The sequence below is a fragment of the Phragmites australis genome, chromosome 20 (assembly GCF_958298935.1).
Source record: "Phragmites australis chromosome 20, lpPhrAust1.1, whole genome shotgun sequence".
Lineage (NCBI taxonomy): Eukaryota > Viridiplantae > Streptophyta > Magnoliopsida > Poales > Poaceae > Phragmites > Phragmites australis.
In genome coordinates, this window is record NC_084940.1 from 12,691,355 (window position 1) to 12,743,371 (window position 52,017).

Consider the following 52,017-nt stretch of genomic DNA (forward strand, 5'->3'; position numbering starts at 1 on the left):
TGCCGGAGTCCCCACCGTCGCCATCGGCGACGGCTGCGTTCTCAGTCCTGGAGCCGCGTCTCGTTCGGATGGGGCCCGATCCGGCGCCCGGAGACCGCGCGGCGGCCCTGTCGAGCCCCCGACGGAAGAGGATGAGGGAGGACTCCGGGCCGGCACTATTGGGCCCGGAGCTCAGAATCCCGGTGACCAAATGGCAATACCGAGGGACCAAGACTGTGTAAGTTTCATCCTTAACTCTTTCTTGGGCGTGCTTTGCTCGAACTAAGCTTCGGTTTTGATCTTCGTCTTTCTCCTGCAGGCCGCCTGCGGGCGCCGCTGAGGGCCAGGGGTGGCCGGAGGCACCGAGGCCGGCGCCAGCCCCTGAGTCGAGCACGCTGGCGGAGCCAGGGCTGGCAAGCGCGGCGGCCAGGCCGAGGCCAGCGGACACGGCGGCGGAGGCGGGGCAGACGGATGTGGCGGCGGCGCTGGAACTGGCGGACGCGGCGGCAGAGCCAGAACCGACGGGCGTGACGTCCTTGCTGGGACCGACGGATGCGGCGGCCGAGAGGGTGCCGGCAGACGCGGCGGCTGAGGCAGAGACGCAGCCGTCCCCCGAGCACTCGGTGCCGGTCGAACCTACCCCGGGCGTGCCGAGCCCAGGGCGGATGATGGCGTTGCAACCTTCGGGTACCCCGAACCCCCGGGAAGAGGCCCGCGGGGAACCCAGCGCCCAACCGGCGCCCGGCCAGCCTGCCGACACCCTCCCGGTAGCGATCGAGAGCGTCCGGGTGGCGGTCGAGCGGCTGGGCGTGGCGGTGGACGGGGAGATGGCGCAGCTTGAGGCGGAGCGCGCCATGCTGGCCACGGAGAGGGCGTGGCTTACGACGGCTTGGCGCTCCTTCGAAGCCCGGCTCGTCGCGGCGCGCGTCGCCAACGAGGAAGAACAATGCGCCATGGAGGAGGCCCACGCGGCGGCCGCGCGGGAGCAGAAGCTTTTGGAGGATACCCGCGCGGAGATCACGCGGGAGCGGGAAGTTTTGGAGAGCGTCTGCACAGAAGCTGCGCGGGAGCGAGAAGACGCTGCCCGCCTGGCTGAGGCATCGCGGCAGAAGGCTGCCGAGGCCCTTGCCAGGGAGAGGCAGGTGCAGGAGCGGGAGGAGGCGGTCACGGGCCGCGAGAGGGCGGCGGAGGACCTCCAGGCTGACCTGACCCGTTGGGAGGGCGAGGCCGATCGGGCTCGCGCCAATTTCCAACGTTGGCCAGGGGAGCTCCAGGACATCAAAGGGGACCTTCGATGCTGGGAGGAGGACGTCGCCATCCGGGAGTTCGACACCGAGATCACGGCGGTGGACCTGGGCGCCCGGGAGGACTTGCTGACCCGCCGGGAGGGTGAGGCTGCCGAGGCGGCGGCAGCCGCTGCTGCCAGGGAGGAGTAGATCGCTAAGCACGAGGCGAAGCTGACCGCCCGTGAGCGGGCTCTGTCCGAGATAGCGGCGCATGTGAAGCAGGCCGCCAGCCATGCGCCCGACACTGGCTCCTCTGGCGCGGCCGGGGGCCAGGATCTCGAGGAGCAGCTGCGGATCGCCAACCTTCAACAGATGTTGGAGGACACACTCCGGCGGATGCGGCGGTCCGTGGAGAGGGCCGGCCTTGGGCGACTCGTCGTGGAGACGAAGGGCAACGGTCCCGGGCGATTCGTCCTAGGATTCCAGTAGGCCTGCGAGCGCCTCGAGGCACTGCCCTGGGCCGTCCAGGAGCTTGCCACCCGGGAAGGGTGCGACTTGGCCCAAGCGGTGGCCGAGCACGTCCTGGCCTGCTACCGGAGCAGAGACTCGAACTTCCTGCTGGAACCAGCTCAGGAAGGAGTAGTCGAAGCCGAGGAAGAGGCCGCCCGGGAAGCGGTTCAGAGCACCGCTGCTGAGGTAGCGGCCGGCTTCAAGCGTGAAGTGCCGCCGCCGCCAGCCCCCGGGGGTGGTCGTGATGACTCCGACTCCGACGCCGACTCCGATTAGGCTCTTTCTAGTTTCTTCTTCTTTTATTTTTCTTTGACTCGATGTAAATACGGGAGTGATCCCTTAGAAATGCTTGTATTCCCTTTGCAAATATAATGGAAGCTTTTCTTCGGGCTCACAACTCCGGTATTCTTTGAGTACTTAGCGCTTCTTCTGATGTTTTGCCTTGATGCCCCGGGGAGTACTTAGTCGGTTTGATCCCGACCTTTCCATCCCCGAGAATGAAGTCGTCCCGACCGTCCTTCTCGGTGCGTTCAGCCCCTGAGCCCTCGCGAGTCCGCATCGACTAAGTCAAGAGACAAAGACACGAACTTCCTTGCTCGGGAGATAGATCGATCCAGCACGGAACACGCCATGGCCGGTGAACACTTTTCCATCTTGTGACCACTCAGTCAGCAGACTGGAGACACGTGCAGGCGGGAATGAGACCAAGAATCCCCATGGTTCGGTGGTGCCCGGGCTTAAGACGGATCGGACCGAGCACCGACAGCCCGCCCCTGAGGCCTAGGCTCCGGACTACTCGAGCGGCTCGAGCGATAGGATTACCCAGGGCGCCCAGGGACTCGGTAGTGCTCGGGGCCCTTAAAAGCGGACCGAACACCACGACCACCATGAAAGACTTCGATCAGACATTACCGCACGTACGGTACACCTTTCTACGGACCGTTCTGTCGTTCTAGGAAAAAGTGGACACACGGTAAGGTTTTGTGCGCGAGGAGACCATCTCACCGGGCAGATTAGTATACGAGGGCCCCCGAGGATGACTCGGGAACAAAATATTATTGAACGTAAGTTCATCTGAATTTAACCACTCACCGGACAGCTGTCGGCCTTTCGGCCAACCGATCTAGGAGGGGCGTGCGCTCCGAGCTCGGGGTGCCGAGGGACTTGGTTCCCTCAACTGGGGCGCCCGAGCATCAAGGGGCGCGCGAGGAGCCCGGGGTCGGGTGATCTTGACCACTCATGCTTAAGCGGTAGGACCACCCGAGGATAATTGGGGTCGAGCAGCGACCTAGGCATCGAGGCCCTTGCGGTCGAGCTGCTTTTGCTTTGACTGTCGATCTGTGACTTAAGAGGGAATGGAGAAAATCCTTGTTTGTTGGGCTCTGTTAGTGCGGTACTTGTTATAGACTGCTCTCGTTTTCGACCCGAGACCTCTCGAATACCCAAACCGGCGGACAAGAGCGGACAGAGGCATAACCCAGAGGTCCTATGGTTCCGTGGCGCCCGGGTATGACAGACCAGACCGAGCACCGACAGCCCCCCCTGGGGCCTGGGCTCCGGACTACTCGAGTATCTCGAGCGATAGGATTACCCAGAGCACCCAGGGACTCGGTAGTGCCCGGAGACCTGCCACGACACCGAACACCACAGCCCACCACATCAGACGTAAGTCAGCAGCAACTGCCCGTGCGCATACCGATCGGGATTCTTTTATCAGCGGGGAAAATGAGAGAGCGAACTTTTCTTGCATAATCGAGCATCTCACCAGACAGATTAAACATATGGAATCCACAAAAACGAAATTTACACACAGTTGTATTTCAACATTCATACTGAATTAACAATTTTTTACAAGGTTGGGTGACTTACCCAGCTAGTGGTAGTCCCCGATCAACTTGGGCGGGGGGAAGCCCCCGGCTTGGATGACCTGAGCCGCGAGCATGGCCATCTACGGGTAGAACTTGCGCAGGTGCTCAATATAACACGGGTTGGGGAGCGGTTGCCCATCTTCTGCAGCCAGCCTGAAAGAACCTTCTCGCGGGACCCCGATCACGGTGAACGGACCTTCCCACATAGGGGATAGCTTATTCCTTCCTTCGCGTGACTGGACACGTCAGAGAACTAGGTCCCCCACCTCAAGAGATCGGGCCCGGACATAGCGCTGATGGTAGCGCCGCAGACTTTGCTGGTAACGAGCTGCCCGGACGGTGGCACGCCGCCGCGCTCTTCCAAGTAGTCGACGTCGTCGCGCCTCTGCTGCTCCTGTTCGCCTTCAGAATAGGCATGCACCCGAGGGGAGCCCAGAGTGAGCTCGGAGGGGAGGACCGCCTCAGCGCCGTACACGAGGAAGAATGGAGTCTCCCCGGTGGTGCGGCTTGGCGTGGTCCGATTAGCCCATAGCACGGTGGGCAGCTCCTCCACCCATCCCTTCCCGTGCTTTGCGAGCACGTCATAGGTCCAGGTTTTGAGGCCCTTCAGTATCTCCGTGTTGGCGCGCTCGACTTGCCCGTTACTCCGAGAATGAGCGACGGAGGCGAAGCAGAGCTTGATGCCGAGGTCCTCGCAGTAGTCCCCGAACAGGGCACTTGTGAATTGGGTGCCGTTGTCGGTGATGATCCGGTTCGGGACACCAAAGCGACTGGTGATGTCGCGGATAAACTGGAGTGCCGTGTTCTTGGTCACATTGATGACTGGGACCGCCTCCGGCCACTTGGTGAATTTGTCGATGGTGACATAGAGGTACTCATAGCCCCCGATTGCTTGGGGGAATGGACCCAGAATGTCCAGCCCCCAGACCGCGAAAGGCCATGATAGGGGGGTGGTGTGAAGAGCATGAGCTGGCTGGTGAATCTACTTTGCGTGGAACTGGCACGCTCTGCAGCACCGAACCAGCTCGGAAGCATCCTGGAGGGCTGTAGGCCAGTAGAAACCTTCCCGGAAGGCCTTCCCGACCAGCGTGCGGAACGATGCATGGCCACCGCACTCGCCCTCGTGGATCTCAGCGAGAAGCTCGCCGCCTTCTGCCCGAGAGATGCATTTCAGGAGAATACTGCCTGCGCTACGCCGGTAGAGATCCCCATCTACTATGGCATAACGTTTGGACTGCCGAGCAACTCTTTCGGCAGACGCCTCATCCCCGGGAAGGAACTTTTCCTTCAAGTACCCTCGGATGTCGTCCATCCATGAGGCATCTTGAGAACATTCAGCAAGTGCAGCGCACTCGCCGGACGGCGGCACCCAGACGGGGCTTCCCACTGAGGGCACCGCCGGGGTCCCCTGAATTGAGTTCGAGGTTTCCCCTTCGTCCTGTTCGGCAGGCAGGACAAAAGGCCGTGTGAGTCTTTCTTCAAAGACTCCGGCAGGGACGCACGCACGGGAGGAGGCCAGGCGGGAGAGCTCGTCGGCCAGAGCGTTGTCGCGGAGAGGGATGTGCCGCAGCTCCAGGCCATCGAAGCGCTTCTCTAGCTTCCTGACTGCTGCCACGTACGCCGTCATTTGAGGATCCGTGCACTGGTACTCTATTGATACCTGGTTGACCACCAGCTGGGAGTCTCCCTTGACCAGGAGGCGACGAATCCCGAGGCCCACCGTGGCCCGGAGGCCAGCGACGAGACCTTCATATTCCGCCATGTTGTTGGATGCGTGGAACTGCAGCTGCACGACGTACCGGAGTTCTTTACCCGTTGGGGAGGTGAGGACCACTCCGGCCCCCACGCCTTTCAGCGAGAGGGAACCGTCGAAGTGCATGATCCAGTACCCGGGCGCATCGTGCCCGGGATATTCAGAAATCTCTTCTGGGATGACCTCGGGGACGGGCGTCCATTCCGCCACGAAGTCAGAGAGCGCCTATCTTTTGATTGCCTGGCGACTGACAAAGTGTAGGTCGAACTCCGCTAGCTCCACCTCCCACTTGACAACACGCCCAGTGCCTTCTCGGTTCCGGAGGATGGATCCCAGTGGATACGTGGTGACCACCGAGACCTTGTGCGCTTGGAAGTAGTGGCGCAGCTTTCGGGAAGCGATGAGCACGGCGTAGAACATCTTCTGAGCCTGGGGGTACCTTGTTTTGGCCTCCCGGAGGACTTCACTGAAGAAATACACCGGTCGTTGTACCCGGCGGTCCCGGACGGCGGCCTTACCCGAGGGGCTGCCGCAGCCCCCAGGCTCGGCGGCGTGGTCGGGGCTGACCGGATGTTCGGGCTCTACTCCCTGGTCGGGAGGAGCTGAGTGCTCGGGCTCGACCCCCTACCCGGGGGGAGCCAAGTGCTCGGGCTCGACCCCCTGCTCTGGGGGAGCCGCGAGGACGGGTGAGTGCCCGGGGGCGGCCGGGAGCTGGGACCCAGCACCTGGCCCCGCGCACTCGTCGCGCTCCACCACCAGCACCATGCTTACGACCTGAAGAGTGGCTGATACGTGGAGTAGTAGTGGCTCACCTTCGGATGGAGCCACCAGCACGGGCGGTGAGGTGAGGTACTTCTTCAGATCGCGAAAGGCCTGCTCGGCCTCCGGCGTCCAGTCAAAGCGATCGGTCTTCTTCAAAAGCTTGAAGAGGGGGAGCCCCCACTCCCCAAGTTTGGAGATGAAGCGCCCGAGGGCCGCCATACAGCCGGCGAGACGCTGGACCTCCTTGAGTCGAGCCGGGGGTCGCATCTGCTCGATGGCCCGGATCTTCCCTGGATTGGCCTCGATTCCTCGGCTGAAAACCAAGAAACCGAGGAGCTTGCCCGCAGGTACCCCAAAGACACACTTCTCGGGGTTGAGCTTTAAGCGGGTAGTGCGGAGATTGTTGAAAGTCTCGGCAAGGTCGTCGAGAAGGGTGGCGCTGTCTCGGGACTTGACCACAAGATAGTCGATGTAGGCCTCGACGTTGTGGCCAACCTGCGAATCAAGGGTGATGCGAATGGCGCACTGGAAAGAAGACCCAGCATTGCGCAAACCAAAAGGCATTGACATATAACAATAAGTCCCCACCGGGGTGGTAAAAGCAGTTTTTTCTTCATCCTCTACGGCCATGCGAATCTGGTGATATCCAGAGTTTGCATCTAAAAAACACAAAAGATCACATCCCGCGGTTGCATCTACAATCTGATCTATGCGGGGCAAGGGAAAAGGATCTTTAGGGCAAGCCTTATTTAGGTCGATGTAGTCCACGCACATGCGGAGCTTGCCGTTGGCCTTCGGGACGATAGCTGGATTCGCCAGCCAATCGGGGTGGAGGACTTCTCGGATAAATCCGGCGTCGAGGAGCTTGCTAACCTGCTCCCGGATGGTCTTGATGCCACGCCGCAAGGAAGGCGTGTAGGCGCCTCCGTCGATGAAGGCGACCGTATGCTCGGGTTCCTGGAAGCCGAGCTCGGTGTCGCCGGGGGCGGCCTCAGCATCGCCTCCCCCGCGGGACTCATCGCGCTCCCGCTAGCGCTGCTCGACGAGGCCTTTGACTGTACGACACTCTGTGAGATCGTGCCATCTGGTCTGGTGGATGGGGCACCATTTGCCTGGCTCGGGTCCCGCGGGAGCGGGGGCCCGTGCTGGAGCAGGAGCCCGGGCGGGTGCCCGGGCTCTTGCGGGTGCTGGCGCCCTTGCAGGCGCCGGGGCCCTCGAGGGAACCAGAGCCCTAGGAGGGGCCCTGGCTGGGGCCCTCATGGGCGTGGGCCGTCTGTCGGCGGCCGCCCGTCGTTCTTGCCGGCGGTCGGGCTCTTGGGTCAGCCTATGAGCGGGGCCCTGGGCCGGTTCGACAGGAGCGGCTTCGCGCTTTCTTCTCTTTTTCTTTTCCCACCTGTCGGAGCGGGAAGAACTTGGCTGGTCGGCGGTGGGGCGCGGAGCATGCCAAGCCCGGGCCTCTGCCACCTTGGCGCACTTGTCGGCCAGTGCGAAGAGTTTCGCATTGGTTTCGATTTCGTGCGTACCTAGCTTTTTGAGCATCCGCTCGTCGTGGACGCCCTGCCGGAAGGCGACGATGACAGCGTGGGAGGCTATCCGCGGGATGGTATTGCGAACCTGGCTGAAGCGCTGAATGAAGTGCCGCAGCGTCTCCCCCTCCTGTTCCTTGACGGCGTGGAGGTCGCACTCCAAGCTGGGGCGCGTGAACGTGCCCTGAAAATTAGCCACAAACTAGTGGCAGAGGTCATCTCAGGAGCTAATAGATCCTGGGGGTAAGTTCATGAGCTAAGAACGGGCAGAGCCCCTCAAGGCAACATGGAAATAATTTGCCATCAACTTTTCACTGCCACCGGCCGCCTGGACGGCCGTAGTGTATATTTGGAGGAACTCAACGGGGTCGATGGACCCGTCGTACTTCTCCGGCAGCTCAGGGCGGAACTTGGAGGGCCATTTGACCCGTCGGAGCTCACTAGAGAAGGCACGGTAGCCGGTGCCGTACCCCGTGGCGCGGGTGGTGTTCCTCAGCGGTGAACGCCGGTGAGCCGGGGAATCCTGGCGATCGTGGGCCGGAAAAGAGAAAGCCTGGTCCTCAGCCTCAGCCTCCTGCCGGGTCTCCCGCTGGCGCTCGAGAGTGACGCGCGCATCTTCGTGGCCCCTCCGCTCATTGAGACGCAAGCGGAGGTCCTGGGCTTCAGACGCGACCAAGGGGGTGGCGCTCCGCCTGGAGGCCCCCCGGCCCGTGCGAACGTTGCCCGTTGATGGGTCGGTTCTGGCGGCGCCACGCTGGGTGGTGGCGCGAGAACTCTCGGCCAGCACCTGGCGGCGAGTAGTGCAGACCAGGGCAGCGACTTCTTGGATCCAGCGGCCCTCTGGGGTTTCCGGAGTCGCCTGAATAGGCGGATGCCTGAGGAGAGCGTGCGCCACAAGCAGCGCGCTCCCGGGGCTGGCCTCGCTGAAAGCGAGCCTACGCCGGAGAGGCACCCGGCGCTGTCCAGAGGCGGACCTGGCAGCCGGAGTTTCGACCACCAACTGGGGGTCGGATGGTGCACCAGCGGCGGCGGCGACGGTCCTGCTGGGCACTCTTGCTCGATCCTTCGGGGAACCGAGTGCTCGGGGGCTGCCACGCGCAGCCCCAAGCACTCTCTCCCAAGCACTCTTACGCGGATCATCGGGGAACCGAGCGCTCGGGAGCTGCCACACACAGTCCCGAGCACTCTCTCCCGGAACTTAGCTCTTCTGATCATCGGGGGACTAGGGTGCTCGGGGGTGACCGGGCACCTCCCCGAGCACTTTCTTCCCGGTACTTAGACTATGTGGATCATCGGGGACCTGGGGTGCTCGGGGACCAGCGACTGTGGCCCCGAGCACCTTCTCCCGGGACTTGAGTTTTACCCACCCCACAGGAGGGACCTCGCGGGATGGTGCCATGTGGCGGATGGCTGGCCTGGCCTCGGGACTCAGGGACCCCCGGTTCTTGATACACCGACACACGCACCAGAGTCTAGTCAAAAAGGTTCTGCCTTCGGATGTCCATGACCGTGGACACAGCTATCCAAATAGATTTATACTTTGCAGAGGTTGTACAACTTTACCTATGCAATATGCTCAACCTCCAACTGCTGCAAGCAGATGAGCGAATCATACCAAGACACTCTAATCACCTTCCCTGTCGGGCTTTTCTACAAGATTTACCCCTAAGCGCCAGAGTCCATGTACTAAAGGTCAGTCCCCTTTTTAAGCCTAGGCCGGCACTAGCGACCTCCAAATAGAGGGACAAATGGCCACTTGACTGCTCACTACTCCCAGCCTCCTAGTATGATGCCCAACTCAGTCCAGTGAAGGAGAAGGCAAGTCCTGCCCATTCAAGACACATGGTTGCACGGGGGTTGCTAAAGCATGGCTGCGAAATGACTCGGTACTTAAACGACTAGGGCAGATATCTTCCAGTAATGAACACTCCAAAGGTAACTCAAGCCCCCACGAGCATCCTTATCCAAAGTACTACTCTACCTGCCCCTGCTAAAGCAGTTTTCACCTATTTTTACACACTCCCATCATATCCCACACGACATCAAGGATTTCACAACCATCACAGAATTCACAACCATCAAGGATTCATGATATATGAGTTATCATTGGTAACAGTAAGTCTTATCTCCAAGGAGAAGTGTTTTAAAAGCGATGTATCCGATGAGATGTATTCAATCCTAAGCATGCTAGATATCAAGGCGTCGTCTATCATTAATATAGATAACAACATGTAAGCCTAGGGTGATATGTGTTTTGAATGATAGCATTTATGGCATGGCAAGTATTGATAGGATTAACTACTGCAAGTAGTTTGTAAAGGCACAATATATAGCACATGCGATATAAGTCCAATTTTAATTTGATCATGTAGATTATTTGAAAATGTGGGTTCAATATGATCAAGAAAATAGGACTTGCCTTCTCCGAAGTTCTCTTCGAGTTCTTGGTTGTAGTCGGGATCCTCCTCGCTCTTAACACTTCTCGCACAACACTTGCATAACTCTGGTTGCTCTACAATTGCAACTATGATCAATAATGGCTATGCTAGAAAAGAATAAAATAACACCAAATAGAAAGCCAAATGAGCCCTAATAGATGTCACAATGTGATAGATGAGTAGATCTTGATTTTAGATGAATTTCAGTGAAATAATCGCCAAAATCAGAGCCAGAACGAAGAAGTTATGACTCCCAGAAGATTTAATCCAAAAATAAATCAGGAAATTACAAAATGGCACTATTCATAGATGGGACCCATAGGAGGGGCCCACTAAACAGTAACTGAGCCTACATAAATAGTGACTTGATGGGACCCACATGAACAATACTAGTTTGGGCTGACTTGGGCTCAACCTGGGCCTAGATGGGCCAGCCTTGGGTTTGGATGGGTCAGGCTGCACACTGCTGGGCCCACACAGTGCAGGCTCGCTCGGGTCTTGGGATGGATAGCTATCGAGCTTAGAAGCTGGGTTGACCCACGGGGCACGGCCATTGGGCGGCTGAGCCGGCCAGGCCAGCCACTGGCCACAGGGTTGAGCCTTGGCCCACTTGGCTAGGCCGAGCTATGGCCCACTGGTTGGTCCGCGCGAGCGCACAGGCGCGGGGGCGCGCCAGTGGCAGAGGGGAGGAAGAAAAGGCCAGCGGTGAGGAATCCACGGCGGCGCACATGGGAAAGCTCGCCGGAGGAGCGCTTTGGCCGGGGCTTCACGATGGGAAGTCGACACCGGGCTTCTATGGGACATGGAAGACTCAGTTAGGAGCATCTCGACAGCAGCAGGCGGCAAGACGGGTGCTAGATGATGACCGAAGAGGGACAGTGGCAAGGTAAAAATGGGCAGCACCTCCCCTGTACAGGGAGGTGCCAATCCTGTAAGAAAAGGAGGCATAGCGCCTCAAGGCATCACGGCACGATGGTCGATCACATCACAGAGCAAAGGCACACGCCAACGGCGACGCTTGCATGGTGGTGGAGACAACACACGCGACGGTGCACGGCTATACACTAATCAGCAGCTCGGGGCAACTACATGCTATCTACGCGGACGCACGAGGGGACTGGGAGGCTCGCCGAGCGCAAGAACGGCGATGGGTGGGGCGGCGGCTGGTGATCCGTCGAAGAGGCTGTGCGGCGCTGTTCGGCTACTATCGCGGGTGGCCTCCCATCAGGCTTCCGGTGAATGGACAGCGGCACAGGGATGGGGAAGTCTCCCTGGTGCCCCTTGGCAGCACGTTGATGGTGGATTGGCGACGATGAGGTCGCAGCGATGGGAATGGCGATGGAGGCAATGTTGTGGTGGTGGCGAATTGGGTAAATAAAGAGAGAGAGGGGTCGGACGACTCTATTTATAGAGGGTGGTGGAGCAGTGAGGTGGTACGGCGCATGACATTGTGCGGTCGTTGGCGGCACCGCGGCGGTGAGGTGGTGGAGCGGCGCCCACAATTTTTCCCGTAGCATGGGCGCCTGTGCCATCCACGTGCATGCGTGGGCACGAAAATCGCACGGCGTAGAGGCATAGGCGATGCGAGCATGGGTGAAGAGAGAAGAGAGAGAGCGAGGGAGTAGAGGGGTGTCACGGCTGATTCGGAAAGGCGGCCGTCGCGGTGGCGCAGGACAGTGCAGCGCGGTGTCACGCTGGAGGGATGAAGGAGAAGGCACGGGCAAGAGACGGATGTGCGACACACGTACGGCATGCCAGTGCGCACGAGAGCGGGCCTTGAACATGGGAGCTGGGCCGCGTGAGGCTGCGACGGCCTCCGTGTGCGGGGGAAGGGGGAAGGAGGCCGGGCTGGCTAGCTAGGCGGCGTGAGAGAGAAGATTCGGCCCGGAGAAGAAAAGAAAAAAGAAAAGGAATTTGGTTTTGGAATTAAATTCAAATGAGAGATTTGAATTTGAATTTGACTTTGGATTTGGATCATTTCAAATAAATATATTTGAATTATGATTTGAACTTGAATCTTGAACCTCCTAAGATTATTTGAATCAAGGAATTTGAATTTGAATTGGATTTGAGCCGAATAGAATCTAAGAGTAGATTTGAATTTGAGAGACATTCAAATTCAAATCTCCACACAAAGAACCATAAAGATCTCAAACCAAAGCATATGAACCAATTTAAGGCAGAGACTAATACAGAAATTGTCTAGGTGCTATTTGGAATACTTAGCCCAAATAATATATTTGAATATATATATATACGAGCATATATACTTCAAATATATACTGCTTGGTTTTATATTGGTTTAAATAATTAGAAAATTTTTAATTTGTAGTGATATTTATAATAAATTTACATGTTAAAATTCAGGATGTTATAATTTATCTACTTGCTGGATTTAGAAGGATTGAATGAATGAATGAAAGCCCTAGAAGAGCAAGCTTAGCAACAAACAATATTTTTTGGTATTTAACAGAATAATTATGGCGCCCGTATGGAGGAAGTGTGTATTGTGGATAATGGAACCACAAATATTGTCTTAAAAGAAAAGGTGTATTTTCAATCTATCGGAAATAACTCTGGAAAAGTGATGACTGTCACTAGTAGTGATAATTGCGTAGTAGGTTCAGGAAGAGCTATAGTCATACTACATATAGGAACTATTTTGCACATCGAAGAAGCATTGTTGTATCCTGAATCTATAAGGAACCTCTTAAGATATTCACGCTAATAGTTTTTATGTAGAAACTGGTGAAGAAGATGGTATGGAGCAACTACTCATCACTAAGCATGACAGTAAAATGAGAATATTAGGAAAACTTCCCTCCATAAGCAGTGGCTTGTATTACACTCGCATTAAAGCACCTGAAGTGTTCACTCATATTGCAAAATTTTTCTTCCTACGGCATGATAGAATAGGTCTCTCTGGTCTTAGAATGATGAGAAACAAGATCATTGTATAAATATAAAGAATTTCCCGAATCATGAAGATTTTGTATGCCCTACATGTGCTACCGAGAAATCAATAAGAAGATTGTCTATCATGAAGGTATAAGATGGAATCCCTGCAATTCTGGACCGAATCCAGGGGGATATTTGTGGTCCTATTCAGTCGCTCCCTGGCTCATTTCGGTACTTTATGGTATTGATAGACGCATCCTCGAAGTGGTCGCATGTATGTCTATTACCTACCTGAATCACGCCTTTGCAAAGTTGATCTCGCATATCATACAAATTTGGAATACTTTTCCTGACCATCGAGTGAAATCCATTAGAATGGATAACGCTAGAGAATTTACTTCTAAAGTGTTTGATGATTATTGCACTGGTATGGAAATTAAAGTTGAACATTCTGTACCGTATATCCACACTAAGAATGGACTAGCTGAAGCACTGATAGAAGCAATAAAATTCATTGCTAGACCTTTGTTGCAACCCTATAATTTGCCTGCTACATGTTAGGGACATGCGATCTTACATGCGGTAGCTCTCATTTATTATAGACCATCCTCCTATAACATCCATTCAACTATGCAACTAGTGCAAGAGGTAACTTCGAAATTTTCCCATTTATGCAAACCCGGATGTATGGTTTATGTGCCAATATCACTGCCATAGCAAACTGCTATGGGACCTTGCATACGGTTCGCTTCGCTGACTGCATATTTGATGAAAATAATTTTTCGTCATTAGAGGGAGGAAATATACCCTTAGATGAAGAATAACAGGAAATTATTTAGCAGACTGAAGGAATTACGGCACATGATCCTCGCACTAGTGAAGTAAATGAAGAAGTATAGAAAATTATCATTTTGTAGAAATTAATAAATGATCTGCCGGATCATTTTTGTAATTTGAAGAGCGTGACTAAGTTGCATGTGCTTGCACGCAATGCATCGGAGAGGGTGGAAGTACCAAAGGAAGGTACCCCTCATCTTGTGCTAGGAGCTTTGAAAAATAAATAAAGGACAAGATATTTGGTTCCTCAAGTCCCAAATAGTCGGAGACATTTGACGAAAGTGGGAAATGAGAGCTTACCACAGCCGATCGTAAAAATGTCACAAAGGAAAAAGAAAGGGAGCCTATTGAGACCTGGCGATGGTATGGAACCTCAGGAAGTAGGCATACCGGATTTGAATCTTTTCACATAGGAAGAGACCAGCAAAAATATGCGCGCTTAAATAGAAATTGACGCTAGTAAACTAAAGGACCTTGCTCCAATAGTAAGAAATAATGAAGAAGCACATGGAAGTGCATCTAAAAGAAATTATGAAGAGTAAGATGAAGAAACACCTAAAAGTGCAACCCATGATGAAATAGCAATGAAATATGTGAATTTAGGAGAATCCTAGAACAGAGCAACCACAGATATACACTTCGCAAATAGAATTGCCACAGTTATAGATCATGACCATATGCCTACATCGCTCACTGAATGTAGAATGAGGTTAGATTAGGAAGACTGACAAAAGGCAATAACAGTTGAACTATTATCCCTGAACAAAAGAGAGGTTTTGGACTAGTATGCCGTACATCTCCCCATATCAAACTAGTAGGATATAAGTAGGTTTTTGTTTGTAAGAGGAATGAAAGAAATAAAATTGTGAGGTACAAAGCACGACTAATAGCACAAGGTTTCACTCAACGACCAGACGTTGATTATGAAGAAATCTATTCCCCAGTGATAGGTGATATTACCTTTAAATATTTAATCTTAATGGCAATCAACCTATTGTCAAAAATGAAATTGATGGATATTGTGGCTGCATATCTTTATGGGAGCCTAGATTTGGATATTTATATAAAGGTACCTGAAGGAATACCGCCGAATCATGATAGAATAAATAGACACCTTTATAGTGTACAATAGAAGAAATCGTTATATGGTTTGAAACAGTCAGATCCTAGAATGGATTTTTGCATATGTAGATGATCTAAATATCATCGGTATGAAATAAAAAATAGAAGAAGCAAGCTTGTACTTGAAGTATGAATTTGAATTGAAAAAAATTAGTCATGTACCTAGAGCATGTGACAGATGGAATTTTAGTACATCAATCAAACTACACTCATAAGATGTTAAAGCGGATTGGTTTTAAAAAATCATTTCCCACTAAAACCTCTATGGTCGAAAAATCATTGCAAGAAGATCAAGATCTCTATAGACTTAGAGAAGAGGGGGAGAAAGTATAGGGACCAGAATTCCCAATACAGTGCAAAGCCCACTAGAAGGCATATAATGGACGTGAATGATATTCTACATTACTTGCAAAGTAGCAAAGATATGGGTAAGTTCTACGGAAAGAATCAAGACTTAAGTCTGGTTGGATACGCAGATGTTGGATATCTATCAGACCCGCATACAGCGAAATCATAAACTGCCTATGTTTTCCTATGTGATGGAATTGCAATTTCCTGAAAATCGTCAAAGCAAAGTCTTGTATCTACTTCGACAAACCACTCGAAAATAATAGTTTTATATAAAACCGCACGTGAATATGTATAGATTAGAAAAGTGATCAATCATATCTAATAGTCATGTGGTTTAAACACCACTAACACCCCCACTATTATCCATGAAGATAATGGTGCATGTGTTGCAGAAGTACAATCGGGATATGTGAAAAGCAACTGAACGAAGCATATCACCCCTAAGTTCTTTATGCTCATGAATTGCATAAAATGAATGAAATAAAGGTAATGTATACCAAATCATATGAAAATCTTGCAGATTTATTCACTAAGTCTCTCCTTACATCTCGTTTTGAAAGATGTATTCATGGTATTGTGATGATGAGGCTTAGAGAGTTGCATATTTCAGAGACAGGATTTTCACATAATACCGATATAAAGAATTAAATCTTAGTTAAAAAGATTAAGTATCTAAAGTTAATCATGAAGATTATATGAAGCATTTTAGGTGAATTGTACTCCTTTTTCCTTAAATGAGTTTTCCTGAAGTTTCTCATTTTAAGATTTTTAACGAGGTAATTCGTGTGACTATATCGCAAGCTATATACTCTTTCTCAAAAAATTTCACTGGGTTTTTGAGAGTTTTGATGAAACATATGCATTCCACGAGAAGTGTGTAAGGGAGAGAGTTAGGAAACCTGAAGTTTCACAATTGAATGTGGGTCCATCTCAATCTTTTGAAAAATTTGATTATATCTTTTAGAAGTTTTTAGCATTATATATAGAATAAAATTCCTCATTATAGATATAGATGAATAAATAATAGGTAGTTTTTTTTTATATTATATTTTTTTCCGATTGTTCTTTTGAGTGGTTTCTCAACAACCCACACCAGGTCACTGCAACCCCAGCATTGTTCGGTGGGCCCACACAACACTTCCTCCCGCTTCTATGCTACTCTTGCCCGAGTCGATTTCTTTTGTTACCTGTGCCCCCCTGTACCCGCACTGCGTTTTGGTGGGGAAGCCTCCTCGCCTGGGGAGTGGGGAGGAGTCAGTCGCTCCGACGCCGCCCCTCTCCTATTGTCTAGCCTCCCTCTTCTGTTCCTCGCGCCGCGGCGGCCTCGACCTCGCCGCCGGCGAGCCATGGACCTGCGGTCCGCCGCACGTTTCGCGCCCTCCGAGGTGCGGACCCCGCGCGCCGCTCAGTCATTCTCCCCCTCTCCGACGGTTCTTTAGTGCGTGTTTCCGGGCCGTGTCGGTTGAATCCTCGGCGTTGGGGAAGCAGAGTCTTTTCACCATTGAACCGGAAAAGGGTTTGGGGCTTCTTGCTCGAAAGATTGGTTTGGTTTCTCATGTGATGCTCCACTGAGTTGTTGCCATGTTTCTTGGAGGGTTTTGTGCGGGTTTTTCTTGGGGGTGTTCTTGGCCCTCCTTTTCGGTTCCATTGGCCGGATTCCTGGGAAGCGGAAGTTCATTGTCCGCAAACGAGATATTTTATTGGAATTTTTCTGCTGTTTGTCCCTTTCTTTGTTCCCGATCGCGCTTTTTGGGGTTTCGTGAGCGGGCATTGTGATGATTATATGCGTCCTTGATGTTTCCTTATGCATGCAAGTTTTGGTTCTTGCTGTCATTGTGAATCGTTTTGTTCTAGTTGCAATAGGCTGTGCTGGTCGAAATTTGTCATCGTTGGTGAAATAGATATGCTAGGGTTTGGTTAAGGTAATCAATCAATGTAGCAGGGGGAATGGAATTGTTTCAATATTGCAGTCAACATTCAATTATTACTTACAAAATCAGTCGTGCTGGTGCCAAAAATTACCGAAATGTGAGCCCTAGTGTTGGTTGTTGGCATAATTGATAACGGGGTGTGGCAATTCAGTCCTATTGTAATATCAGATTGTTGTAGCCAGGGCATTGCTGTTGTCCTAATGATTCCAACCTTATTGAACAGTAGTTGTCATTTGATATCCAACTTGTGGAAAAATGACAGACTGACAGAGTGCTGGCGCATTGTAGGCTTATTGTGCCATGTGATGTAGAGTACCATGTGTTAAAGACTGTTAGGTTTGGAAATCATTTGACACAATGCGGGATCAAACATTAAAATGCCTACCCATTTAGGTTCACCTACTTCCGCAGTTCAACATGGAATTGTGGATCTCTCAACATCCATCAGTACACTATATTAATATGCATTTATTTGTTGTTGTATTTAAATTTGTCATAGTGTTTATACCATTCTAGTTCATGCTAATTGGTTGTACTTCTTTGCATCTTCCATGATAACTTAAAAGTACTTCCTGGTGCAGATTGCAAGGATGGAGAAGTTGGCTGCAGACAGAAAAGAGCAAGTCTTAGATGACAAATTCTGCAAGAAGCTTGCAGAAGAATTTAAGTAAGTCCCACATTGTTGTATCCTGTAGGGTGTTCTGTGTTCTAACTGCCTTTTATTATTTATTATATAACCTAAAGAGTAAAGATTTTGATCATAATTTCCACATGAAGTATATAGAAGGATTTTATTATCTTCAATTGTTCCCCTTTAACCATGAGTTTCTTATGCATTTTTACTTGAAACCGAAACCCTTCCCTTTTAATTTTTGAATCATTATTTACAGGTAATATTTTCAGAGTGATGCTTCTGATATTTGATTACATTTTATGCTCTTGTGTGTAGTTGCTCTGCAGGTCGAGTTGGAAGTAGAGCACTACAGGATACACAGGTGATAATATCTTGATATGTCCCATGTTTTACTGACTGCACTAGCATGACATCTCTTTTAACAGGTTCAAGAATGGTTCCTTAGTAAGTTCCCAGCATCAAGCATTAAACCTACTTGCTTGCCTGCTGCTTCTGAAGAAAAAGATTTAGCCTCAGAAGTAAATGTGTCAGTTTCTGAGAAAAAGGCTGCAGCTTCTGAAGAAAAACTTGTAGCTCTTGATACGAGTATTTCAAACAACAAGGATGAGGTTTCTCCTGATTCTCCAATAGGTAGCTTAAAAAATTAATCTGTTGAAACTTCATGGTTGGTGCTTCGTTGATGTACCGTTACTAAGTTTCTTATGTACTGTCTTCTTTTCAGAAACTGGAGATAAGGTTCCTGAACTTGAAAAGTTGGAGTTTGAGGCTAAGTCAACAAAGGATTCTGCATGGTAGAGATCCTTTCACTTGCAACTATGCCCATTTCTCCCATTTAATTGCAATCATGCAATTCCTGTTTCCTTTGCCCCATTCGGTTGGCCTCTGTTATATGCTTGTTTCTTGTGTCAGGAGTACTTGGAGATTTGCTGATTTCTGTTCAGCCTGATCATGCTGGTGAATACAATGATAAACAATATAATTGAGTGCTGCACTGGCTGCATTGACTTCAATCCATATAGTTTAGTTGGACTTTCCTGATAATGCTAGTGTTGTGTTAAACTCTGGTGGCGATCCTAGATGTCGGCAGTGGTGGAATTAGATGTTTTAACCTTGCAAGCTGGCACATTGGGATCTTGTGCTTGCATATTGTTGGTAACTGTTGTCGGCACGTTTGTAAGCAAGACCTACTTGCGTAAGAGGAAGACTCAGGGAGGCAGCAGCGGCGATGCTGCGCCCACAACTCCTCCTGTGGCCAGCTAGGCCAAGAGATCATTAATTTAGGAAATAAGAGATTTAGTTTCTTACTTCCCTTGTTAATTTGCTCCCTGTGTTAGGCAAGATATTATTCTGTTATTGCTTTCCTTATCTTAGAATTGTGTGTTAGGGAGGCTCTAGAGATAGGAGATCTCATTTACTCTACAGAATCAAGGAAGAATTAAACCCCAAAATTTCATCTAATTGGCTGTTCAGAGCCTCCAGCTCAGCTGGAACAAGCCCAGCCGATCTGAGAGGGCGAGGATGCCTCCATCTATTCTATCTTTACCCTGATCTCCCCACAAGCCATATATCAGTAGCACCGTACCATGGGAGCAGGCATTTTAATCATATACGCCACCCCGTAGGTAGCCCGTTGGGTTGGGCATTCAATTGTTTGGCAGCCGATTTCAGCGTCATCACATGGTCTTTTGTGCTATGCAGGTACGACATTGCTATTTTCTTGGCACACAGGAGGAATAAGGCGGGTGAAGTTGTAAGAATAATTTATCTCTTATTATATATGCATATTTTATCCTTTCTACCCATAATTTTTTTATAGCTGATTAGCGAATTATCCATTACTTCCTTTTTGTCATTTCATCATCAAAGAATATGCAGGCTGCTTTGAGTTTTTGGAATGTTTGTATAGGCAGTTTTCTCTCTAATAACATTATCTTGAATGAATAAAAAATTATGAAGGATGCTGCTTTTTATATTTCTGTTTTCATCACTGTTTGTTCAAGTTCTATTTAATCTTTTTGTAACTTAGTATTTCTATATTGTTGTTTGTAGGAAGTCCGGGTGAGGTTCGAGGGGTTTGGGGCTGACGAGGATGAGTGGGTGAATGTCAAGAAGGCTATCCGCCAACGCTCCATTCCGCTGGAGTTCTCGCAGTGCAGAAACATTGTTGAAGGAGATCTTGTCCTCTGCTTCAGGGTAAGTGGGCAACAACTTCTCTCTTGTAGCAGCAGCTTAAAACCTAGTCCAGTGGTACCATTAGATTATGTGCTATGCTGTTGCACCTTGCTACTCTCAAGGAAATTCTCTTCTTTTTTCCCTGCCGTCTTAACCTCTTTCTTTTCTTATTGTAATTTGAACACCAGGAAGGAAACGAAGAAGCATTGCATTTCGATGCGCATGTTCTTGAAATCCAGCGGAAACAGCATGATATAAGGGGATGCAGATGCGTCTTCCTTGTCGAATATGATCATGATGGAAGTCAGGTATTTTCAACTAATCTTGCTCCATACGTTTTTCAGAATGTCTTAGACTGAACCTTATATAGTTCCAGCCAATTTTTTTACCATATAATCATACATACTTACATGGACACAGAGTGCTTCTATTGATCTTTATTACCTTTTGAATTCCTTTTTCCCTAGTCATAACTAAGTTACTCCCTCTGGTCAAAAATATATGACGTTTTTTATTTTTCACGGTGTAACTTTAACCACTATTTTCTATTAGAATATAGTTATAATATCTAATAAAAATATAATATTATAAAAGTATTTCTCAAGACAAATCTGCACGTATGATTTTTATGTTTCCAAAATAAATATTTTGGAAGCCGTTGATGGTTAAAATTTTAAAAGTTTGTCCGAATCTTAGTTAAAACGTGACCAGAGGGAGTACATAACATTTTCAAAAATATTAATATGGACTGATATTCAGAAATTTCCCTCTATATATGATGGCAGGAGAGGGTGAGCCTGAGGAGATTGTCCCGGCGACCAAAGTACTTCTGATGGCTCCTGTCGTAGCTGATGTGCTTCCCGCGCAATATGCGCTTATATCGAACTAACTGGAACGTCAAACCTAGTTAGGGAATGAACTCTGTCCCGTTCTTAGCTATGTCTATAGTAACTCCCGGGAGCAAGCGTATGTTTTGGCCCTCCTTGGCACCGAACTTCTGTAATGGCTGTTAGCAGGTTGATGATGGCCTGATTTTGTAAACATTTTCTGGTGCAAAAGAGGGGAGTCGGAGTTTCGCTACCGTGTCAATTGTCAATATCTCCTGCCTTGGCCAGTATGGCTTGAACACTCATCAGTATTCATGGCTTGGCCCTTGATTTTGCTTCCGCCTTATTTTCTATTTATCCAAAAAATTGTGTGGGATGTGTCAACCAGGGAAATTATCCTGTACTTTTGAAACTAGAAGCTGAAGCGGTTCATTCAGTTAGCCCGTCTAGCTCAGTCGGTAGAGCGCAAGGCTCTTAACCTTGTGGTCGTGGGTTCGAGCCCCACGGTGGGCGCTGCTTTCTTTTTGTTACCTTTCATTTTTGTCTCTGCTGCATTGATTTTTTTTCTTATTTTCTGTCTGTATCTCTGGCATTAATTTTTTTTTTCTCTCCTCTCTCTCTCGTGAGACGCAAGGCAAGAGGACGGGACTAGACATACTCGCCTGAAGGTGGACCTAAAGGTAGTACGGTGGGTCTACATAAGGTCTAGTTTAGTATGTGATATAGTTTACGATTTATCTTAAAAAAGAAAAAAAAAACTAATTAAGGGCATCTCCAAGAGAGATCTCAAATCTTCCTTTTCCGGTGCTACAGTGTTTTGCGGTCTACTGTAGCACTAGAATTCCAGCTCGAATGGATTCTTCATCCAGTGCTACAGTGCTGCTACAGTAAAAAAATAAGAGATACTGTAATAGTGATAAAGGATATTGTAATAGTATTTTAAGGATAAAAATTTAAAGATCTAAATACCTATCTAACATTCTAGCACCGGGTCTGCTACTGTCTCTCATTCCTATCACACGACGAGTGATGGTGTCATGTTGAAATGATGCACGGGTTGGATCGGTCTAGTGCTTCAGCTATTCGTCATGGCTACACCTGTGTCTAGAGGTTGCAAGCGCTGTCAAATTATTGTGGTGTTCTCCAAATAGTAATGTGATGATTCAAGAATCCAGCAAGAATTCTACGGGATTTCGGTTCGATTTCTGCAAGAATCTTATTAAAAGAACATCATGTATTCTTAAAAATGTGCATTGCATATGGTTCTGGGTGTCACACCAGATGGCGATGATCCATGCCTGTATCCTTCCTCAGATAAACACAAACGCAAACTCGCTGACCCTATCCGTTCTTCTTAATTTGTCCGTTGACTTTTCACAGTCCTCAAATACCTTTTAATTATTACTTTTTATAACATTATATCAATATATACTAATAAAATTATATTTTTACAAAAGTTTTTCTAAAAACAATCTAATCACCAACATTGATAATTTCAAACATGTTAGTGGTCAAACTTTTTTACCGCATGAACTCTAGAAGAACAAATAAAAAAGAATGAAGGTGAGCGCTACTCTGCTAGCAACAGCATGGTGCGAATAGGGATAGCAATAGGTATCCGTTACCTGTCACTTAGTGGATAATTACTTTATTAGAAATCGAGTATAAGACATTTGTAAGACTCTAATTACCGGGATCTCATGTGTCTCCTGTATCAGTTCCTGGATTACGTAGTTGATACGTACAGTATAACAGTTGTAGTATCATAATCAAATTTCGTATGTAAATAATAAGGTTTTGGGTACAAAAGTCTTACAATCTATACCGAATATTATAAGCTTAGCGTAGCGGCCATCAAAACACACCATGGAAGCAAAAGCCCAAGCCACAAGCAGCGAGGGTGCGAACGTGACTTCAGAGACTATTCTTCATCCCCGGTTTCACCTTCGGCGAAATCGGCATTAGGTTCTTCATCTGAATGACAGCAAAAGTGAGTACGGAAGGTACTCAGCAAGCGCTACACTACTTCAAGGTGTTGATAAATGCATAAAGGGTTTATTCAAGGATAAGCTTTACGGTTTAGATTTAAATGTAAAACAGTTTATGCAGATATCTAATTGTATCAACTATGATCGACTTCAAAACATTTTAAGTAGTTCAAAAATCCGCAACGAGCTATATCTAGGGTTTCTCGCTCTTGGGAGGGGTTATACCTCACTCCACAGTCCTTTTTATCACATCTAGTGTACCTCTAGTACCACACAGCTTTTGACGAAGTGAGACAGGAACCTCATCACATGGACATCTAGTCCACACACTCACTCATCAAGACATACGCACCCGGAGTCTATTCAAGCGTGACCATACCTTCACATGTCCATGACCGTGGACACGGCTATTCGAATAGATTTACACTCTACAGAGGTTGTACAGCTTTATACATGTGATATGCTCAGCCTCTGATCGTAGCTAGCGAATGAGCGAATCATACCGAGACTCTCCCAACACCTTTTCCACCGGGCTTTTTCACGAGACACGCCAAGTCCCAGAGCTGCATGTTCTGAAGGCCAGTATCCCTTTTTAAGCCTAAGCGGGTCCCTGAAACCTCCAAACAACGGGACAGATGGACCATTGGCTGCTCGTTGCTCTCAACCTCCTAGTATGATGCCCAACTCAGTTCGGTGAAAGAAAAGTCAAGTCCTGCCCATACAGGACGCATGGTTGTACGGGGGTGGCTAAGCATGACGGCGCAAAACTTAGTCCTTAAACAGCCGGGCTAGGCATCTTCATTGGCAATAAATGCCATCAGGTAACTCAAGCCCCTAAGAGCATCCTCCCTGAAGGACCACTCTACCTGCCCGCGCCAAAACATTTTTCACCATTTTTACACATCGCCAACCATATCCCACATGACACCAAGGATTTCACAATCATCACAAAATTCACAACCATCAAGGATTTATGATATATGAGTTGTCATTGATAACAGTAAATCTTATCTCCAAAGAGAGGTGTTTTAAAAGCGATATCTCCGAGGAGACGTATTCAATCCTAAACATGCTAGATATCATGGTGTCGTCCGACGTTAATATAGATAATGACAGGTAATCTTAGGATGATATGTATTCTGGATGATAATATTAAAGACATAGCATGTGTTTGATAGGATTAACTATTGCAAGTAGTTTGTAAAGTCGTAATATATAGTACATGCGACAATGAATTTAGTTTTAGTTAATCATGAATATTATTTGAAAATATAGGTTCAATATGATCATGGAGATATGACTTGCCTTCCCTGGAGTTTTCTTCGAGGTCCTGATTGTACTCGAGGTCCTCCTCGCTCCTAATGCTTACTGCGCAGCACTCGCAGAACTCTAGTTGCTCTGCAATTGCAACTATGATCAATAACAGCTACACTAGAGAAAAATTAATTAACACTAAATGAAAATCCAAATGAGTTCTAATGGACACCATAATATGACAGATGAGTAGATCTTGATTTTAGAAGAATTTTGGCGAAAGAATCATCGAAATCGGAGCTAGAACGGAGAAGTTACGGTTCCTGTAAGTTTTAATCTAAATTAAATCGGAAAAATACCAAATAACACTATTTATGAGTGAGACCCACATGAACAGTACCCCCTGGGCCCAGATTGGGCCAGCTCTGGTCTAGATGGGCCGGGCTTAAACTGCACAATGTTGGCCCCCTCGGGTTGGGGCTGGGTGTTTTAGCGGGTTACGGGAGCTGGGCCGGCCCACGAATTCCCGGCTTTTGGCAACCAAGCTGGCCTGGCAAGCTAGCCGGCTGCTGGGCCGAGTCATGGACCATTCAGCTAGGCCGAGCCACGCCGGCTTGGCTGGGCTGCAGGCGCATGGGCAGCGGCCTAGTTACGCGCTCGCGCAGGCGCGCGAATGCACTGGGCGACCAAGAGGGAAGAACGCCCCGACGGGGAGGAATATCGGCAGAGCCGCGCTAGAGTGCTCGCCGGTGGTGCATTCCGGCTAAAGACTCACGACAACGAGCGAACACTGAGATACTACAGGGTACAGCGGACTCAGAGGGAAGCTCGTCAACGGCGGCCGGCGACGGAGGTACTGCTAGACGACGGCTGGAGGAGAGCATAGAGGTGTGAAATGATTGGGAAGCACCTTCCCTTCATTGGGAGGTGCCAACCTACAAGGGAAGGAGGCCTAGTGCCTCTAGGCATCACAGCGCTACGACCGACCACACTATGGAGAAGAAACGGCAATAATGGCGACGGTGGCGGAGACAGCTACATGGCAGCGCGCGGCGATAAGCTAAGAGGGAGCCCCGGGGATACCTACACGCTACCTACACAGACGCGAGAGGGAACTGGGAGGCTCACCGAGTGTAGGAACGGCGACGGGCGGGGCAGCGGCAGGCGATTTGTCGAAGGGGCGGTGGCGGCACTACTCGGCTACTGGCTCGAGCGGGCTCCCATCGAGCTTTCGGCGATTGGACGGTGGCACAAGGATGGCGGCAAGGTCCTGAAGCTCCTCAGCAGCACGTGGTCGGCGGATCGATGACGGTGAGGTCGCGGCGGTGGTAATGGCGACGACGGGAGCACAGTAGCGAGGCAAAATGGGGAAGAAGGGCGAGAGAAGGATTGGCTGCGCTATTTATAGACGGGCGAGGGAGCACGTGGAGGTGGTGCGTGTGCTGGCATCACGGGGACGTCGGGGGCGAGGTGGCGGCCGGCACCCACCTTATTCTCCGGGGTATGGGCTACTTGCGCCGGCCAAGCATGGGTGTGGGTGCGAAGTCGCGCGTGCAAAGCATGGGAGGAGAGAGGGAGCGCGTAAGAGAGAGAAGTGAGAGAGAGCGAGGAAGCAGAGGCTGGTCGAGCGTTTGCGTGGGATGTTTCCCGGAGAAACAACGGCCGGCGGAGGCGTCGTTGCGCTGGAAGGGAAGAACGAAGGAGAGGGAGGAAGGCGCGCGGGTGGGTGGGCGACTCGTGGTTCAAGGACGGCTGAGTGGCACGCGGGGCGCAAACAAGCGAGCTGGGCCGCTCGGTGCAGCTATGGGCCGGGTGCGGCGCGCGAGAGGAAGAAAGTGGTTGGGCGGGCCACCGGCTGGGCCGCGCGGGAGGAAGAAAGAAGAAAGGAGAAGGCTAGCTGCTGGGCTGAGAAAGAGAGAGGGGAGAGGAAATCAGCCCGGGAGAAAAGAGAAGAAGAAAAGGGGAAGAGAAAAAGAAAAAGAAAAGATAGAGAATATTTGAACTTTGATTTGGATTTGGATAAAGATCTTTGGGAGAGGATTTGAATTTAAGAAATTTGAGCTGAATAGAATCTAAAAGTAGATTTGAAATTGAGAGACATTCAATTTCAAATCTCCACACAAAGAACCATAGAAATCTCAAATTAGAGCATATGAACCTACTTAATACACAGACTATTTTAAAATTGATTCTAGTGCACCTTGAACCACTTATACAACTTAGCACCACTCATAAACATGAATGCACACACACACACACACACACACACACACACACACACACACACACACACACACACACACACACACACACACACACATATATGTATACCGGTATATATACATCCACACACATATTTTTTCAACCCTTAGCTAGCTTAATTAATCCTAAAAGTTTTAATTTTGAGCGCATTTTGTAATTAATTAGTATGCTTAAACTCAGGATATTACAACATTTCTCTTACCTATGAGTCTGTTAACAGCCAAAAACCTCACCTATCAGGTGGAGCGGGTTCGAATCCATTCTCATAGTACCTGAACCCATTTACCCATGGATCCCTACAGTAAGATTCATTCATGTAGCCAGTAGGCCAAACGGCCCACCACACAAATGAAACCTACATCACCATGACCTACTCCGCTACCCACTCAGCCGCTTCCGACTCCCGTTTGGATGTTCCCCTGATCCCTTTGGTGGCTGTCGGCATTGAGTCACTAGACCCCAGTCGTCGCCAGCCCGTCATTCCCCTTCTGCTCACCGTTCCCCTCACGGTCTCAGTCGCCACCACCAAATCCTCTTGAATCTGGCCATCTCCAAGTCCAAGCAACTGCACAACAACACATCCCGCTGCTACCTCTCCCTAGTCTCCACCTGATCTCAATCACCACCGCCAGCCACCCTGCTCTGTGCTCTCCTCCTCTCCTGGTCCGGATCCTAGCCACCGCCACCATCTCACTAACTGTCCCGGTGACCCAGCCTCCCCCACCCTACGGTGGTACGACTATTGGGTATGGGTAACTCGTTGGTATCCATTGCCCATACAAGCACAGATAAAAATTGTAGCCTTGTGTGGATATAAATATTATAGCAGGTGCGTTTATCTGAGACAATTATGAATATAAAAAGGTATTACCCAACAGGTTTGAACCTATTGCCATCCTTAGGTGCGAACAGAGTCAGCACCAAGCAATTAATCCTTCCAACGTGCCACTCCCTGGCCGACACGTGGGCTGCGAACGTTGGACCCACAATCAGCGAAATGCCTAGCGACACATCCCTGTGCCGGATGTTTCCTGGAGTTGTTAATCTGTTATTTAATGGCTGACAGCCCAACACAAGACACATCAAATATCTGGTCTCTCGTGTTTAGTACTGACCTGTGATAGCGACTGGTCTCCAATCACCTGTCAGATATTTCTGAGCTTTTTTTTTTCACGGTTTCCGTTCTGCATCTGGGCATTCCGGCGCATGTTTGGCGATTGGCATGGATGAGCTGTGCTGATTGTTTTTTTTTTTTTTGGAGGTAGCTGTGCTGATTGTTGGAGGAGCTGCCAATCACATGGCAAATATGTATTTTTGGCCCGACTTTCAGGGTGGGGCATGTGATTGAGGTGTGCGCAATATTATCTCTAATTAGTACTAATATTTAATTTGAGTTAATTTCACAAAACTATGATTATTTTGATCTAATACCCACCTAACTACAACTAATTTGACACTAGGTATCGTACAGCTATAACCTTAGCTACCTAGTGTCAAAATAGTTAAAGCTCCGTGAGAAAGTTGCAGTTACTGGTACCTAGTGTCAAAATGATTTTAATTTTGTGATACAAATCAAAATAGTTGTAAATTTATAAGTATTGGATCAAAATAGTTGTACTTAGGTGAAATTTACTCATTTAATTTTGAAACTTGGACTATTATCTCGTAGTGGTAGTATTATTTGGTTTCACCACCGCCTTTTTTACACTCAGGATTCATTTGGAACATAATAAGAATTTTGTAGGAATAAATTGGCTCTACATTCCCACAGAGTCTATTCCATGGTAAACCCAGTGTGGTAGTTTTGCCAGGCTTCTAGCGGCATTTTGGGTTTTGGGAGAAGGCACTAGCTGTTTGGTTTGGTTTTTTAGTTTATATTTCTCAGTAGTTAGAAGCTAGTTGAGATAAATTTTTTTAATTTTTAGTGTGCTAAAAAGTTAAAAATTTATTGCAAAAGCTAATAGCAAAAACAATCAATTAGAAGCTAAAAAACAGAAAAGCCAAAAGAAAAAAACCTCAATTCAACCAAATATGCCTCATTAGCTTTCGCCTCCGCTCCTCTCCGGCTCGTGAGAACCCTTTTGTGGAGTTGATAGCGCTCATCTAGGCTCCCCCGCTCCAAACAAGAATCCGACATCTCAAACTTGTGCCAAATTCACCTTAAGCCCGACGTGTTTGAGATGGTTGGAAAAAAGAACTAAAAAACGCAAGTGACATCACTGAATTTCCCCTAATTTTCTGTCCTGCATACCAATCCTTTTGTTCGTACAAATTCAAAGCTAATAGAGCTGGATTTGGCGATCAGTTTGAGATTTCTGGAACTGGAACCTTGAGTTGAAATTTTGATGCTCCAACTCCTGAACTGGGAGCACATTAGCGATTTTTTAATAATAATATTTTAATGAAAAACTATAAAAATAAAGGTTAAAAATGAAAAATTATAAAAATAAATGCCGACTAGTCATTTTTTAACATCAGAATACCAATATCTCATGTGGCACACATGTGAATATGAGTAAAGGGACCTATCAGCACTTGAGATCTGTTAGCACTCCATGTGCCGACAGGTCTAATGTGGCAACTTGTCGGCACTCGAAGTGTTGACAAGTCTCTGTGCATGCCAACGGTTTCATGGCGTCGAGCTAGCCACTTGTCGACATTTTGAATACCGACAGAGGTCTATTCGGTACTTGAAATACTAACTGACATCTATTTTTGAACTTTATTTTTTTTACAATTTTTTATTAAAATACTATTATTAAAAACATCTTCCACGTGAGCTGCCGGGTACACATCAACATGGCTGGTGGACTCGGCGCACGAGACAGCTGGCCTGGGCAGCCGCGTCTTCGATGGACCCGGTCCATGCAATTACTGGGTGACAACTAGGACTTACCCAGTCTTTGCTTAGCCTTAACACATACAGTAGTAATGGCGATGTGAGAAGTTTTTTGCAGTGGTTACTGTCATAGTGTACACCAGAACATTGCTTGCTCGTAGCATTCGCTTTACCAACTTCGTGATCCCATGAACAATATGTGAAAGCCGTGTGTCATTATTTTTCCCTTTTTCTTCTTAAATTTGGGAAGGAGCTTTAGCATTTGCTGGAAGAACGAGGTAGGCACCGATGTTCGAGCCTAACCCATATTTTGCTGAATTATAAAGATTTTCTATTCTCAGCCGCTCTTATCACGTACAAGAGATCCTGAGTTGAGGAGGAGTAAGAACCACGTGCAAAGTTCTAAACTCAACAGTATGCTCTGAATAGTTCGTAGTATTTTCTTAATAGCGATTTTTGCGTGTCAGAAAGCTCAAAATTCCGTTGAAATGAGAGCAAGCCGAGATTTTTTTCCTTCAATTTGGGAGGATCCATCTCTCTAGATTTAAGAGAAGGTGATGATCTTCCGTGTTGTCTATCTACCAAATCACCTGTTTCGTAATTGAAATATGTCATTTTGATTTTAATTGGCCTCAAGCTTGGAGAGCCTTCGCCGCACACCTAAACATGGAGTGCAAGCGCTGAATGAGATGGTGTAGCGTGGCACACCGATGCGATTTAGTTAAAGCCATCTAACTTGAACAAAAAGGAATCACAATGAAAGTGCTTCTGAGACTAACAAGCAGAAGAGTTGAAAGGAGAAACGGAGTATATTAAAAATTTAATAGGTCATAAGTCCTGTTGAAAAGAAAACTTTATATCCATATGCTAACTTTCATATTAAAAACCTAAAAACCCTTTTAATTAATGTGTTATACTACGCTGAAATAAGTTTTATATGCAACCCAATGATGTTTATGAAATCCCTTCATTAATTAAAAGTCTAATTGAGAATTTTTTAAATCATATTTTTCCTTGAGAATTACAGAAATAATGCCCAAAATAACAAAAAATTCCACAAATAATACACATTCGCGCTGCGAAATTGCGAAAACCTAATTTAGCTGAATGAAACTGCGAAAATAGGAAAAATATTTTGGCACTATGGAAATGCGAAAAAATATTTTCACAGAATGAAAGTGTGAAAAAATAAATAGTGTGAAAAAATAAATTTTCACATTTTCATTTTGATATTTTCGCAGAACAAAAATTCAAAAATATATTTTTGCAGTTTGAATGTGCAGAAATTAATTTTAATTTTTTTAATGCATGAAAAAATATTTAGTACCCATACAAGTTGTTATTTTGTTGTGGTGCACAATTTTTTTTCAGTGATTGGTTTGCCATTTTATTAGTTTAAATGATAAAGTGCTAGGCGGAGCATTAAAAATACACTAAATATTTTTTCATGCCGCCTACGACTTTGTCATATAGCAAACCAATCAACGAAAAAAAATATTAAGAAACCGTTTGTAAACCACGGTTCACAGACTACGCAGGGTGCTCCTTGCAATTTTACCGCGCACCTCCCCATCTCCCTCCCTCCCTCTTTCTCTCCTCATCCCCGCAACGAAAAGCGGCAACGCACCCATCTCTCTCTCTCCCTTTCTCTCTCCTCCCCTCGTCTCCTCTCTCTACCCCAGTAGCGACCGACCGAGAGCGAGGAGAGAGAGGGGCAAGCCGCGAGCTCGCCACCGCCGCTGCCGCCGCGATGGCTCGCCTGTTCCGCGAGTCCCGCCGCGAGTTGGCCTCCTCCTCCTCCAACGGCTTCCTCCCGCCCGCGGCCGCTGCCTCGCCCGCCTCCTCCTCCCTCCCCTTGCCGTTCCCGGACCTCGGGGTGCTGCTCTCGGCCGCGGACCTCCGGGAGGCCGCCTACGAGGTGCTCGTCGCGGCCTCCCGCACCACCGGAGGCAAGCCCCTCACCTACATCCCCCAGGCGTCATCGGCCTCCCCAGCCTCGTCCACGTCCTCCGCCACCTCCTCATCGCTCCAGCGCTCCCTCACCTCCGCTGCCGCCAGCAAGATGAAGAAGGCTCTCGGGCTCCGCTCCTCGGCCTCCTCCAAGGGGGTCGGCAGCCCCGGGAGCGGCGGCGGCAAGGCGGCGCCCCCGCGCCGGCCGGCCACGGTCGGGGAGCTCATGAGGGTGCAGATGTGCGTCTCCGAGCCCGCCGACGCCAGGATCCGCAGGGGGCTCCTCCGCATCGCCGCCAGCCAGGTAGGATCTCGCGTTTGGTTAGTGAGATTTCCGGTGAAATGCAGCTCGAAGTTCTGCTCGGCTGATCCCCGTTTGATTGGTGACGCTTGTGTCGGTGGATTGTGGTAGATCTGGAATGGGTTAAGCGTGCCATGGTGAAAGCATGGTGTAGTTTGGTGTTCTTGGGAGTTTGTTGGAGGGTCGGCTGGAAATTCAAATTTAGCTATAAAGACGCCCATTTTCTTATTCCTTTTTTTTTGGGTTGGGTATTTCTAATTGAGGATTGGAATGCCATTGCCAAATATGCGGCCTTTTTATAGGGTGGGGAGTGAGATGAATTTTCTCTCCTTTTTAGCGTGGATCTTGTAATTTAGGTGTCGGCTGCAGTGTTTGCTTTCAGATACCTAATTAAGAGTTTTGTAGCTGATCAAATATAATATAAAATTTGATTCTGTGCACTTTATAGGAGCCGTCTTGGTAGCATGATTCTTATCTTGATCTGGGGTGCTCGTAACAAAGTGGTAAGACGAATTAGGATGGCACATAACTCAAATTTATTTGGAATGGTGTTTTCTTTTCTTCTCGTTCGTTTTGTATTGCACGGGTAAATTTGCAATTCATGTGTTACCATAGGGTCACAACTCAGAACTCACAACCGAAATCACTTTGTACATTTGTCTAATTCTATTATGAGTGGGCTTCTTGACATGAACCACATCCTGAGCTTGCTGGGTTGACAGCTTGGGTTGTGTTGGACTATTGATAATGCGTTCTGATCACAGCTGATGTTTCATCCCACATCTTGAATTTCAGTAGATCGCTTAGTAGAACTGTACTCAATATGTTGTTTAGAGCCTAATTAATGACCCAATTTGTTTTCATGATTTAAAGAGTGATCACCAAAGTTTGTATGGGCATGCTATAGTAACCACTGTAGATGTTTAGTACTTAAGCGTCAGTTCAAAGCTTGGTTTAGCAGATGGCTTCCAAAATCTCCTGTGGCATTGTTTGCTTGGTTGATAAGTGAACATGAATGTTGGACAGTTCAAAAAAGATGCAGTGATGCAGACTAGCTTAGTCAAAATCTTCTAAAGGAAATTTTAATTCCAATGGAGTGTTTGAGTTGAAATAATTGACACATTATCGGTTTGATGGGCCTACACTAATCCATTTATACCTGAAGTACACTTGTGTTCATTTATAAGGTTGTGTATATATTACAGTTTTTTTTAATACTTTTTTACATTTTTCATGAAACAGCTTGGCAGACGGGCAGAGTCTATTGTCTTGCCCTTGGAATTCCTGCAGCAATTCAAGGCAACAGATTTCCCTGACCCTCAAGAGTACGAGGCATGGCGGAGCAGGAATTTGAAGCTTCTTGAGGCTGGTTTACTTGTTCACCCACTCGTTCCATTGAACAAATCAGACGTGTCCGCACAACGGCTGCGGCAAATTATACGTGGCGCATATGATAGACCACTTGAAACTGGGAAAAACTCCGAGTCAATGCAGGTCATACGTAGTTCTGTTATGTCCCTTGCCGGACGATCTCATGATGGAACTTCTGATGGATGCCACTGGGCAGATGGTTTCCCCTTGAATCTCCATCTCTACCAAATGTTGGTAGAAGCTTGCTTTGATAATGATGATGGCACTGTGGTTGATGAGATTGATGAGGTGATGGAGCTCTTGAAGAAGACCTGGCTTATTCTTGGAATTAATGAGATGCTCCACAATCTTTGCTTTACCTGGGCATTGTTCAACCATTTTGTTATGTCTGGTCAAGTAGATATTGAGCTGCTTTCTGCTGTGGAGAATCAGTTATCTGAAGTTGCTAATGATGCCAAAACTACAAAAGATCCAAATTACTGTAAAGTATTGAGTTCAACACTAAGCTCGATAATGGGTTGGACAGAGAAAAGACTTCTGGCATACCACGAAACCTTCAATACAAGTAATATTGAGTCGATGCAAGGTATTGTGTCAATTGGAGTATCAGCTGCAAAGGTCCTTGTTGAAGATATATCCCATGAATACCGTCGTAGGAGGAAAGAAGAGACTGATGTAGCTCGCAGCAGGGTAGAGACCTACATAAGGTCTTCACTCCGTACAGCTTTTGCTCAAGTAAGTTGTGTTAATAGAAAATATCAGCCTAAATCTTCTCTTGTTCAATATGCACGAACAGTGCTATTTTGTACCTCAAAATACCTAGGTGCAATTTGTTTTGATTGTTGTTGTTGCTTTGTTGCACACAACTCATGCTATATTTGGTAAAAGAACAACTAGAAACTATCTAGAGTCCTGGAAAAAATCCTAGAAAACTATTTTGCTCAATCTCAAGTGATATGTACATTCATACATTCTGTTTGATGCATGGTTTGAGCTACCAAGTCTTACAAAAGTGATATTTTGGTAGAGTGCACCCATTCTTCTGTTATGTGACATTACTTTGACCTGTGCAGAGAATGGAAGAAGCGGATTCAAAGCGATCATCAAGAAACCCTACTCCAGTTCTTTCTATCCTTGCAAAGGACATTGGTGACCTAGCTATAAAGGAGAAAAAATTGTACAGTCCAATCCTCAAGAGATGGCATCCCCTTGCTTCGGGTGTTGCTGTTGCAACCCTTCATTCTTGTTATGGAAATGAGCTGAAGCAGTTCGTAGCTGGGCTTACAGAGCTGACCCCAGATACAGTTCAAGTGCTTAAAGCTGCAGACAAATTAGAGAAGGATCTTGTGAATATTGCTGTAGAAGATTCTGTGGATAGTGATGATGGAGGCAAGTCATTAATCAGAGAGATGCCGCCATACGAAGCTGAAAATGTAATTGCTAATCTGGTGAAAGTGTGGATAAAAGAGAGGGTGGACAGACTCAAGGGATGGGTTGACCGGAATTTGAAGCAAGAGGTGCTATTTTTGTCCTTCTACCGTCAGACCTTAATTTCTCATTATAAAAAGAAACAATCTTAATTTATTACCTGATGCTGTGTGATGTTGTAGATTAATTAATTTATTTTCTGCATATGTCTGATGTTGTTTAAACATGCTGCAGTGTTAATGTGTTGTATCTGGATACAAATGTGCAATACTTGGTTATAGTGACCATTTTATCATCTCTGGTATCATAGTTATCGATGTTATTTACCATCTTTGATGCATAATATGTGTAACCATTGTTCAATCTATTTTTCTTACATGTCCATGCATCCATTCATCATTCGTCAATGATTACAAACATCTGATGTAGGCGCCGGTGTGTGATTTAGCATCCCATCACACCTTATCACACCCTTGCTGATTTTTTTCAGGTTAAATGGGACCTCAAAACCATACACAACCTATGTGCAAACCGAAAAATATATTGACTCAAGCAACTTGAGATCTAGTCATTCTGAACAGTCTTATGGGAATAAAATAAAATGAGTTGCTTAATAGGCAGTTCATTATATGAAGTTCTGTTAGACCTAGCTTAAAACTTTTTTTTACGAGTTTTGTATGATTTCTCTTCCACTAAACCTGGCAACATCTTTTGTGCAGACCTGGAATCCAGGTGCCAACAGGGAGAATTTTGCTCCTTCTTCTGTGGAGATGCTTCGGGTTATTGGTGAAACGTTGGATGCATTTTTCGAATTGCCTATACCAATGCACCCAGCTCTTCTTCCTGATCTGACAGCTGGACTCGATAGAAGCCTACAGCTTTACGTTTCGAAAGCAAAATCTGGCTGTGGTAAGTACTAGATAAATAAAGGTTAGATAATTTTTTTGTAACTGATTTTTCCGATGATGAGTTTCATTTGTCCTTTTATATTACTTAACAGTAACACGGAATTCTTTTATGCCCCAACTACCTCCGTTAACGCGATGCGAGGTTGGCTCCAAGTTATTATTCAAGAAAAAGGAGAAGCCACAGAATCTGCAGGTTCGTGTATCACAAAATGGAGCACCAAATGGAAATGATCCCTTGGGCCTTCCTCAACTTTGTGTGCGCTTGAATACGCTTCAGTACATCCGAGGTGAGCTCGAGAACCTAGAGAAGAAGATAAAAACGTGCTTGCGAAATGTTGAGTCAGCTCAGGCAGATATCACTGATGGATTGGACATCAAGTTTGAGCTTTGTCAGGCAGCCTGCCAAGAAGGCATTCAGCAGATTTGTGAGACGACCGCATATAAGGTGACTTTCTATGACTTGGGCCATGTTCTCTGGGACACCCTTTATGTTAGTGATCTTGCATCAAATAGGGTGGAGGTGCTGTTGAGAGAGCTTGATTCTATCCTTGAGACGATATCTGGTACAGTGCACAATAAACTGCGGAACCGTGCTATAACCGCACTGATGAAAGCAACTTTTGATGGTTTCTTGCTGGTCCTTCTTGCTGGTGGGCCTCTGCGTGCCTTTACCCGCCAAGACTCTCAGATAATAGAAGATGACTTCAGGGCCCTCAGAGATCTGTATTTAGCAGATGGGGATGGTTTGCCAGAGGAATTAGTAGACAAGGCATCCTCCCAGGTCAAGAATGTCCTGCCCCTCCTTAGAGCAGACTCTGAAAGCCTCATCGAGCGATTCAAACGCATGATGGTTGAATCAAATCGATCTGCGTCCAAGAATAGGTTACCATTGCCCCCAACAACGGGGCATTGGAGCCCCAATGAGCCTAACACAGTCCTGCGAGTACTGTGCTACCGGAATGATGAGACTGCTACAAAGTTTCTCAAGAAAACTTATAATCTACCTAAGAAGATTTGATTCGTGGGATAAATCACACCGGCTGTACATTTTCTGCCATCACTACCATGAAATTCACTCTGGATTCTCTATGCCTGTCACACCCCACTGCAAGGACTGAGGAAATACACATTGTAAAGTTGCCACAGCGAAGGCGCCTCATCATCGACGGATTCTGTGATGACAAGAGAGATGTTACTGGATTTTTGGGTGGGTCGTGGGTAGGTTGGAGGAAGGGTGGATTACTTAAAGCTCGATTTGTTCATTATATTATATGGTCCCTAATCCAGTTCTTTTGCTGACCTTGTGCGCGTGTGTACTTTGATTCATTCTAGTCTGCAACAGATATATACCCATCGTGTGAATAAGTCATGTACTTGCGTGCCACCATTTGGTGTCTTTGACTTGACAATACGCCCGTCATTTGTATATTTTTACTGCCTTCTGCACACTCCATTATACAGTTTTCCCCGGCCATGGTCTTATTGCATCTGTTCTTTTCGGTTCAAGCGATACTTGTGCGCTGGCGCCGTGTAAGGATGCTGGCGGGCAGTATCATGTAATCGGTAATCTTGATGCACTCGATCATGCAATTATTTCATGTCATTGTTTGGACCCTGAAGCAACTCGTTGTGTTCAAGTTGTGAATCCTTTTGTGTGCTGTCACACCCCAACCCGAGTATTGCTGGCCCTTGCTTTCTAGAGCTTAGTTCACAAGCAAATCTTGTGCGCATTAAATTTGTACTCGATTCAAATTGTACCCAATTCTACATGAAAAAGTAGCCACCTTTTTCTGAGGTGATGAATGCTCGAGAGTACGTATCCACCCACCAAGTTTAGATATTTAGACTGAACTTAACAGCTTCCCTTTGCGGGGTAGATTCCTGTCGTGAAGGGATTCTCGTTCCCTTCAGCGTTCCAACGGTTTTTCTTCACGGTTCTTTTCACGACGGGATTCTCAGGGTCATTCCTTTCAGGACGGGATTCTCTCTCCGTTCCCTTCGCGATTCCCCTCGAAGGGAAGCTGTTGGAGATGAGAGGAAATAAAGGGAATGGGAACAGGGAAGAGAATCGGGAAGGGAACGAAATGAAAGGAATATGGTTGGGGATAGTCTTACGTACACTAGAGTGTTTTTTAACAGTTTTATTTATAAACGTAGTATTCAGAGAGAGGATATAAGAGTAACTCCAACAGAACATCTATAATATATCATCTATATCATTATATGAATTACAATCTATAAAGATTTCTCCTTTATATTACTTCACCACTCCAACAGTACATCTATATTTCATCATTTATATTCTCTCTCCTATTTTTTAATAATATTCTGTAACTACTGCTGTTATTGACTACTGCTGCTCAATTGATCTTCCGTCAACCACAAGTAGCTGAGAATCACTTGGGATTTTCGTCGAGCACCTAGCTTGCATCATCTAATCAAAATGCATATCCAGCAGGGCTGAAGCACCGGTCAAATATCATTGCTCTGGAGGCAAAAGCAAAAGTAGAGAAATCAAGCAAAGATCCAAGCTCTGCTGGAAAAAAAAGCAAGAGCATGGCAAGAAATTCTGTGCACTAGTCCCTCCTCTCCCCCTGAGCATGATGCTTGCCGGCTGCCGCCTTCCTCAGTTCCTCGAGCTTAGTCCCGCCCACCGCAGCAGCTCCACGCCACCTCATCACCTCCAAATCCTTAATCATCTCACACCACTGCTCATCTCCGATCTCCAAATGCCGCGCGATGCATGGCGGGAGAGGGATTAGCGCGAGCGCCGACCACCGAGCTCTACCGCCCGCGCCTCCTTTCTGCTTCGAGGCGTTCTTGGTGGCCGCGCAGACGAGGCATGCATCCACAGTGGCCTCACAAGCGTGGCACAGGTGGTGGCACGGCAGTAGCAGCATGCATGCCTCGCTGCCACCATAGGACTTGCACGACGCCACGGCCGCCAAGGACCTGGAAGCGGCATCGTGGTTGGCGTCCGCAGTCGGCGCCTCGAAGCAGCAAGACTGCGCGTCCTCGGCCTCAACCTCGCCGACGTCCGCGCATCCTCGGCCTCACCCTTGCCTCCTCCGATGACCAGATCTGGAAGTGCCGTGGCCCGGCCGGCGGCGACAGTCGAGGTGCGGCGGCGCTGGGTTGACCGAAACAAGCTCTGCAGCAGCGACTCGTTTTTGGCGAAGGGGAGAGAGGAAGGCGGGAGGGAAGCGACAGTTGCTCGATGGCGGCCCAGGAGGATGCGCTATATTTGGTGTGCGGGGAGGCCGATTTGGAGGGTCGCTAAAAATGGCGTGTGTGACAACATGTGTGTTGGAGCGTGTTTTTGACGCTACATACGCTATTTTGGCAATGAAGGGCATGATAGCGCGTTTGTTGGAGATGCTCTAAGGCCTAACCGTGTGAGAATGTGGTGATGGGTGTGCATGTGTTATCCAAAAAAAAGGTCTGTGTGAAAAAAATGTCGAAACAAGGGGATGGTGAGAAACATGAAGAAAATTCTCTTATTTTTCGTGGTCACAATTTGGTCTTTTTGGAGAGCTGGTTCTTGAGCTACGTATATTGATGAAAACATACATACATACATACATACTGTCGGTGTATCAGGAACCGGGGGTCCCTGAGTCCCGAGATCAGGCCGGCCGTCCGCCACGTGTCACCATCCCGCGAGGTCCCTCCTGCAGGATGAAGAAAATCTAAGTACCGGAAAGAAGGTGCTCGGGGCCACAGCCTCTGGTCCCCGAGCACCCCAGTTCCCCGATGACCCGCAGAGTCCAAGTACCGGGAAGAAAGTGTTCGGGAGGTGCCCGCTCGCCCCCGAATGCCATAGTCCCCCGATGGGCCGAACAGACAAGTACTCGGGAGAGAGTGCTCGGGGTTGCACGTGGCAGCCCCCGAGCGCTCGGTTCCCCGAAGGTTCTACGCAAGTACTCGGGAGAGAGTGCTCGGGGCTGCACGTGGCGGCCCCCGAGCACTCGGTTCCCCGAAGGTTCTATACAAGTGCTCGGGACTGCACGTGGCAGCCCCTGAGCACTCGGTTCCCCGAAGGTTCTATACAAGTGCTCGGAAGAGAGTGCTCGGGGCTGCACGTGGCGGCCCCCGAGCACTCGGTTCCCCGAAGGTTCTATACAAGTGCTCGGGAGAGAGTGCTCGGGGCTGCACGTGGCAGCCCCCGAACACTCAGTTCCCCGAAGGTTCGCGCAAGAACACCCGATGCCCCGACGAACCCAGAAGGACCCATCGGCGAGGTGTCAACCAGTCAAAGGTCCGAGGCCGCATTTAATGAGCATGTGCGGCCTGACATCCTGACATTCCCAACTGCTCCCGCCGAAGTGTCAGTCCCTACCATGCTTTGGCAGGGGGGCGTGGGTCCATTAATTGCATGGGTCCCGTCCCGAATCGCCCGGTGTGTCTCGGGATAACGTTGCCGGGATCAAGGCATTCCGCCCGCCACCCTGCCATGGCAGAAGGACAAGACAGGGTGGGCGCGCCGGATGCCGCTATGGCTGCCCGGTGGGCCCTCACAACGGCGCCCACCGCTGGGGCGTCCACAGCGGCGGGCGATCGGGCAACGCGCCGCTTTTTTCCACCGCCCCTGTCACTTCACCCAGAGGGAATGATGACGCCTTTCTCAGTCGTGGCGTCTCGAAACTTGTGCCTCCTCTTTCCCGTTCGGGGTAAGTCGTGGTCGGCGGGTGTATAAAAGGAAAGGATAGATAACACAGGAAGTAGGCGATCCGGGAGAAAGAAAGAAAACAAGATCAGCAAGACAGGAAGCGATCAATCCTTGAATCAGAGAAATACACGAGAAAGCATCCAAAGAACACGGCAAGTAAGCTCAAGTAGAGCTAGAGCAAGAGAGCCTCAAGCTCTCTGTTAGACAATATACCCTTGTAACCAGATATATCCTTGAAGGTTTCCCTTCGAGGAAGGATATTGCGTCCATACAGGAGTAGGGTATTACGCCCCTGTGCGGCCCGAACCTGTCTAAATCCCGGTGCAACTGCTTCCCTTTGCATTAGGGCGATCATCCCCCACCACCGGCCGTTGCATTTATTTCCACTTCCATTCATTTCTCCGACGAACTTGTTCAGGATCATCCCCCCGGTCGAATCTCTAAAAAGGGGTCTCTCGGGATCCCTGCGACAGGAGTTCATCCTCCGACACATACATACATACATACATACATACAAGTCTGTATTCTAGGGGTATATACTTCCTTTTCGATCTATAATTGATCCCGTTATAACTAAAATATATATTACTTTATGATATATATATATATACACTATCTTATGATATGTATTGTTGGGATCGAAGTCCCAGATAAGGTGGGCCTTCGGAGGTGGAAATGGCAAAGGTCCCTTAGAGTGACACGTACTAGAAGTGGAACAGTTCTCAATTACCTTTCACGGTTACACTGTGGCTCTATTTATAGCCCGTACCCGGCGATCACGGGTCTTGTTTACATATCTTACCCCCTAACCTGCTACATTCTCGGAATATCTGGGGGTAATATGGTACAAATGAGCGTGATTCCATAATTATAACAGTACCCAGGACAACCGTAACTGGGCCCACTGTCGAGTTGGCCGTCCAACCGAAGGGTATCGAAGCCCTCTTCATCCGACCACATGACGAGCTGCCTTCGCTGCCTTCCGGCGAAGACCTGATCTTGTCTTCGCATGCTCCAAAGGACGCGGGACGCAGACCGAGGGTTCGCCCGACCATCGAAGTCGGTTAGCCTTCGCATGCGCCAATTCGGTGAGAAGAAGATGCTTGGACGCCCGCACCCTTCGACCGACTTCGCTCCGTGATCTCCACAACTGATGGGCGAACTCTTGCAATCAGCACGACAACTATCACGTAACACCTCCAGCTAACTTCGCAGTTGTCTTCGAGTGTGGGGGTGGCGGGAGATGATCCCCAACAGTAGCCCCCTACTGGCAAGGTTTATCTTCGACAGGCCGAGCCTGTAGTCTTCGAGATATCTAAACGCCATCCCCCTTCGGCCTATCGAAGTTAGCTGGATCCAATGCACGCTGTTAATTGAATTTTTTAAATAATTTTTTATGCTCTTTAGCGCTGCCGCAACGATCTCTATAACTGCCTGCATTTAATGTTCATGGTAGTTATCCGAGCATGGTTTCCGGTGCCGGTACAATTTTCGATGCTGGAAGTTGTAACCGCGTCCGTCTCCCCCTATAAATACTGGCTGCTGTCCAAAAATTTCACCGTGCCCTTGGTAAAAGTTGTCGCTCTCGTACGAAGTAAGTTACAGTTTGTCGGACGCTCTGGACGAAGCCCCCGATTGCCTTCGCGCTGTTGAAGGATTTTCTTGGACTAGATGGCTCCGAAACTCAGGTCCTCCCGACCAAAGACTTATTGGATTGGGCAGTCCAAAGTAGGTGGCGAAGTTCTAGCTGGCCTTGCCAGGGAAGGGCTGATTAGCGATGTCTCGAAGGTCTGGCTTCTCGGCAAGCAAGAGATACTGGAGCCCGCTGACGATGAGGCTATCGTGTTTGTGCATTATTTTCGGGCTGGCCTTCGGCTTCCCTGTGATGAGATGGTGATCAAGGTGTTAAAACTCTTCGAGGTCTATTTGCATCAGTTGACACCTAACGCCATAGTTAGAATGAGTCTTTTCGCCTGGGCCGCTCGATCGGAGGGGGTTAAGGCTTCCGCCAGGGCCTTCTCTGCCGCGCACCGACTGCATCACCAACCAAAGCCGGTCTTCGCCCGCGGAGTGCAGAGCGAAGCCCACTACGGGTGTCTGAACTTCGCCTACCGCGCCGGCTTGTCTACTCCCGTGGTTGTCTACAAGAATAAGTGGCCTAGTGATTGGACTCAGTGGTGGTTTTACCACAAGGTGGAGGCGAAGAGTACCTTGTATCGAAATGCGAAGTAGTGAAAGGAAACCGTGCACCAGATGTGCGGTTGAAATCATCGCAGCAAACCGCGCTTGAAGCCTTTGCCAGGTGTGCGAAGCATCTTTCTACTCGTGATTTGGTGGAGGAGTTTTTGGTGGCCGGGGTCTGGCCTCTTAGCCATGGCTGGGCTATTCCGGCCTTCGGGGAGAAGGGGCCCGAGGGGCTTTGCCGTCCTCATCCTACTGTGGACGGCTTCGCAGGTGCCCTCTTGTCCGTGCGTTCTTACATAATTTAAATTTTTTTGTCTAACAATTGTGATTTTTTTTTCAGATTTGTCAGTCGCCGAAGTGGAGGCAAAGACTGTAATGTTAGTTGGCAAGATTACTCCCGGCGAAGCGCAACTGTGCGCCGACCAGGGACTTACCCGCAGGTTGAACAGAATCTTTGATTATCATGGTATGTCGTATGCTGAACGACCGAAGATTGCCGCTGTGCTGCAAAGTAATGCGGGGGGCTCCCCAGCAGCGGAAGCGGGCGAAGAGCCCGCTGCTGGCCCTTCGACGAAGAGGAAACTCTCAGAACGATCGCCGAAAATGGGCCGTACCAAAAAAGTTGTTGCCCTCCGTAAAAGACCACGCGAAGCTGCGCCCGAGGTTTTTCACGCAGAAACGTCTCCGGAGGGCTCTGCTGCTTCGCACGACATGGCCCGTCGGGAGAGTTCTGAAGGAGCGCAGGAGGCCCAGGCGCCGAAGTCCCTGTTTTGCTCGCGCGTCGATCTTCCGAAGTTAATTCTGAGCGACGACGAGGAATTGACAGAGACGGGCGCAATAACCGAGCCCGCCGTTCAGGAGGAGCCCGTAGCCGAAGGTGGCGATGACGTGGAGGTGGCAGCGTACTCATCGCCCTCCTCACCTTCGAGCTCATCTTCCGAGACCGAAGATTCAACGCCAAGTGCGCCCTACTGTAGAGGGAAGGGTTTGATGGGTCTCGGCGGGCTGCTCGACGTGAAGGCCATTGCGCCTGAGTCTTTGCGGCCCTCCGCTTTTGAACCGAGTATCGGGGAGGTTAGTGATGCGAAAAAGATTTTTGGAACCTTCGTTCTTCCTGAGCTCGAAATTCCGCTTGCTCAGAAGTCTTCAAGCGAATTGATCGATGCATCCGATGTGGCTATAGCGAAGGTATATCGAATATTTTGATACATTGAAAGAAAGAAAACTTGGTATTTTACTGACTTGCATTTGATATTTCAGGTTTTGCTCCTCTCCCGAGCTCAACGTAAGCAAGCAGAAAAGTCCGAAGCTCGTGCCCGAAGCTCTCAGGCCCAGATTGACTTGCTGCAAAAACGGGCGGAAAAAGCTGAGGGCCAGAAACGCGAGATGTCGCGGCGTGCGAAGGATGCAGAGTTACGATTGGAGGGGCTTGAAATGGAGGTTGACACCCTTCGCTCGGAGAAGGGGATTGCGGACAGCGAAGTGAGCTGTCTTCGGCAGAATCTGCAGTCCTCCGAAGCGCAAGTTTGCGAACTGCAAGCACTTTGCGCGTCGGAGAAAGAGAAAGCTGAGCGACTGCAGATTGAACTAAGGGAAGCGAAGGCTTACAACGACGATGCTCTTAGTGTCATCGGGGAGCTTGAGCCGAAGGCGGTTGCCGCGTGCGAAGCAATCAGCCGTACCTTCGAAGGTATAGGCGCCTCGGTGACTCCCCCATCACTTGAACTCGTAGGACTGGGTGGACTTATTAGTTGGATCAATGAGACCAGTAGTAGCCTCCTTCCAGCTGCACAACTTTATGGCGACTTCTGTGCCATGGTTGCCACCCGAAGTCTCGTGCAATATGTCGAGATGACGGGTTGCAACCATCACACTGCTCTCCAAAGACCTTCCTTCCAGTACCCTTCGGATCTGTCAACTTCGGCCGTTACAAAGGCATCGAAGAGCACTTCTCGATCATTCATCACCAATTACTGGTACAAGCACAGCCGCGAGCTCGCTCTTCGAGAGGCCGAATTGAACCAACAAAGGGTATGGTGATTTAATTTTGTTTTGTCTTGTCGAAGATTATGAAAGTGGTTATGTGTGGTAATAATGTATTTATTATTATTAAATTTTTGTTAGGCCAAGGCGAGGGATGACACCTCGTCGAAACTGATGACTACGACAACCGAAGATACTGGGAAGGTGGGCTGAATTGGCGCGAAGGGTCGTGTTGTTTATGCTTTTGTTTTTGTAATTGACGATGTGACACATTGGCTGTGTAATATATTATATATTTATATTGAAGTGTTATTGACCTTTTTGCGCTCCCTGCGCAGGTCCTTCCTTCGAACACTACGCAGGTAGCCGACGAAGCTGTGCCTTTGACTATGATGAGGGACAATTTTATGTGTCCTGGTCCTGCTGGGAATCATTTCACCGACGTCATGCTAATATCGATTTGGAGCGGTACTGGCATGCGAAGTGTAGATCGTATGACGATATGAATGCTAGGACAAAAGCGTTTTGGAAATCTGTTAGTCCTTCGACGCTAGCTAGTCGACGAGCTGAACGAAATCTGCGCCGTGCAGCGAAAGGAGACGTTGAAGACACATCGGTGCTCGTTGAGCCGAAGATTAAACCTCAGGACGAGGAACCGGTTTCGCACAGACCGCAAGTTTGCTATCGACGTGGTCCCTCTTCGCAGGTAGTCAGGCAAAGTGGTAGTGACGACGATACCCCTATGTCGCCGTCTTATTGTAATCAAGTTGGGGCCCATTCGGCCCCATCATCGCGTTTTCATGCCAGCGAAGGTATTGCTTACCAATTTTCTTTCAGTCATTTGTATAAGGATTTTGTTGATCTAGATGTTGATTCTGATGCGGAATAAGTCGGGTTAGCGTTATGATTTGTTCTTTTGCTACACTTTTAGCGGCATGGCACCCGAAGTGATTTCTACGATGCGATGCGTTCTGAACCTTTGTTGGATCTTCGGGTTAGACTTTTTTTACGAAGGCCATCCCCCGATTTTCGCCGCAGTTTCCTGCGATTGTACTGGGTTAATATTTTTATTATTATCATTGTTATTTTCGTGAAACGCCCCCCCCCCCCACTTTTACTCGCAGGTAACTTCGGCCTGGGGAGGGGGGGCAAGCAATCTTGGCCTCCGACTTTTAGCCTTGAAGGCTTGATTTTACTTCAACTCGGTGGGTGGTTGATATTTGGGCAGGCACTCTCAGCCCCCTACCCTTGACGAAGTGCGCTGCCTTTTAGTTGGCTTAGGGACACTTCGTTTTTTTTTATCCCGAAGGTTTGTTTTTCCCTTCGGTGCGGGGGCAGGCACTCTTAGCCCCTGAATTTTAGCGAAGTGCGTTGCCTTTTCTTTGGCTCAGCGACACTTTGTTTTTATCGCGAAGGTTTGTTTTTCCCTTCGGTGCGGGGGCAGGCACACTTAGCCCCCGACTTTTAGCGAAGTTCGTTGGTTTTTCTTTGGCTCAACGACACTTCGTTTTTTTTATCGCAAAGGTTGGTTTTTCCCTTCGGTACGGGGGCAGGCACACTTAGCTCCCGACTTTTAGCAAAGTTCGTTGGCTTTTCTTTGGCTTAACGACACTTCATTTTTTTTATCGCGAAGGTTGGTTTTTCCCTTTGGTGCGGGGCAGGCACACTTAGCCCCCTAGCGGTTTTTTCAATCCCGCGAAGGTCGCAAGTGTACGCTTGCTTGCCTACACTTCACACCGCGTTCTAGTCATCGATTGGTGCACCAATCTCTTTAGGTTGGCGCACTTCGACGAAAAGTACTATTACTCAAGACAAGCAACATTTTTGCGGGGGTGGCACTATCATTGTTTACATGGGTTGCTGCCTCGTTAAAATCCTCACCCCCTGGTGAAGGGGTCCCCCTGTGAGGAAAAGAGTGCAGTACCCTTACAATGTGATTACAAGAACTACTACGAAATCAAAAATTGAAAATTACATTGGAGTCTCAGACTTTAGTTGCCGATCTTCAGCTGTAGAACTTGCGAAGGTTGTCTATGTTCCAGGTGTGTGGAAGCTCTTCACCTTCCATATCGGCTAGATGATAAGAACCAGGTCTCAGAGATCTTTTAACTATGAAAGGGCCATCCTATTTACTCTGAAGTTTGCCAACCGATGCTGCTGTGCCAAATCTTCGCAACACCAAGTCTCCGGGTGCGAAGGTCTTTTCGGATACATTCCTATCTCTCCATTTTCTTGTCTCTTTTTGGTAAGTGGCCAGGTTTTTTGTGGCTTGCAATCTTACTTCTTCAAGGGCATCTTTCGATGGTAGTTCTTCGCATTGGTCTAATTCATTCCCGACCCTGAATGATTTCGTTTTGCATTCCTCTGGAGTCATGGCCTCTTCGCCAAATAGGAGGCGAAATGGCGTGTATCCTGTTGGTCTTGCAACCGTTGTTCTTAATGACCATAGTACTTTGGGCAATTCGTCGACCCACTTTCCTTTTGGCAATCCTTGAAGACTCTTCGCGACCCCTGCGAAGATGATGCCATTTGCTCTCTCAACTGCGCCATTAGATTGTGGGTGGTATACTGATGCAAACATTACTTTTATGCCCAGACCATTACAGAAATCTTTAAATCCCGCGCTATCGAACTGGGTACCATTGTCCACGGTTACTTCGCTTGGAACGCCGAAGCGGCACACAATATTCTGCCATGGGAATTTTTGTATGTTTCTTGACGTTATGCTCACAAGTGGCATTGCTTCTTCCCATTTTGAAAAGTACTCTACTGCCACCACCGCATACCGCAAATTTCCTAGGGCTGGCGGCAGCTGCCCGACAATATCGATTCCCCATCGCCGCAATGGCCAGATCAGCGGAATAAGTTGTGTCTTCGTTGTCGGTCTGTTTGATCCCTTTGCCCAGAATTGGCACTGTTGGCAACTTCGTACCAGCTGGTCCGCATCACTTACAGCCGTTGGCCAATAGAAGCCCTGCCTGTATGCTTTTCCTACCGAAGCCCTCATTCCGATATGTGAGCCGCACAACCCGCTGTGAATTTCACTTAACAGTTTTTGGCCTTCTTTCCGAGATATGCATCGCAAAAATGGTGCGCAGACTCCTGCTTTGTACAAATTTTTGTCTATAACTTTATAATTTCTGACCCTCTGAGCCATGCGCTTTTCTTTGACTTGCTACAACCTTCGAGTCTGTTTTGACAAGTATTCTCCGAGCTCCCAAAGCCTTCGCCTTGCGAAGTACCAGGAGTACAGCTTCGTATTCCGCCGTATTGTTTGTGGAGCGGAACTCTAACCTGGCGGCGTATCGCAGCTTCGTCCCCGAAGGTGAAAACATTACTACCGAGACTCCTGCTCCTGCAGCTCCCCAAGCTCCATCGCAGTACACGGTCCAGATAGGTTCTGCTGCTTCGTCATCCAAGGCCTCAGATGAAGGTGTCCATTCCGCCACGAAATCTGCCAGCGCTTGCGATTTTAATGATATTCGTGCCACGAAGACAATCATGAATGGAGCTATCTCTGTTGCCCACTTCGCTATTCTTCCGATGGCTTCTTTGTTTTCAAACATGTCGTGAAGGGGTAGGGAAGTTGGCACTGTAATCTTGTGAGAAGTGAAATAGTGGCGGAGCTTGCGGGATGCCATTACTAGTGCATACGCTACCTTTTCCAACTCTGTGTATGACTTTTTTGGACCTGCTAGTACTTCGGATACATAATACACTGGTGCTTGGCGCAGCCTGTTATCTTCGGGTTTTTCCTGCACGAGAACAGCGCTGACTGCTGAGGGGGATGCCGCTATGTATAACAGCAAATTTGCGCCTGGATCCGGGCTGGTCAGTGCTGTGAGCTTCGTCAAGTAAATTTTTAACTCATCGAAGGAAGCCTGCTGCTCAACACCCCATTTGAAAGGGTCAGAGCTTTTTAACACCTTGAAGAGCGGTAGACTTCGCTCGGCGGACTTTGCAATGAACCTGTTCAATGCTGCTAGCCTTCCTGTCAAGCGTTGGGCTTGTTTTCTGTTATGTGGCGGTTTCATATCTAAAATTGCTTGTATCTTCTGAGGATCCACTTCGATGCCTCTTTTTGACACCAGAAACCCCAGGAGTCTTCCGGATTGCACTTCGAAGACGCATTTTTCCGGGTTTAATTTTAAACCTGCTCTTCGCAGATTATCGAAGGTTTCCCGGAGGTCTTCGATGTGTTGGCTTCTCCTTGTACTTTTTACTACTATGTCATCAACATAGGCCAATACATTTTGTCCCAGCTACGGCTTTAATACAGCTTGTACCAACCTTGTAAAGGTTGCTCCAGCATTTCGGAGTCCGAAAGGCATTCTTACGAAACAGTATGTTCCGAAAGAGGTTCTGAAACTCTTTTTGTCTTCGTCTTCCTTTGCCATCCATATTTGATGGTACCCTGCATAAGCATCTAGGAAGCTTAGCATCTCGCAGCCGGCTGCGGAGTCTACGAGCTGGTCAATTCTAGGCAGTGGAAAGTCATCTTTGGGGCAAGCTTTGTTTAGATCTGTGAAATCGATGCACATTCTCCACTTTCCATTGCTTTTCCTTACTAATACGGGGTTGGCCAGCCACTCTGAGTGCATAACTTCGCGTATTACTCCGGCATCGAGCAGTTTTTCTACTTCGGCCTTTCCTGCTTCTTCTCTTTCCCCCGAAGCTTTTCTAAGTTTCTGCTTCCTTGGCTTCGCTTTGGGGTCCACATTTAGCTTGTGCTAAATGATGTTTCGACTTACTCCTTGCAGGTCTCTGGGGGACCATGCGAAGACATCGTCATTTTTGCGAAGGAACATTACAAGTTGTTGCTGATCCTCTGCTGGGACCTCTGCCCCTATTGTGATCTTTTTATCTTCTTTTTCATGATTTAGCAGTACTATTCTGGTAGGTCCTTCTGGTGCAGCCTTCGCACATTTCTCTATGGTTTGCTGGTTGTTGCCTGCTTCGGCACCCGTCGAAGGGTCTGCGATGTTGTGGATATTTCTTCTTCCTGGGGCTATTCCTACTTCGATTCGCCTAGCAACTCGCTGATCTCCCAACACCTTTATGACTCCTTCTGGTCCAGGCATCTTCATGCACAAATATGCGTGGTGCGGTATTGCTCCAAATTTATTGAGGAACCCCTCCCAAATATCGCATTGTATGGGTAGCTAATGTCCACCACATCGAAGGTAATTTCCTCTGTGCGGAAATTTGTCTGTTCGCCAAACGACACTGGGATTGTTAATTTTCCCAGGGCGTTGATTGTGTTTCCGCCGAAGCCTAGCAACTGCGACCCAGCTTGTTTCAAGTCACTTCTTCGCAGCCCCATCTTGTCGAAGTCATCAGCGAAGATAATGTCTGCAGAACTTCCTCCATCGATCAAGATCCTATGTACTTCGTTTCCCGAGATGTTCGCAGTAATGACGAAGGCATCTGTGTGCGGATAATCTAATACCGAGAATGTAATGGGAATGCTGGACCATCTTGAATTGACGTACGTTGGTCCCACTCCGACGTGGTTAACCCTTCGCACATATTCTTTTCGTTGTCTCTTGGATTCTGTTTGCTGGCTGGACCCCCCTGAAATGGCCAGTACCACATTGTACCCATGGTTTATGGTATTAGCTGATTTGCTACTTTCTGGTGGTGCCTCAATTGCAGGTCTTGGCGGTGGCGGGGGTAGGTCACCGCGAATGTTCATTTGCCTAGTTTGATCAAATTGGGCTGAAGGTGCGGGTGCATATTGTGGTGCTGGAATTTGCTGCCATTGGTTCGGAAACACCACGTTCTGATTGTGGTTTTGCCACCCTTCGCTTCTTGCGAAGCTTGTTGCGTGGTGAACTATCCTTCCGTTATCTACCGACTGCTTCGCTAAACTTTCTTTCATAGCCACAACCTGTGGGCAATGTTTAGTCCGGTGGCCTGCTCCTTCGCCATGCAGCTCGCAGTAAAAGGTTGCCGGGTCGTGCGAAGGTCGTCCTCCTCTACCTCCGCGGCCTCTTCCCCTGCCCGCCCGGCCTCCTCTATTGGACGAGTTGTAGGCTTCGCACAAGCCTGGGGCTCCGTCGGGCGGGCCGGGGTTGATCTGGTTGATTTCTTTTTGGTTTGGATAATCAGGACCTTCGGGTTTTCTTGGACGTTGAGGTCTGTCTCTCTGATTACCACCAACTGCCTCTTTAGGTGGTGCATGCTTTACTCTTGAGGCCGTAAACTCATTTTTCCTTCGGAGATGATCGAGCTCAGACCTTGAGTATTCTTCCATCTTGTTTAGCAGCTCCTGGACGCTTGTGGGTCTTTTTCTGGTGAGCTTTCCTGCCAACAGGCCCCCTCTGATGCCCTGTATTGCGGCATCAATGATCGTATCTTCGCTCAATCCCTTCGCCTGGCAACGTATGTGTACGAATCGGCGCATATAGCTCTGTAAAGTTTCTGTTGGTTGCTGCTTCAGCGCGAAGAGGTCGGTTGCGGTGATGTTGTCTGCCCGGTTCCCCTAGAAGTTGCTGTACAGGGCAGTGCGCAGCTGTTCCCATGAATATATGGACCCCGGGGGTAGGGCGGAGTACCACGACCTTGCTATTCTCTTTATCGCCAATACGAAAGCCTTCGCCAAGGTTACACCGTCCCCACCACCTGACTCTACGGCTGCCTCAAAACTCATGACAAATTCTCTCAGATCTAATTCTCCATCAAACATTACCACTCTGGGCATCTTGAATCCTAGCGGCCATGGCTGATTTTGCAGGTCCATTGCTAGGGGTGACTCAGGATCTCCCGTGGAAGATCTTCGCCGAACTTCTTGCGAAGCTCGTATCAAATCTTTCGGTGGCGTCGGCCGGCGAGACATGCCTTCCGCTTGGAGTATATCGATTTCCTCTTGGATCTTTTCCAACGTTTTTCTTGCTTCGTCTGCCCGTTGGCGGTACTCCGCAGCTTTCCGGGTCGCTGCTAGGCCATCTAACATGCGCTTCTTGTGCGCAATCTGCCTTTCCAACTCCTCAGCTTCTAGCCTAGCATTTCGTTCTTCGTTTGTTTCTTCATCATGTTCAAACTCCGCGAAGTCGCCTAGTTCCTCCCATTCTTCGTTCGGCCCTCTGTCGCCTTCTTTTTCTGGAAGATCGAAGCGAATGCGATCCATTGGCTCCATGATCAGCATTTGCTCCGTGTCCATCCGAAGTGTGTCGTCGTGTCGGCCATCGGCAGTTTGTTGTGGCGCTATGTCAACTTCGTAATGCTGCTCTTGTCCAGCCGAAGCCCCCCCGGCTGAGGCATTGCTTGATCCTGGTACGGCCGGAGTGGTTTTGTCGACCGAAGGTCCGACCGCGGCTGTGGGTTCTAGTAACGCCTCCGCTTCTCCAGGTGGCTTCGCTTTCTTCTTGGGTGGTATGCCTTCGTGGGTTCCCGCGGACGACGCCAACTGTTGGGATCGAAGTTCCAGACAAGGTGGGCCTTCGGAGGTGGAAATGACGAAGGTCCCTTAGAGTTACACGTACTAGAAGTGGAACATTTCTCAATTACCTTTCACAGTTACACTGTGGCTCTATTTATAGCCCGTACCCGGCGATCACAGGTCCTGTTTACATATCTTACCCCCTAACCTGCTACATTCCCGGAATATCCGGGGGTAATATGGTACAAATGAGCGTGAGTCCATAATTACAACAGTACCCAGGACAACCGTAACTGGGCCCACTGTCGAGCTGGCCATCCAACCGAAGGGTATCGAAGCCCTCTTTGTCCGACCACATGACGAGCTGCCTTCCGGTGAAGACCTGATCTTGTCTTCGCATGCTCCAAAGGACGCGGGACGCAGACTGAGGGTTCGCCTGACCATCGAAGTCGGTTAGCCTTCGCATGCGCCAATTCGGTGAGAAGAAGATGCTTGGACGCTCGCACCCTTCGACCGACTTCGCTCCGTGATCTCCACGACTGACGGGCGAACTCCTGCAATCAGCACGACAGCTATCACGTAACACCTCCAGCTAACTTCGCAGTTGTCTTCGAGTGTGGGGGTGGCGGGAGATGATCCCCAACATGTATATACTATTTTTTTAT

The 52,017-nt window shown here is 48.6% G+C and overlaps 2 protein-coding genes and 1 non-coding gene across 4 annotated transcripts; all 3 read left to right on the plus strand.

Moving 5' to 3' along the window:
* Nucleotides 1-16,497: 16,497 nt before the first annotated feature.
* Nucleotides 16,498-21,106, plus strand: LOC133901909 (protein SAWADEE HOMEODOMAIN HOMOLOG 2-like). Of its 2 annotated transcripts, none has more exons than XM_062343443.1 (9): nucleotides 16,498-16,655; nucleotides 17,783-17,868; nucleotides 18,151-18,196; nucleotides 18,261-18,465; nucleotides 18,557-18,626; nucleotides 19,534-19,585; nucleotides 19,885-20,028; nucleotides 20,196-20,315; nucleotides 20,793-21,105. In XM_062343443.1, the coding sequence occupies exons 1-9, from the start codon at nucleotides 16,617-16,619 to the stop codon at nucleotides 20,838-20,840; spliced, it is 810 nt and encodes a 269-aa protein (XP_062199427.1). In that variant the 5' UTR covers nucleotides 16,498-16,616; the 3' UTR covers nucleotides 20,841-21,105. The 2 variants fall into 2 exon arrangements, with proteins under 2 accessions (XP_062199427.1, XP_062199428.1); XM_062343444.1 differs by having other exon boundaries at nucleotides 16,516-16,655; nucleotides 18,281-18,465; nucleotides 20,793-21,106.
* Nucleotides 21,107-21,274: 168 nt separating this feature from the next.
* Nucleotides 21,275-21,347, plus strand: TRNAK-CUU (transfer RNA lysine (anticodon CUU)). The gene has a single exon. It is a non-coding gene; the product is annotated as a tRNA-Lys (tRNA).
* Nucleotides 21,348-30,733: 9,386 nt separating this feature from the next.
* Nucleotides 30,734-36,591, plus strand: LOC133902496 (protein unc-13 homolog). The gene is made up of 5 exons (XM_062344105.1): nucleotides 30,734-31,431; nucleotides 32,671-33,534; nucleotides 33,873-34,316; nucleotides 34,947-35,136; nucleotides 35,228-36,591. The coding sequence occupies exons 1-5, from the start codon at nucleotides 30,928-30,930 to the stop codon at nucleotides 36,151-36,153; spliced, it is 2,928 nt and encodes a 975-aa protein (XP_062200089.1). The 5' UTR covers nucleotides 30,734-30,927; the 3' UTR covers nucleotides 36,154-36,591.
* The last annotated feature ends 15,426 nt before the right edge of the window (nucleotides 36,592-52,017 follow it).

What these genes read in the sequence shown, in the direction of transcription:
- LOC133901909 (XM_062343443.1), top strand. Translation starts at nt 16,617, where the DNA reads ATGGACCTGCGGTCCGCCGCACGTTTCGCGCCCTCCGAG. An exon ending in AAGCTTGCAGAAGAATTTAA is followed by an intron (nt 17,869 to 18,150) that starts GTAAGTCCCACA and finishes TCTTGTGTGTAG; the next exon opens with TTGCTCTGCAGGTCGAGTTG. An exon ending in TCAACAAAGGATTCTGCATG is followed by an intron (nt 18,627 to 19,533) that starts GTAGAGATCCTT and finishes TGTGCTATGCAG; the next exon opens with GTACGACATTGCTATTTTCT.
- LOC133902496 (XM_062344105.1), top strand. Translation starts at nt 30,928, where the DNA reads ATGGCTCGCCTGTTCCGCGAGTCCCGCCGCGAGTTGGCCTCCTCCTCC. An exon ending in TCCGCATCGCCGCCAGCCAG is followed by an intron (nt 31,432 to 32,670) that starts GTAGGATCTCGC and finishes TTCATGAAACAG; the next exon opens with CTTGGCAGACGGGCAGAGTC. An exon ending in TCCGTACAGCTTTTGCTCAA is followed by an intron (nt 33,535 to 33,872) that starts GTAAGTTGTGTT and finishes TGACCTGTGCAG; the next exon opens with AGAATGGAAGAAGCGGATTC.